This window comes from Panthera uncia, chromosome C2, assembly GCF_023721935.1.
Source record: "Panthera uncia isolate 11264 chromosome C2, Puncia_PCG_1.0, whole genome shotgun sequence".
NCBI classification, from domain to species: Eukaryota; Metazoa; Chordata; class Mammalia; order Carnivora; family Felidae; genus Panthera; species Panthera uncia.
In genome coordinates this window covers 57,766,997-57,821,226 of record NC_064810.1, presented here as the reverse complement: position 1 = coordinate 57,821,226, position 54,230 = coordinate 57,766,997, and the positions used below count along the sequence as shown (strand labels likewise).

At 38.2% G+C, this 54,230-nt stretch overlaps 1 protein-coding gene across 1 annotated transcript; it reads left to right on the top strand.

Annotated features, from left to right (window-relative positions):
• Window positions 1–17,376: 17,376 nt before the first annotated feature.
• Window positions 17,377–50,432, top strand: BTLA (B and T lymphocyte associated). Its single transcript, XM_049628171.1, has 6 exons — window positions 17,377–17,801; window positions 34,418–34,741; window positions 41,470–41,505; window positions 42,685–42,825; window positions 44,301–44,347; window positions 47,969–50,432. The coding sequence occupies exons 1-6, from the start codon at window positions 17,714–17,716 to the stop codon at window positions 48,242–48,244; spliced, it is 912 nt and encodes a 303-aa protein (XP_049484128.1). The 5' UTR covers window positions 17,377–17,713; the 3' UTR covers window positions 48,245–50,432.
• The last annotated feature ends 3,798 nt before the right edge of the window (window positions 50,433–54,230 follow it).

Genomic DNA, 54,230 nt, shown 5'->3' with positions numbered 1-54,230 from the left:
GTAGTCACAGTGGTAATAACAGAACTAGAAACAGCATCCTGTCTTGGTGTCAGTTCCTCTTACACTACTTGGATATGTTGGTGTTTATATTTACCACGGTGTAAGTACAGAAATTGAAAGTAAGCTTTCAAAAACTTTCACAGCAGTTTATATTGCCAAAACATCGAAGCACTTGATCATTTTTTTTTTTTTAGTGATTAACTTATATTGATTTTATACAAGTATTGATTCTAACAAATCGAAAAGGAAAAATGGGTCTTTCGTCACAGGTTGTGAAGTGCTACTCTACAGTGTGCCTTCTGTTGGGTAGTGAGTGTCTAGTGGAATGGGTAGGTTGATGTAATCAGCCCAGGGTAGGCAGCGCAAGCCCTGGGAGACTATGCCAGAGAATTTGCACTGGGTCTACCCTACTCTCCATTGATTCCTTTTGCCCTCACCAAATACCAGTCTCTTCCAAGAGCCTGTCACTGATTCCCTTCTTTTCTTCCTCTGCACTTCCTTGAGTGCTCATTTACTCTCCCAGAGTTGCATTTTGGGCCTGTCTCATAAAACTGTTTCCTGCCCCAGCTCTTCTCTGATTCCAGTTTCTCATTTCAATTGTCCTGCTTCTCCCACTCAACATACTGCAAGTTGAGAAGACACAAAATTCTCTCCTCTCCAATCGTAGCTCTTTCTGATCATGTAGTTTCAGTTAACTTCATCTGCTTCAAGTTTCTCAACTCCATATCTAGTCATTCATCAAAAATCTATTTTGAGATTTCATTCAAAATATTTCTGGCACCCCTTTCTTCCTTTCCATCCCCACTGCCACCATGGCAGCCCGGTTCTTTAATGACTGCCATGGCCTCCTCACTGGTCCCTCTGTTTCTGCATGCTCTTTCTTTGAGCCTATCCTTCATGTACTCTAAAATGCTTTTTAGTTGGTAGGACTTTTATTTCATTTGAAAACTTTCAGTGACTCTCTATTATGGGATAAATTCCAAGCTTTTACACTGATGATGCAGGCCTGTGCAGCTGCCTGTTCCCAAATCATCTTTCCAGCCTTGTGTCTCACTTCTTCATCACATACCTTCTCTCCAGACAGTTGGAATTTCCTATTGCAATTCAAGACAGTCCCTGTACTTTCCTATCCTGCATTTCTGTTCAATCTATTTCCTTAGACTAGCATGATTTCCCTGTCATCTCTACCTACTAGATGCCACTCATCCTTGAAAGACCAGCTCTGATCCTACTTTTCTTTCTCACCATTGTCAGAAGTGATATTTCTGCCTACTGAACTATAGAATTTTGATTGTGCCTCTATTGTGGCACAAATTTCATACTATTTTGCATTATTGTTATTTGTATGCATGTAAAATCTTTCTAGCTTGTCTGCTCCATGGGGACGGAGTTATATTTTATGCATGTAACTGATATGTTGAATAAACAAGTCACATGGATTATAATCAAAACATCACTTTATTTATTTATTTTTTTATCCTTCACCATTCTTTGAAATTTTATTCAGTAGGAATAATCCTTCCCTGACTCTGGGTAAAGTCTCCAGCAGGTCCATGGCTGTTCTGATTTTTCTTGAGTAATAGATTGTCCTAGAATCATGTCTGCAAACACAGTCATGATTCAGTATCACTGTGCTCAATCCACCTAGAAGACAAACCCCTCAAACTGACATGAGGTTTTCTGTCTTGGTCTTGCTGTGATAAGCACCCTGCTTTCTGTTTTCTTCCTGCTCACTTATTTCCTCACACTTGATAGAATTTAATAAATTGCAATTATCTATTTAAATGCTCTATTGTTCCACCTTTGGCCATTAGGATCCTCTTCAAGTTTTCTTCAAACCCTTTTGATATAACCTAGTAATCTTTCATAACTTCCTTGCTATCTTTCTGACAAGATGTTCTAGGTTTATTTTGTACGTTTCCTGCCCTACGCGCTGAATTAACTTTCTCCAACAGGCCCTGGTGTTTGGTTGTTGTCTTTGTTTGCTTTGTTTTGTTTTCAAGTGGAAAATGTTAAGACCACACAGTTCAGTACTAGAGATGCTTATTGCTACTGGGTTGGTCAGTTTTTAGGCCTCTTGGGTGGATAGATCTTAAAAGATCTCCCTCCCACCTTCTCCTTCTGTCTTCTCTCCCTCCTTCCTTCCCTTTCTTTCCTTTTTTTTTTTTTTTTTCTATCCAACTATCTCCTAGTTCCGTGTTTAAAAATATATTTATACATACTTTAGGGTAAAATATTTAATACCACCAACCAAAATTTGAGGATGCTACAGTCTTTGACCTCTATGTTACATCTTTATCTCCTTTCTTTCATTGGGACTCATGGTTCTTAGAGACACAGGAATTGGTAGAATTATACTATTCTATAAATACATACTTACTTTATCCCACATTACACACATAATAGTCTGGATGCCAATATTTTTTTTGTTTTCAGGAAAACTGTTTAATTATATTTTTAAGTATTTTTGTTCTCTTGCTTTTTTTCTTCACCAAGGATTTATATTAATCCCATATTGCATCTTCTGTTTTGGTTTGTTTTTTGTTTTTTAATTTTAATTTAATTTAGTTTAATTTAATTCCACTTTAGTTAACATACAGTGATATATTAGTTTCAGATGTAGTGATTCAGCAATTCTATACATTACTCAGTGCTCATCAAGATAAGTATACTCTTACTCTTAATCCCCCTCACCTATTTCACCCATCCCTCTACCCACCTCCCCTCTGGTAACCATCTGTTTATTCTCTGTAGTTAAGAATTTGTTTTTTGGTTTGCCTCCTTTTTCCTTTTGGTTATTTGTTTTGTTTCTTAAATTCCACATATGAGTGAAACCATATGGTATTTGTCTTTCTCTGACTGAATTATTTCACTCAACATTATACTCTCTAAATGCATCCAGGTTGTTGCAAATGGCAAGATTTCATTCATAGCTGAAATAATATTCCATTGTATATATATTCCACATCTTCTTTAACCATTCACCTATTGATGGACATTTGGACTGCTTCCATAACTTGGCTATTGTAAATAATACCACAATAAACCTAGAGGTGCATATATTCTTTGTTTTTAAAAAAAATTTTTTTTAATGTTTATTCTTTTTTGAGAGACCGATAGAGACAGAGTATGAGTGGGGGAGGGGCAGAGAGAGAGGGAGACACAGAATCTGAAGCAGGCTCCAGGCTCCAAGCTGTCAGCACAGAGTCCGACACGGAGCTCAAACTCACAAACCATGAGATCATGACCTGAGCCGAAGTCAGACGCTTAAAACTGAGCCCCCCAGGCACCCCATAGAGGTGTATATATTCTTCCAAGTTACTATTCTCATATTCTTTGAGTAAATACCTAGTAGTGCAATTACTAGATCAAATGGTAGTTCTAATTTTATTTTTTAAATTAAATTAAATTTTTAATACTGTCTTCCACAGTGGCCACACCAGTTTGCATTCCCACCAACAGTGCATGAGGGTTCCTTTTTCTCCACATCCTTACCAACACTTACTGTTTATTATGGTTTTGACTTAGCCATTCTGACAGGTGTGAGGTGATATCTCATTGTGGCTTTGATTTTAATTTCCCTGATAATAAGTGATGTTGAGCATCTTTTCATGTGTCTGTTTGCCATCTGTATGTCATCTTTGCAGAAATGTCTGTTCCTGTCTTCTGCCCATTTTTTAATTGGATTATTTGGGGGCTTTTGGTGTTGAGTTGTATAAGTTCTTTATATGTTTTATGTGCTAATCCTTTATCAAATATGTTATTCTTCCTTTCAGTAGGTTGCCTTTTAGTTTTGCTGATTGTTTCCTTTGCTGTGCAGATTTTTATTTTGATATAGTCTCTATAGTTTATTTTTGTTTTTGTTTGCATTGCTTCTGGAGACCTATCTAGAAAAAAGTTGTTATATGGCTGGCTGATGTAAGAGAAATTACTGCCTGTGCTTTCTTCTAGGATTTTTATCAGTTCAGGTCTCATATTTAGGTTCTTTTCTTAAAATTTTTTTTAATGTTTATTTTTGAGAGAGAGAGAGAGAGAGAGAGAGAGAGAGAGAGAGAGAGATGGAGTGTGAGCAGGGGAGGGGCAGAGAGAGAGGGAGACACAGAACTCAATACAGGCTCTAGGCTCTGAGCCGTCAGCACAGAGCCCAGTGAGGGGCTTGGACTCACGAACTGCGAAATCATGACCAGAGCCGAAGTTGGATGCTTAACCGACTGAGCCACCCAGGCGCCCCACATATTTAGGTTCTTAATCCATTTTGATTTTATTTCTGTGTCTTATATAAGAACGTGGTCCAGTTTCATTCTTTCACATATTTCTGACCAGTTTTCCCAAAGCCATTTGTTGAGGACACTGTCTTTTTCCCATTGCATATTCTTGTCTCATTTGTCAAAGATTAATTGACCATAGGGGCGCCTGGGTGGCTCAATCGGTTGAGCCTCCGACTTCAGCTCAGGTCATGATCTCATGGTTCGTGAGTTCTAGCCCCGCATCAGGCTCTGTGCTGACGGCTCCCTGGAGCCTGCTTTGGATTCTGTGTCTCCCTCTTTCTCTGCCCCTCCCCCACTCATATTCTGTCTCTCTCTCTCTCTCAAAAATAAATAAACATTTAAAAAAGTTTAAAAAAAAAGATTAATTGACCATATAATTACAGGTTTATTTCTGGGCTTTCTGGTCTGTTCTGTTGATCTGTGTGTCTATTTTTGTGCTATTACCATACTGTTTTGATGACTACAGCTTTATAATATAATGTGAAATCTGGAATCATGATACCTACAGCTTTGTTTTTCTTTTTCAAAATTGCTTTTTCTATTCAGGGTCTTTTGTAGTTCCATGAAAAATTTAGGATTGTTTCTTCTAATTCTGTGAAAAATGCTATTTGTATTTTGATAGGGATTACATTAAATCTGTAGATTGCTTTGGATACTATGGACATTTAAAAATATTTGTTCATCCAATCCATGAGCATGGAACATCTTCAGTTTCTTTCCTAAATGTTTTATAGTTTTCAGAATCCAGGTCTTTCACCTCCTTGGTTAAGTTTATTCTTAGGTATGTTATTATTTTTGGTGCAATTAGAAATGAGATTGCTTTCTTAATTTCTTTCTGCTGCTTCATTATTAGTGTATAGAAATGCAAGGATTTCTGTACATTGATTTTGTATCCTGTGACCTTACTAAATTTGTTTATCAGTTCTAGTAGTTATTTGGTGGAGTCTTTGGTTTTCTATTTACAGTGTCATGTCAAAGAGTGAAAGTTTTATTTTTTCCTTACCGATATGGATGAGTTTTATTTCTTTTTGTCATCTGATTGCTGTGGGTAGGACTTCCAGTACTATGTTGAATAAAACTGATGAGAATGGACATCCTTGTCTTATTCCTGACTTGAGGGGAAAAGCTCTCAGTTTTTCACTACTGAGGATGATGTTAGCTGTGAGTTTTTCATATATGGCCTTTATTTAGTTGAGGTATGTTCCCTCTAAACCTACTTTGTTGAGGGTTTTTATCATGAATGGATGTTGTACTTTGTGAAATGCTTTTTTCTGTATCTATTGAAATGATCATATAGTTCTTATTGTTTCTCTGTTTGATGTAAATTGTCACACTGATTGATTTGCAAATATTGAACTACCCTTACTTCCTGGGAATAAATCCCATTTGATCCTGGTGAGTGATTTTTTTAGATGTATTGTTGGATTCAGTTTGCTAATATTTTGTTGAGGATTTTTGCATCTTTGTTCGTCAGAAATATTGGCCTCTAGTTCTCTTTTTTGTAGTGTCTTTTCTGGTTTTGGTATCAGAGTAATGCTGGTCTCATAGAATAAATTTGGAAGCTTTCTGTCCTCTTTGAGTTTTTGGAATAATTTGAGAAGAATAGGTATTAACTCTTCTTTAAATGGTTGGTTGAATTCACCTGTTAAGCTGTCTGGTCCTGGAGTTTTGTTTGTTAGTATTACTGATTCAATTCAATTACTGCTGGTAATTGGTCTGTTCAAATTTCCTATTTATTTCTGATTGAGTTTTTGGAAGTTATATGTTTCTAGAAATTTATCCATTTCTTCTAGTTGTCCAATCTTTGTGGCATATAATTTTTCACAATATTCTGTTACAATCCTTTGTATTTCTGTGGTGTCAGTTGTTATTTCTCCTTTTTCATTCCTGATTTGGTTTATTTGAGTCTTCTCAATGTTTTTGTTTTTGATTTTTTTTTACAAGTCTGGCCTAAGGTTTATCAATTCTGTTGATCTTTTCAAAGAATCAGCTCCTAGTTTCATTAATCTATTCTATTCTTTTTTTAGTATCTATTTTGTTTATTTCTGCTCTAATCTTTATTATTTTCTTCCTTCTACTGGTTTGGGGTTTTGTTTGTTCTTTTTTTTAGCTCCTTAAATGTAAGGTTAAGTCGTTTGAGATTTTTCTTGCTTCTTGAGATAGGATGCATTGCTATAAACTTTCCTCTTAGAAACACTTTTGCTGTATCCCAAAGATTTTGGACCATTGTGTTTTCATTTTCATTTGTCTCCATATATTTTTTTTTCCTCTTTGATTTATTGGTTAACCCATTCATTGTTTGGCAGTGTATTATTTAACCTCCATATGTTTCTGTTCTTTCTAGATTTTTTCTTGTGGTTGATTTCTAGGTTCATAATATGTGGTCAGAAAAGATGCATATTTCAATCTTTTTGAGTTTGTTGAGACTTGTTTTGTGGCCTAATATGTGATCTATTCTGGAGAAAGTTCCATGTACACTTAAAAGAATATGCATTCTATTTTAGGATGAAATATTCTGAATATATCTGTTAAGGCCCATCTGGTCCAATGTGTCATTCAAAGCAACCGTTTCCTTGTTGATTTTCTGCTTGGATTATCTGTCCATTGATGTAAGTGGTGTATTATAGCCACCTATTATTATTGTATTACTGTTGATTACTTCCTTTATGTTTGTTATTAACTGTCTTTGTATTTGGGTTCTTCCATGTTGGGTGCATAAATATTTATTCTTATGTCTTCTTGTTGGATTGTTCCCTTTATGATTATATAATGTCCTTATTTGTCTCTTGTTGCAGTCTTTGTTTTAAAGTCTATCTTGTCTGATGTAAGTATTGCCACTTCTGGCTTTCTTTTTACATTTATTTGCATGCTAAATGTTTCTTTATCCCTTCACTTTCAGTCTGCATGTGTCTTTAGGTCTGAATTGAGTCTCTTGTAGGCAACATATAGATGAGTCTTGTGTTTTTATCCATTGCATCATCCTATGTCCTTTGATTGAAGCATTTACTCCATTACATTCAAAGTAATTATTTATAGGTATGTACTTATTGCCATTTTGTTACTTGTTTTGTGGTTGTATTTGTAGTTCTTCTGTGTTGCATATTGGATTTTCTTTGCCTACTTTCAATTCTTGTTTACAAATCCTTTTTACTTACTCATTTCTTTAGAATTTAAAAATTTGTTTCATGTTCACTTTGTATTTCATTAAGGCATTCTGTTGTGCTAATTCACTCCTGTGTTCCTTCTAATTTAGTCTTTGTTTTGAAATAAGTTTTGTTATTTTATTTCTAATTCTTTTTTGAATTATCACTTCATTTTGAATTTCTCTGATCTAAATTATATTGTTCTTTCATTTTGTGTTAATTAATTTCTTTTAGATCTTTTTTGAATCTCTTCTGCAAACATGTCTTTCTTTTATGCAATGCTTTCATTGTTTGTAGGGAAGCTATTCTGTTTTTATCCTCTTTCCTTTAATAATTTCGTATGGGACTTGACATCAATACTTTCCTGTTTTTTAGTTTTTCCAGATTTTTAAAAGGAAGAATGATTCACTCTAGCTTTTATAACTTCAGAAAGCTCTATTTTCTTTCTTTCTTTTTTTTATATACAGTTCAAAAATATTGTGGCTCACTTTTTGAACTCTGTTTCCCTTCCCCACCTTTATATGAACCTTTTTTTTCTTCATCTTTATCATCTCTATTCTATTTTGCTCTGATGTCACTCCTAATAGTTACTACTCAGAATAGGGCCCTGTTCTGGGAGGGACCATGAGGCTCCATTTTGAAGGTTCATGGGGACTAGGCTTCTCCAGCCCTCTGACAGTGGGCTTTTGTGATTACCTTCTGATTGAGTGGGCACTGTCATCCCAGTTTCAGCTGCTGTTTTCCATTTGGCCTTCTATATGCTGCAGTGATTTAGTCCTCTTAGCTATTTGGTGGTTCTCTTATTCTCATATCTGAGAGATAACTGTTGCATGCCTCTTATTCCTCTAGCACAGAGTTGACATCATGCAGATTTTTTTAAATTTTATTATTATTATTATTATTTTTAAATGTTTATTTATTTTTGATAGAGAGAGAGAGAGGCAGAGCACGAGCAGGGGAGGGACAGAGAGAGAGAGGGAGACACAGAATCCGGAGCAGGCTCCAGGCTCTGAGCTGTCAGCACAGAGCCCGACGCAGGGCTCGAACCCATGAACTGCAAGATCATGAAGTCATGACGCCCAACTGACTGAGCCACCCAGGTGCACCTGACATCATGCAGATTTATGCCTATTGGTAGTCTGCCTTCCTCTGTGGTCTGTTGGGCAGTGCAGTATCTGGGTTTTGTGTGTGTGTGTGTGTGTGTGTGTGTGTTTGGTAAATGTTATTTGTGAGCACTATATAGTTGCTCTATTTGTTTGGATGTGGAGATTTGGAAAGATTCAAAAAGCATGCTGCTCAACTTCCCAAAATGAACGATGAATTCCTGAATCATATTGAACATAAAATTTTCCAAAATTTATTGTTTCTCTTAATAAATCTCTTTCAAAAGGAAGTTTCCTTTGATTTTCCAAGCTATCTTTTTTTTAACGGTGTTTTTAAAATATTGTATTTTATTTGGGAGTAGGGACAGCAGGAGAGTGTCACAGAGGGAGAGAGAGAATCTTAAGTGTAGGGCTTAATCCCATAACTCTTGGATCATAACCCGAACCGAAATCAAGAGTCAGATACTTAACCAACTGAGCCACCCATGTGCCCCTTAACAGTGTTAAAAAAACATGGTGGCTTGCGTTTTGAATTCTCCTCCACCTTTATGTAAACATTTTCTTACATATAGACATTATCTTTACATAGATTCCTATGATTTTTAATCATCTCACCCTCCCTCCCTTCCTTTTTTTCCCTCTTAAACCAAAACGAAAACTAACAAAAGGGTTGTGCTTTCTGATTATTGGCTTGTATCCAAGAGGAATTGCAGCATAGGGTGTCTGAGCCCCACCTATATTCCTTACCCTCAGCCACTTTTGTGGACATTGCCCAACTTCCAATTGCTGACACCTGTATTTCATTGCTTACAAGCTTTCCCTGACCACCAGAGTCTGGTTGGTTTCCCTGAGCAGCAGGCTAGAAATGCTAATGCCCCTCTTGGGAGCAGTCTTTAATGACTGATAAGAGCATATGTATATAATTGGACAATGGCCCACTCAACGATGTCCACATCCTAATCCCCTAAATCTACAAATATGTTACCTTTACTTGGCAATAGTTATTCTGTAGAAGTGACTATGTTCATGATCTTTAGAAGGAAGATTATCCTGAATTATCCAGGTGTGGCCAGTTTTACCACATAATCCTTACAACCGAAAGAAGGAAGTCACAGAGAGAAATTTGTAGATCCTATGCTGCTGGCTTTAAAGATGGAGGAAGGGGACACTAGCCAAGGGATACAGGTCATGTTTAGAAGATGAAAAGGCAAGGAAACAAACTCTCCTCTAGAACCTCCAGATGCAGCCCAGCTGTCTCCATGATTTTAGCCTAGTCTGATCTGTTTTTTACTTTTGACCTTCAGAACTGTAAAATAATAAATTTGTATTATTTTAAGCCACCATGTTTGTTATAGTAGCAATAGGAAACTAATAAAATGGTTAAATGCCCCAACTTCCTCAGTCCTTGAGTGGGATGACTGAGGCATCCATTCATTGTTGGCTTTCAGCGTTCCTGAGGTGAGGATTAAGTATGTTATTCACAGCAATAACTTGCTAGAAAGCACACTACCTATTAGCCTTCTTCTCCTTCCTGTGTTCTTCACTCCCCTACTGTATTGGGAACATCTCAAAATAAACTGCTTGCACTCGAGTCCTTGAATTGGGGTTTGCTTTAGGGGGAACCCATCTAAAATGGAACTTGAGATGGCTTTGGTAAAAGACTGATATAGGTACTTCTTCAAATTCTTCAAGTTTGAATTGAAGGAGTAGAGAGTTCTATATTTATCATAAATTTTCATCAGTTCCGAGATGCAGTAATGCAGAGGCCTTGCAAAGTGGGGTGGAAGCCTGAAACTCAAGTGGTCACAAAACATAGTCCCTATATTTGTTACAAAGCTTTTTTTTTTCTTTCTTTCTTTTTTTTTTTTTTTTTTTTTTTCCTTTTTGGACATGATCATTGTGTGGTTCCTTAGTACTTAGTGTAAGACTCTGCTTTCTGAGTCTCCAGAAATGACTTCTAGGGCCTCCACTGCCACCAGGGAATGTGAATCTAGAGAAGTTTGAGGCAGATACTGCATATTGGTTCATTCTACACCAGAATTTCTCAATCTTAGCACCATTGACATTTTGAGCTGGATAATTCTTTGTTATGAGTTCTGTCCTGTGCATTGTAGGATGTTGAGCCACATGTCTGGCCTCTACCCACTAGATGCTACTATGTTGGACAATTGAGAATCACAATTGACCCTTGGACAACATGGGTTTGAATTGAGCAGGTTCACTTACACATGTTTTTTTTTTTTTTTTTTTTTTCAATAAATATCTTGGAAAATGTTTTGGAGATTTGCAACAATTTGAAGAACTTCTCAGATGAACCCCATAGCCTAGAAGTATAGAAAAAATTAGGAAAAAGGTATGTCATAAATGCATAGATACTAGTCTAGTTTATTATTTACTACCATAAAATGTACACTTATATACATAAAATACACACAAAATATAGAAAGTTAAAATTTATCAAATCTCACAAACACAAACACTTAATGGACTATATATGGTGGCATGCACAGTTGAGAGAAATGTAAACAAACATAGATCTAGTATTAAATTGTAACTTCATAAAATGTACCATAGTATATACTGTAGTGTTGTAGTAATTTCATAGCCACCTGCTATTGCTACTGCAGTGACCTTGAGTGTCACCAGTATCCACTTAAAATGCCCTGTGAGATTAATCATCTCTTGTGTGAGCAGTTCCTTTCTCCAGCAAATTGTAGATCACAGTAAAAAGTGATCTCTCCTGGCTCTCACTATTAATACTTAAGTTTTGAGAGCGTCAAAAGTTATGTTCAGATTTTGACTGTGTGGGGGAGTCGGGGCCTCTAACCCTCATGTTGTTCAAGGGTCAGCTGTGTAATTTGGATTTATTAACACTGACTAATCAATATTAAAGGGATAAGCAACTGAAAGGTAGTCAGTTACCATTGGCACAGCTCTACCAGACATTAAAATATGAATGCTGCACTTCCAGACCAGTTGGTGAATGGCAACTAGTTGCTATCCTGAGCCCTCAAGTAGTCCCTGCTTACCTGACTTCCTGGGACCCTTCCTTGGGGTCTCTCAATTTGGATCTCCTAATTATTGACCAAGTAAGATCACTGGCACATTTAGGGCCTTCAGAAAGCTTTTCTAGCTCTGTGGCCAGCATGTGATCTGACTGGTACCATACTGGTTATTAAATGTGTATATATTTCATTTCAGGACAACTTCTTCCAAATTATTTCTTTAACCTTACTCCAAACCAAGATAACTCCATTGTGTTTTGTTTCAAATTACAGTTCACTTCATCTGCATTTTTTTCTCCTCATAAAGCCATATAAATAAGAAGAGGACTCTGCCGTGAAGACAAATGTGAGTGAGCATGAGTGGTTGAAGCTCTGAAAAAGCCTTTCACTTTTTTTGGTCAAATTCCCACAGTTAAAATACTGTGACTTTTCCATGTTTCTGTCTCTTTTCTCTGCCTGTGTTTTCACTATTTTCTCCATGATTTGGCTGATCTTTACAGTTTCTCCCAAATTGACTAATTTAATCCTGGTATTTTTACTAACTAGCTGTCATGCCTTCCTACCCTCTAAAAAAAAATTTCCCCCTATGAAGATTACTACCCACTGAACAAGAGGAAAGGGGAAGCAAGATAAGAAATTGTATAGTCTATGTTGTTGTAACTCTGAAAAATTAACGTGTTAGACTGGGTTCTCCAAATGCAGGCTCCAAACTGTGCAAGGATTAGATTAGGAGAAATGCCTGTGAGAAAAAGTGGGGAGGTATGAGAGAAAAATGGGGAGATGGGAGAAAGACCACAAAGCAACCCTGATCCATAGTGATGGGGAGCAGGAAGTAGGTTAGGGGGAAGTATCCTAAACTAATATGAACTCTAATGAAGGTTTGGCAAGGCTATAACGGAGTTCTTAAGCCAAAGTCTGTCATTAGAGGAGTCCTGTGTCTCAGAAATGGACCTGCCTTGGTATCTGCATTTTCTTTAGTCACTGGCTAAAAAGCATGGCCTCTTTCACAAAGTGGGTGATGGATTTGGGGGCACAGAACCTGGGGCTCCTGGTCCTTTATACTACTTGTAACTGGAAATCTATAAGGTATGCCACCCTTCTTTTCCATGTAGCCCCCATAATTCCTCCTGAAAGAACAAGTTCATGGCGTCAGACTCTAACATTTTGCGGAGACCTGAAGCTGCAAATACATCAAAGCATGTACACATCCACAAAAGTAAAAGATAAAAAACAATTTGTAAAGCTATGATGCATCCAAAGCTATGGATGCAAACATAGTTGGTTTCATGAGGAAAGCAATGCGATAAACATACACAATAGCACAAAAGTATAGTACAAGTAAGTACTATAAACACATACAAATTTGGTACACACAGGTGCATAGGATATAAGAGAAGTCAACTTTATGTCCGTATCTGAATGGGAAGAAAGAAAGGAAAATGCATTTGTCAGGATCCTAGTTTTGAGTAAGGCACTGTGGTAGGTGGTTTCATGTATAGTAACTTAAAATATATAGTACTATTTAAGCCCCTTATTGAACACTTATAGCAACCTTTCAGTAGGTGTTATTATTCCTGAGGTAATAGATTCAAAGTTAAGTAATTGTCTAAGGCCACACATCTAGTAAATGATAGAACCAGAATACACTTCAAGTCTGCCAGTAGGGAAGTAAGGGGAGAAGGGCATTCTTGGGCATTCTCTGTGTATACATCTGCCTGCCCAAAGCATCTTCAGTCTTCTAAGTTTTGCAGCTGAGGGTATTTTATACCATGTTTTGGGTCAACCTTCTCCACCTCATAGTGTGGGACCAATCCTTTCACCCAAGGGATACTTTAAGGAGCAAAGGAGAAGGGCTCAATATCAAATTGGCCTCTTTGCCCGTCTTGGGGTGTGGATCCTTTTTTTGTATCCCAGCCCTCTAGTTCTACTGTGATAGCACCCCTGCTTTGACTCCTTCCAGTCTTATATATGGTTGGAGAGTTTTCTCAATATAGGCCCTTCTTTAGATCTCCTGTCCTCAGGCTTCTAATTATTTCTGCCCTTTACTTCTGAGGCCTCCTGGCATGACTGATCCATCCTTGTAAATTTGGGGGGGAATTCAGACCATCTTTAATCTGCTGCATTTATTTGCTAATCAAAGCTTTGTTAGGATGCTTATTCACAGTCTCAATCTCCATGCAACAGTGACTCCCATTAGCAAATAAACATATTCAAATTGTTCTGCCACCATTGTATTTTGGCTTATTAACACAGGGTTTCCTGGTATCCATCTTGTCCAAATTAAGCCCATCGTTGACTCAGGAATAATTATAGATACAATTTAATGATCACTTTGCATACATTATCGCAGTTCACCAACATGACAGATTGATGTTATTACCATCTGTGTTCTACAGAACATAAAATCAAGATGTGGAACAAATTTGATTTTCTGGAAGCAGACACTGAGATAAATTAGGGATTAGCACCTGTGAAAATAAGAGGGCAGAAGCAAGACTGGGCAGAGGAAGAAGTTAAACTGATATAGGCCTGCCATAACCTTGGCTGACAACCAGCACCTCTGGATCAACTATGGCCCATCAACATCGCATGGGAGGCTGAAATGGCCAGCCTTTTACACATTTTCCCTGCTCCATCACTAGATGTAGGCTGTGCTGGAAAATCATGACCTTGGACAAGGTGAGTCTCAACCGGGCAGTCCCTAAAGAAGTTTATACCTGGAAGCTGTCTACTGACTGCATTCCCCACAGCTAAGAAAAATGTCTTTGAAGGGGTACCCACGTGGTACATCTGTGTCTACTATAGACTCTAAGAATCTAGGAAATTTATGAAAGGTTCTATAGCTAATAAGTGGCAAAGATTTGGTACCAAGTCTTTTGTGACTCAAAAGTCCATGTATCCCACAAATTCATACTTGGTTTCCAAGTATCCATTCAGATCAGCTAACAGAATCACTTTGGGAGATTTCTTTAAAATAGGGGTATGTGGCCTCAATCCTGTGAGATTCTCATCCAATGGATGTAGATGGGATCTGGGAATCCCACCCGCTATATAAAAAATGCCCAGACTGATTCTAAAGTACAGGCACATTTGGAAACCAATGCTATCAAGAATATTGATGAGGAGAGGACAACAAGCAGAAGAATGGAAAAAGTTTTAAATGCTGTACTACTTTTGTGGTAGTGTTGGAAAAATGAATAAGGTTTTACACAGGACTAAAACAAGCTCTGGTCTCTAGCTTAGAGACCCCTCTTCCGGGTTCTCCTTGCCCTGTTTGCCGCACGTGAAAACCCCCACAGATATGGAAGCTGATAACTACAAATTACCATTCCCACTTGCATTTGGTGCTCAGATCTTTGGAGAAATGATCTCCTCTGAGCCCGCTGGTGTTAAATAAATCTCCAATCCACCAAAATCTCCGAGTGTCACTTGGTTTTTCTGCCAGCGTTCCAGCCTGGTTCCGTAACAGTAGAAGCTATGCAGTGTTTTTCAGGGTGCTAAAATTTTTAATTTTTTTTAATGTTTATTTATTTTTGAGAGAGACAAAATGTGAGCAGGAGAGGGGCAGAGAGAGAGAGGGAGACACAGAATACGATGTCAGTGCTAAGACCTCTCTAGGGTCTGGCATCTATTTTGTGATTCCTGTTTTTCTGACCCCACCCCTGGGGTAAAAATCTTGGAGAAAGTACAGCTGCTTCATGATTCAAGAAAGCAACTGAATCTGTAAGTGAACTGAAGAATTTGCCCTCTATGTACCTCCTAAGAAGTTTGCAAAATGAATTTTATTTAGTATTTTATTTTAGAGAGAGAGAGCATGGGAGAGGGACAGAAGGAAAGAGAGAGAGAATCTTAAGCAAGCTCCATGTTCAGTGCAGAGCCCAATGCAGGATCCAATCCTATGACCCCGGGATCATGACCTGAGCTGAAATCAAGAATCAGATGCTCAACTGACTGAGCCACCCAAGTGCCACTGTTTGCAAAATGAATTTTAAGAAACCAAATTCTACTTTGATTTTTGTCTTTCACAATAAAATTGGAGATAGACGCATATTTTTTAAATTGTTTCTAAAATACAATACAATTCCTTTTTAAAATGTACTAAATTCTTTAAATTTGCACATTTAAGTAAAAAGGTTTTTTTTTAATGTATTTATTTATTTGAAGAGAGAGAGAGTATGTGAGGTAGAGGCAGAGAGAATCCCAAGCAGTTTTTGCACTGTCAGTGCAGAGCCCGATGCAGAGCTTGAACTCACGAACCATAAGATCATGATCTGAGCTGAAACCAAGGGTCGAACACTTAACTGACTGAATGACCCAAGCACCTCCAAGTTAGGGCACCTGGGTTGTTTTAAATAAAAAATTACATGGTTATAATGAAGTGAGGGTCAGGATAGAAACGTAATTACTAGATGAGGTAGAGATGTAAAGCAAAATTGACTTGTAGCTGAGCTAACAAACTTTGAAGCTAGGCTTCTTTCCATTCTTCTTCACTAGAAGGAAGACAGGAGTGAGATTTTGAGGGAGAGTTCTGTCTACAGCGGGTCTATCAGGACCGCAGCAGTGGAGGGGTAAAGGGCAAGTCATGCTGATGGAAGTAACAAAATAGATATCTTAAAAAATACACTAGATGTTGCATAACATCTTTTCCAAATTTTATCTAGTCAACTTGGGCTTTTTTAATATGGAAAAACGTTTTTAAAATAGTAGATCATAAAGGATTTATGCTGAGATAAACAAAGCATATATGACCTCTCTGATTTGGGACAATATTCTGAGATCTTTGGCTTATGGTTTATGGCTTTTCACTTCGGGGACCATTTCAAAGACATAATGAGCCTTGCCTCAGCTGTCACCGAAAGTTTGCATTCCACCTTGAGCACCGGAAAAAAAGTTTATAAATGCTGCATAAATATTTCACAGGATGTTTACTTAGTAAGTAATGGATGCTCTAAGACGACAGGTACAGTTGCTGTATGTTAAACTGTGGTGGTTGAAATGCATGAATGTTTCAGTTCCGACACTAAAGACAGATATGAGGAGATTACAGTACTCATTCACTGAGCTCTTTAAAATGAGGAACAGTGGCTCATTCATCTTGGTTTCTCCAACCATCACACAATATCTGTTCAAATTAATATAGCTATTTTTTTTTAACTTGTTTAAAACCATTGAAGTTTGGTCTTGTTAGAAAATCACCAGCCTCTGGGAGAAAGACTTACAAGGTCAACTTCTGCCAATGACCAGAGATGTCACAAGTCTCAGTTTCTCATTTGGAATCTCAAATGGGTGAATTTAATTAGCTTCTATAATTAGAAGCACAGCTAACTTGGAGAAAACAGTCCTACCTCCACCCTGAGCTATCTGATCTTAAACTTTTCCATTTCTTCCTCTTATTTCTATTCTGTTTCATCCAGACAATAACCACATGAAGAATGTTGAAAATGGAAGTTTCCTTTAATTGGTATTCAACATGTCATTTAGCTCGGAACTTTATTATTTAGAGAGAACATGTAGCTAATATTAACGATGGTCTTGTTCCATTGATATCTAACTACAGATTAAAGACACTTGCCCTTCCCTCATCTGTTGAGGAAGTGCTTCCTGTCACTCATATTCTCCATAACCTCAGATAAATCACTGGTGTAATGACAATAAGCATTCTCATCTTGCCATGACATGATGTTTGGGAAGAAAAATCTAAGACCTTTTACATAAAAGAAGTTTCATAATCTAAAGCTATGAAATGGGAAAAGGCATACTTACCATAGGTACTTTTTACCATGAATTCCCTGAACTTAATGTGATTGAAATCTCAACCTAAAGATTGCAACACTATAGACTTCTTTAAAGTTTGATTTTTCATGCCACTGAACATGAGAAAACCTCAGTGTGGGGCAAAAAGGGTGGTAAGCGGAAGGAGAAGTTAAGGACTGAGCTGCTTTGCAGATCATAGTGTTTGAAAGTGAGAAGCCGATTTGACAAGAAGCAAAAACCACACAATAGAGTACCACGTAATCTTTCTGTTCACTTTGTTTTACAAATTTATTCAAGCTCTTCCTACTATCTTCTGCTGCCTCCTTGCTCTTCTGTATTTCACAGATGTCACTGAGGTAGGTAACGTGGTCCAAGCCTGAGGAATTCAAGGAAAGAAGAGAAGTCTACTGGACTTTTTCCATCCCTGATATGCACAGGAAATGAAGAGATCACCTGGCATGCTTGGAATTGAGAAAATGTCCTGGGTGCTCTTCCTAATCCCACATCTGGGCATCTGGAGTATCAACGGTAAGACACTTACTTAAATAATGTCTTGTTTTATTTCCCAGGGGGTGTTGGAGGGAATAATTTTGCTTGCCGATGTTAGCAGGATGTATTATTTATGTCAAGTGGATAATGGTAGATGAAACCGTAGAGTGAGGTTTGCTCAGTGAGCACATTTTAGAACATAAACTCAGTAACATCATTTTCAAGTCATGGCATGGCTGATTTTCTTAAAAACATGTTCTGATGGGAGGCACTTGGGCAGGTCAGTTGGTTGAGTGTCCGACTCTTAATTTCGGCTCAGGTCATGATCTCACAGTTCATGGGATTGAATCCTGCATTGGGATCTGTGCTGACAGTGTGGAGCCTGCTTGGGATTCTCTCTCTCTCCCTCTCTCTGCCCTTCCTCCACTCACACACCCTCTCTTTCTCTCTCTCTCTCTCTCTCTCTCAAAATAAATAAAACTAAAAAAAAAAAAAAAAACATGTTCTGATAGTAAGGACAGAGAATTGGGCGGATGTTTAAATAAAGTACAAATTTATCACTATTTCTGGCAAAAATGCTCTGGATGCCATCTTGATGGTGACTAAATAGCTGGTCTTTTCCAAACTGAAGCAAGCAGAGTGCTATAGTGTTCCGTTGGGTAGGTGTTTGATAGCTGAGGTTATATCTGACTCTGGTTACTCTTGAATAGTGTCACTAAATAAAGTATTATTTGCTTCAGTGGGGTGTGCACCTGGAGGATACTGAAAGAGAAAATGCTCAGAAATCTAGGATTGGAGCATTCTGTCATTGCTTCTATTAGGCTGAAAGAGGATGGTTCCTACTTGGGTGTCATATGATATAGAAAACAGCTTGGGTTCTGCATAGATGGTGTTCTTCTGCAAAGATTTTATGCAGGCAAAAAAGCAATTTCTTCCTCTGGTGAGTTCCTTTGCTCTCTTACACTGATATATATAGGAGCCCATATATTGGAAAGGCTATAAATAGCTAGCGGGTGTTTCTGATGTTCGCAGGTCTGATTGCAAATATCCTGCCTTGTTATCCCTGCAAATACACATACTCACATTAGTTTGTGTGCTGTGGTTTTAAATCAGAAAATATGGTCACTGAAATCCTATAGAACGTCATCTTAAATTCTGGAACAGTGTGGTTTGGAATTTGTCTTCATGATGCAAGGATGGCTCACAACCAGGTGCAAAGTAAAAATTCCCAGTCACCTAAACATTTTCATGTGTGCAAATATTTGGTATTACATTGATGGGGTGCTTAGATGGCTGGCTGGGTTTTTCACTTTCCATCAGATGCCTAAAATCCCAGTTACAACTGGAGTCAAATATTAAACAGAATTCTGGGGTGCCTGGGTGGCTCAGTCAGTTAAGCATCTGACTTTGGCTCAGGTCATCATCTCACATTTCGTGGGTTCGAGCCCTGCATCGGGCTCTGTGCTGACAGCTCAGAGCCTGGAGCCTGCCTTGGATTCTGTCTCCCTCTCTCTCTGACCTTCCCCTACTCATGCTCTGTTTCTCTCTCTCTCTCTCTCTCTCTCTCTCTCTCTCTCTCTCTCTCAAAAATAAATAAACATTAAAAAACAGAATTCATACCAATTTGAAGAATACATAAACTATCCTGTGTGAAATGGAGTAAAAGAATTTTTAGTGCTATTTCACCCTGGAGGTGGGGTACAACTTTTATTCCTTTCCCAATATGCTTATAAAACCATACATGGGTGTTAGGCCCGAGTTTGTTTACTGGCTCTGCCCATTGCTATGTGACCTTGGTTAAGTTTCTTCTTCTCTCTTATTCTTCATTTCCTCATTTGTAAGATAGAGATAACAATTGTACCTAAATTATGGGCCTATTGTGAAGACTATAAATGCAATAATATGGGTGAAGTGCCTGGTATAAAAAGTACACATAATAAAAGCTGACAAATGTTAACGGTGTTTTTGCTAAGCAAAACCAAGCAAACCTCCCTCCCCAAAATTCAGTTAAATGGGAAATAAGCATTAACATTATCATTTAAAATAGTTGAGCTTTTAAAGCTAAACAAAATGAAAAAATGAAATATGTTGCACAATATGTTTAGTCCCAACTATAGTGGATCAAATTATTTGGAAAATTAAACAGAAAGCCTCAGATAAAGTGCCAGCCAGGTATATTATAAAGCAGTTGATAGATTGCAACATGACTTGCATTACATTTAAGATACAGGTTGAGATAAATGTTTGGTGAAATTTGTTCCTCCAGACAGAGCTGAAGGCTCTGTTCCTTAAAACCACATTCATGTTAACCTATATATCTTGGGGGTTTCCTATGTTACACTTAACTACTGCATTCTTTACACTGGCAGAGTTTCAAAAGGCTTAAAAATAATTTTTATAGATTTCTTTCCATCCACTTAAAAGCAATGTGAGATCTGTGTGCCTCTTCCTAGGAATGACTCTGTGTCTGTAATAAGGTTGGAAAAATGTTATGTTCTCTACAAACTTCTTGTTTAAAATTGTTCCTTAAAATTATGCTTGCTTGCTTTTTGTGTTTCTCAAAAAAGTCAGAGGGAACTCTGCCTCTTGGTATCTGGGTATGACTTCTGTCCTGATGAAAATAATAAAGGTGTCAGCACCTTCCCTTCATGCACAGATGGGCAGATTATACCAAAAAGAACTAGGCTGCAGGTGAAGACGCATCACCATGGAGCAGGTCCAGCTACAAGGCTTTGGACCAAGGATTCTGTCTTCAAGCAGGCAGGAGTAGTGCAATTAATATGTGGGTATTTCTTAGCACTATATATGGTCTGAAATGAAGATAGTAGTAAATCTTTGATTGCTGCTTACTGTGATTAAAAAAAAAAAAAACTTCTAGTCTAGTACCAGTGGACACTTCTAGTTCCCTTGAGAACGCAGTAGTTAGGGCCACTCTCCACTTGGCTCTTGCCTGTGTCCTTTCTCCTTCATTGTGATAGTTCAGTACGGCCCATGGATCCGTACCCCACATCCCACACAGGGTATACCGCTCCACCACAAACTGGCCATGTCCTTGTGTCTGGGCAGAAACAGGGAAGAAGGTGTCCCGTGCCTGTCTATCATTTTTTAAGTTTCTGTTTTGTAACACGGCGTCTTTTTCAGACTTATTTCTATGGCTCTAGCTATCTGTTCCTATTGAAATGTGTACATGGTATGCTAGAGATAGAACTCTGTCTTCTGCCAAGTGCCCGTGCTTTGTTATTATCAAAATGTCTGCCACAAAATATGATTACCTTTTACGTAAATGTCTAGGAATATATTCTGCAGCTAAAGGACTTTGTGGATTAAGGCGTGAAAAGATGAACTCCTGTGCTGATAAGAGCCTTGAGTAGACTTTCCTAACACTGATAATTCTTTAATTAATAGTTCCTTTATCTGTTGCACTATCAAAACTTTCTCTATTGTCATACTGAAGACAAATGCTGGTTATCTTGCTTCACTGGGGCTTTCCTACTTAATTTTCCTTATTTGTAAGTTTTATCTTAAGAGTTCAGAATTGTTGGGGCTCCTGGGTGGATCAGTTGGTTGAGAATCCAACTTCAGCTGAGGTCATGAGCTCGAGGTTCATGAGTTAGAGCCCTGCATAAGCCTTGCTGCTGTGAGTTCAGAGTCCACTTGGGATCCTCTGTCCCCCTCTCTCTCTGTGCCCCCGCCCCCTGCCCACTGCCATTCACACACTCTCTCTCAAAAGTAAATTTAAAAAAAAAGAGTTCAAAATTATTGAACGCAAAATGTTCACAGGCATTCATAATCAGGCCCAAGACTTAAGTCAGTCTTTTCCTATGTTTCTTGGAAAGGCAGTGGCAGAATGGTTAGGATCAGGGACTTTAGAGCCAGACCATCTGGATTACTGTCCCATCTCTGCCATTTCCTGGTCCTGTAACTATAATCTTTCTGGTTCTGTTTCCCCATCTAAGTGATGAGACAATATTGACACTGATCCAATATAGGAATTTTGTGAGTATTAAGTGAATTAATTCTGTAAAACACTTAGAACATATTAATTTTAACCTTTATATCTTGAGGATTTCCCATGACTTACTTGATGCATCACTAAGTGTTGTGTAAATTCAGCTAATAATGTTGTTTTTTTTTTTCCCTTTAGTTCAAAATTTAATTTGCTTGATAATTCCCTTAAAGTAGTATTGGGAGACCATCTCTCATTTGGGCTTGAGAAAAGTTGCCTATAAATTCCATATCATCGTCTAAGATCATCCACAGTTACCAATAAATAACAATAAGAGTTTGGTAGTCATGTGACTTGAGTTACATTGTGTCAGCAAGCTGTTCTGTCATATGTAATTTGCTTCACTTTTGTAATATTCCTCACTCCCTTACTTCCAAATAAGCTCAATATTCTCCACCTATCCTCTCATGGTTATAGGCTCTGATTTACATGCTTATCTCTGTGGAAGAAATTATTGTGTGTGTGTGTTTTTTTGTACACATGCAGGGCTATCATTTTCATATGCTCAGAATCTAAACATGTATAATTTGAGGTTCACTTTGAACAGAGTCCATGAGAATGTTGGAGGGGTCATCTGGGTCAGTCATAGGGAAACCTCAGGTTTAGCTGGTGTAGCTAACTTCTCCTTTTCTCCTTCCTGTTAGCCATATTTATGTTGTGAGATCAACCTGGAACTTACATATGTCACAAACAGCTCATTGTCCAGAAGTGGCTATAAGGCAGGCTGGGGTATTTTGGTTCTAGCTGAGTGGTCATGGCCCTATTTCATTTTCTTCAACCATATTAAAGGAGGATAATTAATGTTGGGGGACAATTGGCAGTTTCTGCTCACATGGATATTGTTAAGTATCTTCTTGGGTTTTGAAAAAGCCAGTGAATCTCATTGTGATCTCTGTGGTAGGGTGCATTAGGAAGGTGAGGAAGTACCTGGCAAAGAAGTCAAGATGGACGTTCCCTGGGTCTTTGGAGTAACACATAACCCACACTTACTCTGAGCTCACAAGTAACTACACTATCACTGAAGGCAATATATAGAAATACTTTTGTTGGTTTCTGATACAATGACAAAGCTCTCTTTGATACTACTGAACATGGCTTCTAAGGTATGCTCTAGGCTTTTTCTGCACTGATTTTCTTCCAGAAGGCACTGTGATCAAGGTGGAGGGCCTAGCATTTCTGAAGGAAAGGGCCCATCTATATAGCAGGCAAAGTCTTCCAGAACTATTCTTTAAATTGTCAGTATGAGTCATTGTTCTTTACAGCCCATTAAACTGGCTAAAAACATTTGCTACTCCATTGAGAAGATTGCAGAATTGGCCAACGAACACTGCACTAGATACTCATTCTTGTCAAATAGGGTGGGCAGGACTCTGCAGAAATGGAACACACATGAATCCTTTGGCTGGAGAGACAGCCCGTGACAAAGAGACATTTATCACTTGGTAGAGACGTAATGGGGAAGTACTGAGAGAAATCTTGGAAAAATATCCAAAGTCAAAGGTAGTTTTACTTCCCACTTTTGGCCAAGGCTGGCTTTGCTGGTTAGTATAATCCAGTAGGAGTACATATCTCACACAAAAGGACATTTTCCTATGGGATACACTGCCTTTTCTGTGTCTATTATATCTGTCTGCCCAATGTATATACCAGTCATTATGCATTACTGCTGATCCTTGAACACAGTTGGGAATAACTGCTCAGAGCAGAGGCGCTTAGGGCAGGCCTTCTGGTTTCTATCTTGTCTCTGCCACCCATAGGCTTTGCTCAACTGCTGTGTCCCTTCCCTAAACAAATAATAATACCTGGTACTTATCGTTGTTTATTAGAAACCAAGCACAGTGCTAAGAACTCTTCCTTTGTGTTCTCATTTCCTTCCACAACTATCCTGGCAGGTAAGGGCTCGTGCTGTGGAGTTAGCCGGGCCTAGACTCAATCCTGGTCCTGGCTCTGCCTCCCACCAGCTGGTTGTCTTGAGAAAGTGGCTTAGCTTCTCTAATACTTGGTTTCTCCAACTTAAATATAAAGATACTAATTTTAAGGATCAAATGAAACGATATATGCATGGTACCTAAAAGTGAATAGCACATAATAAGAATTCAAAAACATTAGTTATATCCCTATCTTCCTCCCATCTGGAGGATGAGTCTGCAGCACTTTGATAACGCAAAGTGCCATGTGCTTGTGCACAAGCAGCAATGAATGTGAAGCAGTGATTCTGGAGGTGGCTTCCACTATCCGGGTGCTGTCTGACCTGATGATCACTAAAGCTCTCCGTGGGTCCTGTCCTCTCAGGGAGAGGGAATGACACAGGTGCTTTGTAAGTTTTGCTAACTTACAAAGCTATGGCAAATACTAAAATGACTATTTTAAGACGAAACAATTTTAGAATTATCCCAGACTGGATAAAACCAAGAGATATATGGCATAAAGTCTCAAATTGCTCAATAAAACTAGATTGAAGAGATAGACTTCAAATTTTCCTTCAAATAGTCATATCACACAATGAGAAATTCTAGGCCTAGAAGAAATTGCCTCAAAGTGTGCTGAATAAATACCACATGAAAGCAAACTTAAAGAATGTTTTCACATACCAGTATAACAAAAATTTTCAAGAGGAAATAGTAGGGGCATCTGGGTGGCTCAATTGGGTAAGCGTCCAACTTCAGCTCAGGTCATGATCTCGCAGTCTGTGAGTTCAAGCCCTGCTTTGGGCTCTGTGCTAATAGCTCAGAGCATGGAGCCTGTTTCAGATTCTGTGTCTCCCTCTCTCGGCCCCTCCCCCACTCATGCTCTGTCTCTCTCTGTCTCTCAAAAATGAATAAATGTTAAAAAATGAAAAAAGAATAAAAATAAAGAGGAAACAATAATGGAGATGATTGTGAAAATTCAATTTTCTCATTTCTTTTGTTTTTTTAAGCAAAGGGAATAAATATGGATTTGTGCTATGCATACTCTTGTTGTGAAGTTAATTCCTTAATTCTTTCCAATTCCCTTTTTGCTATAGAAACTTTATATTATATGAGTTTCTTCCTCTCTCTCTCTCTCTCTCTCTCTGTATGTGTGCATGTTTGCATGTGTGTGTTTGGACAGGGAAGAGATGCCTATCCCCATCTGAAGACCAGTATCACACAATAATCACAGAGAAGAAGAAAAATCTGAACTACTATTTCATACTACTTCTATGTCTTTGATCTCTATTACATTGTTGTTTGTCAGGTAGATATATGTGAGTGAGTAGCTTTCATCTTGTGGTAGGGACTGAGGCTCGGTCAGTTTTCATTGTACCCCTGAGATCATGTCACAAGGTTTTGCTTAGATTACCGATGTTCTCTTTACAATAGGAGCTCTGTTTTAACATTGCACGCATACAATAAATTTCCCAGGTATTCCTAGAACTTCTGGGGATACCTGACATATGTAGTGGGTGTGTTTACCAGAGAGTTAAAGTAATAAGTATAATCAACACTACGTGATACAACATTAAAATAGTGGCATCTGTATGAGGTGGAACTTCATCTCATGTCACCACATTTGTGATTTTCCGAGGCTATGCCAGCCAGCTAGCTTATGATGAGAACTATGCCATGTGGGCTTTCTGGTGCTGTTCATGGGATTTCTTAAGGTGTCCAGGTGGATGTCCTTCAGAATTATTTGATGTGTGATCACATGGCTGCTGTTGCTGTGCATGAATTGGCCTTGACTTTGTTCATTCCGCTGCCTCAGGGGGCCCCTAAGCCCATACCAATTTATAAGGGAAGAAGCACTTGTTTCCCTTCCCTGTGGTCATCAGACCTCCCCTGCCATCCATCACACAGGCCCTCAAAAGTAAGGCAAATTGTACCACCATGACCCTCTGAAGGCTTGTTTTCATCTTAAATCTGAAGACTTTTCTCCTTTTGTAGCTCCCACCCCCGCCCTGTGTCCGAAGTTTTTGTTTTTTCGTGTTTGTCTATCACAATATCTTCTGACAGAAACTAAAATCCTGCTTCGTGACACAGAAAATTATTGACGTATTATACCTTTCATAACCATTGTAGTTTTCAAAAATTATTTGCACTTTTATGCTTAACTCTGTCTTATCTCAAATTAAGGCAGCCTGCATTTGTTATAGTCATTCATTTCTTTCAGTACATGTAACCATTTTGAACTTCCCATATGTAAGAATTTTTCCATGGAGAAAGAGTGAATCTTAGTTGGGATTTTCCTCAGGTGATACTTATAATCAAGGTACGTGGTCTTTAAAAATAAGAAATAATTACTTCACATAAAATTCATAATCACAAAACTCTTTTTTTTTTTTTAAGAGCTAACAGATTTATCTACCCTCCCTGGCTCCTGATGATATTCATACCTGCAAATACACTTGCTCAGCTGGAAGGTACTGGCCCGTGTAGTTGTTTGTGGCTGGCACGCCTTTCTGATTGGCTGGATCCAGGTATCTAAATGACCACAGAGTATCACTTGCTAAGTACTTTGAATATCACCCCTGAGTGGACATAAATCAGGCCTTCCCACACTGTATACTTGTAAGGTCTAATTTTTCTTTAGTGGTTATAACTTAACCACTTTAGGGTATATTGAGATGCATATATTCTTCACCTCAGTGCCTTGTAGGCCACCTTTGTAACAACTCAGAGGTGTCTGCTCTGCACCCTTAGTGCATAGAAAGCATTAGTCAGAGTTGTGAACAGGAAATTTTTCTCTTCCTGAGCTCTCTTTGTTCAGTCTCGGGCTACATCATGCCTTCTTCCTTTCATACGTTTTCTAAGGCCACCTCCTCCTGCAGAGACAGGTAGTAGCTCATCAAGAAAGCTGTGGCCCTGATAGGAAGACAGATGCACACACACATTTAATTATAAAAGAATGCTGCCTGTCACACAGAACAGCCTGAGACGTTCGTGGAGTAGGGGGATGTCAAGTGGGCTTGGGTGGCTGGAGGATGGGGGTGCAGTGAGTTCGCATAAGGAAGCAGGGGCCAAATTTCATTTGATGAAGTCTGGACATTTCTTACAGGCGTTGAAGAGTCTCTGGAGGGTTTTAGACACAAATCTTACAACTGGATTTTACTTTCAAGAATACAAACTGTGGGGCACCTGGGTGGTTCAGTCGGTTAAGCGACCGATTCTTGGTTTCATGATCACAGTTTGTGGGTTTGAACCCAGCATCAGGCTCTGTGCTCACACTGCAGACCTGCTTGGACTTCTCTCTCACTCCCTCTCTCTGCTCTCCCCCACCCATCTTAAGTAAATAAATAAACTTAAAAAAAAAAAAAAAGAATGCAAACTATGACAATGATGTGGAAAATAAATGGGGTGGGGGAGGGGAACAAGGCCAAGTTTGGACTGTAGGAGACTAGTTGGTGGGCTATGACAATAAATCCACATGAAACAAAATAAAACCCAAATTAAGACAGTGTCATGGAAACAAATTTGAAAGATATTTCGGATGCTGAATCAACTTAACCTTATGACTGATGGAATGGGGCAGGAAGGAGGAAAGAACCAAGAGGGCTCCCAGGTTCAGACCATGTCATAGGTAGGTGAAGGTATCATACTGTGATAATAGAAGGTGGGCTAGCTTTGCCCCAGGGTGAGTTTGAGGCCGGAGGGGATTCAACCTCCTCCTTGAAGCCTTTCATGACTGACCCAGCCAGAAGTCTCCCTCCTTGGAAATTTGAAAGCTCTGAGGGATTGTATCTTGTGTAGGATAACCAAAAAAAAAAAAAAAAAAAAATCTGAAGGGAAAATTGAAGAGCAACGGAAGTCTCTTTTTGCATTACTTTTGCACTAGAAACTGTCACGTTACTAAGTAGTCGTAGACAGGGGTTTGCCCACACCCCTGGGTGTGGGCAGTAAGGGGACATTATCCATACAGAATTTAAAAACAAATAAAGGTACTTTTAATTATCACCATATACCAGCAATTGTGAACAATATGAGTGATAAAATATTCTTCCCCCTTATAATATCTTTGGTCTAAATTCTGAATAATTACTCTAAATAATATGTATGTAAATTTCAAATTAGCACATTTTTAGGACTTCCCTTTTGATAAACATTGCATTCTACATGAAAGCTAACTCAGAGAACTTCCTCATGGTGGAGTTGGCTCCGGACACATACAAATTCGTGTGTTCATTTCATGAGTAAATTTATAACATTCAGAATTGCTGGAGCTTGCTCTAGGCAGCTTGTGTCTCTGATCCCTGTGACACTACATATTCCTTCATTTCCAGAGTAGATTTTAAATAAACAACAATACCACTGTGATTATGAAACCAAAGAAACAGAATGTGAGCCATTTCATTGCTTTCATCCTATCCAAGCACTTTGAATATTTATTTATTTAAAATCTAGAACAGTGAGGGGAGCCTGGATGGCTCAGTCGGTTGAATGTCTCACTCTTGAGTTTGGCTCAGGTCATGATCCCAGTTTGGGATCTGATTTTGGCTCAGGTCATGGGATTGAGCCCCGGGTTGGGCTTCTCTTTTTCCTTCTTTCTCTTCCCCTGCCCCACTCATGTTCTCTTTCTTTCTTAAAATTAATTAATTAATTAAATCTAAAACAATGAGTTCCAACTGTGCAGTGTAATTTGTTTCCAGGTATGAACTTTAGTTTCAAAGTTTAAGACTTCATGTTTTATTGATTATTATCTATACAACTTCAATGTATTCTTGTCCTCCAAGTGTTGTTGTACTTATTTTAAAAAAGTTTTTTTAAGTGTTTATTTTTGAGACACATAGAGAAACAGAGCACCAGTGGGGAAAAGGCAAAGAGGGAGACACAGAATCCAAAGCAGGCTCCAGGCTCCAGGCTCCAGGCTCCAAGCTGTCAGCACAGAGCCTGACATGGGGCTCAAACCTGTGAACCAGGAGACCATGACCTGAACCAAAGTTGGTTTCTTAACTGACTGAGCCCCCCAGACGCCCCCTTCAAGTGTTGTTTTAAACTTAAAGAATGAATCAAAATAAAACTTCACATTCAGGGTACAATTGAGTAATTGGTTAAATTGTATCTTTTGTAGAATTTTAGTTTTAATAAAATTCATTTGTTAGTCACTGGAAAATTACTTATATAAACTATATCAGACTGTATCAAAGTTCACACTGTTTATTAAATAAATTTAATTATTTTAAATTTAATTTATTTAAATAAAATTATTAAATAAATAGCTGTGCATTTTTTCTTTTTTTGTATTCTAATATTTTAAAAGTATTTTTTAATTTGCATGATTTTATATATGAAGTTGAATGAATATTTTATTTTTTGGCCATTTTATGGTTTGTTTCATTTCATGATTTCTGAAAACATTTTTCTATATAGAGGAAGAGGTTGTTAAAAATAATGCACTCTCAGGGGCACCTGGGTGGCTCAGTCAGCTAAGTGTCCGACTTTGGCTCAGGTCATGATCTCACAGTTTGTGAGTTCGAGCCCCTCATTGGACACTGTGCTGGCAGCTCAGAACCTGGAGCCTGCTCAGATTCTGTGTCTCCCTCCCCCCTTGCCCCTCGCCTGCTCATGCTCTCTCTCTCTCTCTCTCTCTCTCTCTCTCTCCTTCAAAAATAAATTAAAACATTAAAAAAAATTTTTAAATGATGCACTCTGGGCATCAAATATGCTAGGTATACCCTAGTCATGGAATATGCATGCTGTGCTAAACAGTCATGGTTTTCATAAGGATTTTTTAAATGTAAGTCTTCCTAAACCTACAGTTACTTAAAAAGGGATACTTTATCACAGGAAACACTGAGGATGGTAGAAATTTCATTCTTTAACTGCCTATGTTTATTTGAATTATTTTTAGCGTTGAAAATTCCCTATGCATTAGTATGAATGTTTGAGAATAACAGCAGGAACAATTAATGTTAGCTGATACATCCCAAACAAAAACAACTGCAATCTTCACCTCTCTTTAGAAAATAATTGTTTCACAAGACAAGCCCCTTGGGTACAGCTTTTGATTTCCTGAATGCCGTGAAATAGCTATTCATAATTCAGGACAAGCAGCAAAGTGTCCACGTGCCTGTCCGATGGAGACTTGCAATGGTGCCATTTAGCTCTGTGCAGTATTGCTGTGCTACAAACATCCGCTTGAGTCTCAGGGAGATGGGAAGTGTTAATACTTTCTTTGTACAAAAAGTGAATATTCTTGATGACTTTTAGTGCCTGTTGGCAAGTCTTCATTTGTCTATTCATTCCTCCATTCAAGAAAAATCCCTGTGCCAGTCAATGTGACAGTCAGTGATCCTTGTCCTGCTGATAAGAGTATGCAGGAACCACTGTGATGTTTCTGTAATCCCAGTGGGAGAGTCAGTGACGTGGTTGGGACCATCAGCTGGCTCTCCTTGCCTACCCTGCTCTGTGCACTCCCCCCAACCACATAACCACATAGGTTGGGACTAGAAGGGATATTCACTTGTGCTACTAGCATTGGGTGAGAGCTGATGGCTAAATGGAAAGATAACGTACTGTAGTAAAAAGAGAGACTTAGAGCTGGTTTTATCACATCGGTCACACACTGAGGGAGATGAAGTTGCGTATGTGTTTGTGTAGGAGAGGATGGTGGGTAAGAATTTTCCTATTTTCATCCTGTTTTACAGAGATTGAGGACCAGAAAGACTGGGTGGCTATCTCACCATCACACAATGTGTTAGTATTTGAACAACCATGTTTGAATAAATATTCCAATTTTTAGCTATTTACATGACTTTTATAAATATCCCAAAAGAATCAGGCTCTGTATTTTCTCATGGTGAATAAGCAAACTTTTAGTGTGTTCTTCCTAACGCTATTGCATTTATTCTGAGACAACCAGTGGTTTCCATGTCACTATTTGAGAAAAGCACGATCGAAGTGAGTTTCGATTCCTTGAATTTGCCATGAGATTCCTGGCTTCTCTGCCTTTGCCCTTCCGTGTGCTCAGTCTTAAAATACCTCCCTGTCCCATTCACTGCTGATTATCAAAGGGCTATTCATTCACTAAGGTTCAGCTCAAAGTATGTAACCTTTCCATCAAGCCTTATCCCAATAGTCCCAGCTGAAGTTAAGCTTCTGTACACACAAGCGAAGTTACACCTCTTTATAGTGTTATTTCATTCTCTCGTTTGTCAAACATCTTTATTTCCCATTAGAAGGCAAGCCCCTTGAAGGAAGACACCTTGCCTTATTTATTTCTCTCCCCCCTAACAACTAACGTACAAGGACACACAAGCTCTCTCTGAGCCCTTCTTTCAACTCAGATCAATTTGAAGATTAAAAAAATGGAAGATAGTAAATTTATTCTGGGAAAGTGGCATTGTTAGTTAACCTTGTCTCATCAATTAAATGCTAAGCTTCTTGAGGGCAGGAGGGTCTTTGTCTAAAACTACCTTATTGTTTTCCACAATGTTGGCACCAAGTCCTAGGCTCCATACGCTATGACTGATTTATCCAAGTGCATGAAAAGGGAAGTGAGGAGGTTGAGATAATCTATTAACTTTAGCGGGGATGGAGTTCTGGAAATGTGAGTTTCACTTGGCTTTTCAGATTCTGGCCTCTTTGCTTTTTTGTCGTAAGTCTAACCACATCCAGGTGTTATATTGTTAGGCACTTCCTTTTGGTAGATTATCTTACCCTTTCTCTTCAAGTTTTTGAAAACTTCATGCTCATAACTTGGCTTTTAGTTTGCTTTCATTTTTATTTTGAATTTTTGGAAGCAACTGAATTAGTAAGTCTTAAAGTGAACTTGTTTGAGGTGTCAATACATTTATAAATATATAATAAATACTACAAGTTTCTAAATGTTCTTTGCAGGGCCCTTCTCTCAATCTGGTTCCTGGAAACTCAACCAAGTCTCTGAACAGAGGTTGACAAGATGTGAGCAGAAATTACAGTGAGAGGTTTTTTTGGAGGTTAGGAAATAACTAAAAATGAGAATATTTATGCTGGCAAAGGTGTCGAAATAAAGTGGAGCAGTAAGATAAGTAAAGCAGCATGTGCAATGCAGGGCCAAAAGCTGTCTCCCACTTCAACATTGGAGTAGCCCTTAGCCTGCTTTGTCTTTAAAAGAGAATTTAGGTTGGGGCCCCTGGGTGGCTCAGTCAGTGAAGCATTAGACTTCGGCTCAGGTCACAACCTCACAGTTTGTGAGTTCAAGCCCCGCGTTGGGCTCTGTGCTGACAGTTCGGAGCCTGGAGCCTGCTTCAGATTCTGTGTCTCATTCTCTCTCTGCCCCTCCCCCACTTGTGCTCTGTCTCTCTCTGTCTCTCAAAAATAAATAAATGTAAAAAAAATTTTTTTTAAGAGAGTTTAGGCTATCATCTTGGTTATGCTTATGTCATTTTAACTTGTGAGACAGTACATCTATTCAGAATGGTGCTTGAAGATGAGTGAAATAAATTAGGCAGATGTATGTATTGCTGAGAGAATAGTTCAAAACAGGGAAGGACACTCAAGATAAAAACTATCAGGATGTAGGAAAAGGAACTTAAAGAGAAAACACTCTCAAGACCTTAGCTCTAATGGAAAAATAGAACGGTATGGACCTCTACAGAGTTCTTAACTAAAAGGAGTCTGGCCTATTTTAGTTATTTTGATTTGCCAACACAGAGAGTCAGTTCAGTAGTGGAATATTCTATGATTTATATACACTCATCATGTAACTGATGCTAAAAATATTAAGTGGTTGTCGTAAACTGGTGCCATTTCTCTTGCTCACGTGCATGAGTCTTCAGAGGGACAATATAATCCAACAATTATCAGAGAATGAATATATATGTTCTAAGTAACTGACATTTGTCCCTTTGGAGGCCAAAACATTTTTTGAAGTGACTATTTCTGATGAAATTCTTTTTAATAAAATGGGTTGAATTCTTTGCTTCAAAAAAATGGATATATTAAACCTAATTGAAAGTTTTGCTGTGGATTCAATCTTCTCATTATGAGCATAGTTATTACTCTGTTATATAACACAATCATTCCCTCTGGCTAATTAGGAAATGATCATGAAGTTATGAGGATTATGTATCAAGTGAGAGGCGTTTGGGATCTTGCCATATTTATTTCGCTTGTTTAGAGAACATTTCTTCATCATGTATCTTGGCTCTAAGTTGCATCCTAGATATAGAGGTTACAAGGTAAATGCTTTCATGACAGGTTAAAGGTAGTAGAACTTGCTCAATAATGTTGATAATTTAAGAAATTATTTTTCTTGGGGCACCTGGGTATCTCAGTGGGTTAAACGTTCAACTCTTGTTTTTAGCTCAGGTCATGACTCATGGTTTGGGAATTCAAGCCCTCTATTCAAGTCCTGCTTGGGATTCTCTGTCTCCTTCTCTCCCTCTGCCCCTCCCCTCTCACTCTCTATCTCTCTCAAAAAATAAACTTTAAAAAATAATAAAAATAAATTATTTCTCTTGGCTTTAGATTTTATGTACAATTGACAATTACTAACAGAAGGTTTGTAGAAGATAACAGAAAGCCTGTTTCCAAGAAAAAACTCTCCCACCAAAACAAAGGGAGGCAATTTCCTGCAGACCAAAAGAGGTACATTGTGTTCCTCCTCCCACTTTGGAAGACAAAACATTCAGGTTATGTCAGAACATCCTATCTTTCAACAATTATCTTGAGCTGCATGTGTCCTACAAAGAAAAAGGCATGGAAAAAATTACAAGGCAGTACTAAAGCCTTTGAGAAACAAGTAAAGAAAATTTCGAATGCCAGGTACTATAGGGAAATAGTTGTTAACAAAAGTTCCTCTCTCCCACTTATTAGAATATATCAGAGCTAGTAATAGAAAACGTGATTACTCCTCAAGACACAATAACAGAGTAATGGTTAATGAATTATAGAATAATGGACTCTAGTATGAGTTTGAGTCGTGATTCCCCTAATTATTAGCATATAACACTAGGCAAATTTCACCACATCAATTTCCTTATCTTTAAAATAGTTTTCATAATAATATATATTTTATTGTGAAGATGAAATGAGTTAAGATATTTGATGTGTTTTGAACAGCCCTTGGAATATAATAAAATAATTGAACAGAAATTGTTATTATTTGCTACTATTGAAGTAGCTACCAGATAATAAAATAAAATATTTTATAATAATAGCCAACTTGACAATAAATTATATTTAATAAAATACAAAAATAAAAAAGAATATGGTAAGTACAAAATATAATAATAAAAATATCAGTAATAGTTAAAAAAATTTTTTAATGTTTATTTATTTTTGAGAGAGAGAGACAGATTGCGAGCAGGGGAAGGGCAGAGAGGGAGGGAGACACAGAATCCGAAGCAGGCTCCAGGCTGTGAGCTGTCAGCATAGAACCTGACGCGGGGCTCGAACTCACGGATCGTGAGATCATGACCTGAGCCAAAGTCAGACACTTAACCAACTGAGCCACCCAGGCACCCCTAAAAATATCAGTGATAGTTAAGAAATTGAGGAAGTTATTGAACAATTGAGGAAAATTTTTTTCGACAAATACTTATTATGTGTCTACCATGTACCAGACACTTTGTTACGAGGGGTTAATATACTGAGAATGTTATCTGGGAAAATTGTAAGATCGTATTTGAGAAATCTTTGGCAGAAACTGTTGAGTCGCAAATATCTGGTCCTTCCGGAGCATATTTGATTTTAATTTTGTTTTCATCTTTCAGGGCAAAGATCATGTAATGAACAACTGTATGTAAAGAGATATTCCACATACACTGTGTCAGCAGGGCATCCATTTAATCTGGAGTGCCCTGTGAAATACTGTACTAAGAGGCCTATTGTGACCTGGTGCAAGCTCAAAGGAAAAAACTGTTTACCTCTCGCATATAAACTTCTGGGATACACAACTTGGAAAGAAGGGGAGAATATTTCAGTTTTTAGTCTTCATTTTAATCACCCGTTGGCTAGTGATTCTGGTTCATACCGCTGTTCTGCGAATTTTACATCTGGAGTTATTGAAAGCCATTCAGTAACCATTAATGTGACAGGTGAGTTCTGCACTCCAGGGATATCTGATATTTTTTCAACATGTTTCAAGGAAAAGGAGGACCCAGATTCTCAAGTGATTATGTTAGACACTGAACTCATGTAAATGAGAAGGTTGCCACACTCCTCAGATGGTGATCTGTGTGAGTACGTGTGTATGTAATTTTGAGGTGAGTGAGATAAAAAAGAATAGAGAAAAAAATACAATAAAAGTTCTTGTTCTTGCCTTTAGGGGGTATAGCATTTATCTGATAAATCCAAAAGTAGATCACTGAAATATGGAAAAAATTACAAAGTGAATACCAATAGTAGTATATAGCTGTCTATTCTTTGTCCTCTTTTCCTTCTATTTTTTCTTCCACTTACCAGTCCTTGGCTTTTGTTGATAACAAATCCTTGAAGTTACATTTGTGGTGCTCAGACAATTATAAGCTTGTTAATAATTCACAGTTTGCACAGAGAGCAAACAGCACACAAATAAACCTGACTCCCTGATGTGCTTTGAGGACGTTCATAGTTTTAGCTGCCTCCCCAGTCCCTTCCAGAGGTCCTCAAGTAGGCTCAAATATCAGGAGAACAGGTTGAAGTTAAAAACCTAGAATAAAAAATGGAAAGCAAAGAGAGAAGTAGAGGAAAAATTTTTTTAAAAAGTTTGATTTACGAAAATCTCACATCACACTCAATGGTAAAAGATTGAAAGCTTTTCCTCTAAGAACAGGAAGAAGACAAGAATGTCTGCTTTTGTCACTTCTATTCAACACTGAACTGGAAGTTCCAGCCAGAGCACTTAGACAAGAAAAAAGAAATAAAAGGCATCCAAATTGAACAAGAAGAAGTGAAACTATCTCTATTCACAGATGATATGATTATATATATAGAAAATCATTAAAAATCCACAAAAGCTACTAGAGTGAATAGATGAATTCAACAAGGTTGTATGATCAACTAAAAAAGTCAGTGGTATTTCTATACGTTACCAATGAACAATCTGAGAAGGAAATTAAAAACAAAAACAATTCTATTTATAATAGCATCAAAAAGAATAAAATACAAATTAATCTAACCTGGGAGACTCAACACTTGTACACTGAACAAAATATGGCTAAAAGACTTAAAATTGTTAATGTGGCAATATTTCCCAAAGTGATCTATGGATTCAATACAATTCCCATCAAAATCTCAACAAATGTTTTTTTCTTTTTCTGCATAGATGAAAAAGCTGATCCTAAAATTCACATAAAGTTGCAACAAATACAAAATAGCTGAAAAAAATCTTGAAAAAGAAGAGCAAAGTTAGAGGACTCACACTCCTTTATTTTAAAATGTACTACAAAACTACAATAATCAAAACAGTGTGGTGCTGACATAGTATAGATATAAAGATCAATAGAATAGAATTGAGAGTCCATAATAAATCCACACATCTTTGGTCAATTGACTTTTTTTGTTTTTGATAATTTATCATCAAGTTAGCTAACATAGAGTGTATACAGTGTACTCTTGGCTTCAGGAGTAGATTCCTGTGATTCATCACTTATACAAAACACCCAGTGCTCATCCCAAGTGCCCTCCTCAATGCCCATCACCCATTTTCCCTGCCCCCCACCCCTTTCTACCCTCAGTTTGTTCTCTGTATTTAAAAGTCTCTTATGGTTTGTCTTCCTCTCTGTTTGTAACTATATATTTTTGTTTCTTTCCCTTCCCATATGGTCTTCTGTTAAGTTTCTCAACTTCCACATATGAGTGAAACCATGATATCTGTCTTTCTCTGACTGACTTATTTTACTTAGCATAATACCCTCCAGTTCCATCCAAGTTGTTGCAAATGGCAAGATTTCATTCTTTTTCATTGCCAAGTAGTATTCCATTGTGTATATAAAACACATCTTCTTTATCCATTCATCAGTCAATGGACACTTAGGCTCTTTCCATAATTTGGCTATTGTTGAAAGTGCTGCTATAAACATTGGGGTATATGTGCCCCTATGAATCAGCACTCCTGTATCCTTTGGATAAACTCCTAGTAGCGCTATTTCTGGGTCATAGGGTAATCAATCTTTAATTTTTTGAGGAACCTCCACACTGTTTTCCAGAGTGGCTGCACCAGTTTGCATTCCCCAACAGTGCAAGAGTGTTGCCCTTTCTCCACATCTTCACCAACATCTGTTGTTCCATGAGTTTTTAATTTTAGCCACTCTGACCAATCTGAGGTGGTATCTCATTGTAGTTTTGATTTGTATTTCCCTGATTATGAATGATAGTGAGCATCTTTTCATGGGTCTCTTAGCCATTTGGATGTCTTCTTTTGGCCAATTGACTTTTAACAAGACTTCCAAACCCATTCAATGGAAAAATGATAGTTTCTTCAGTAAATAGTGCTGAGGCAATTGGATATACATACACAGAAGAATGAATTTGGACCTCTACCTCATACAACATGTAAAAATAAGTAAAAATGGATCAGATATTTAATATAAGAACTAAAACAATAGAATCTATGTTTGTATAAAATTTTAATACTATTTTTCCTTAGAGGAAAACACAAGAGTAGATCTTCATGATCTTGGATTTGTCAATATTATTTTGCTACAGCATCAAAAGCATATATACATAAATACATAAATAAATAAATTATACTTCATAAAAATTAAAAACTTTTGTACATCAAAGGACACTATAAAGAGAATGAAAAGACAACATATGGAATGTGAGAAAATATTTGCAAATCATATATCTGATAAGGGACTAGAACCCAGAATATATAAAGAAGTCTTACAACTCAACAACAGATAAGCAACTCAATTAAAATGGGCAAAAGACTGAATAGACATTCCTTCAAAGAAAATATATAAATGGCCAATAAGCACATGAAGAAATGCTCAATGTCATTAGTTATTAGAGGAACGCAAATCAAAATCACGATGAGACACCACTCACAGACACTAGGATTACTAGAATTTTTTTTTAATGGAAAATAACAAGTGATAGCAAAGATGTGGACAAATTGAACTCCTTGTACTGTGCTGGTGGGAATGTAAAATGTTGCAGCTGCTTTGGAAAAGGTCTGGCAACCTTTCTTCAAAAGGTTAAACATAGTTTCCACAAGACCCAGCAATATCCAAGTGAAATGAAAGTATATGTCCACATTAAAACTTGTACATGAATGCTTATAGCCATACTATTCACAAAAGTCAAAAAGTCGAAACAATCCAAATGTTCGTCAAACTGATAAAGGAAATGTGTTATATTCATACAGTGGAATATTATTCAGGCAAAAAAGGAATGAAGTACTGATATGTTACAAAACAGTTGAACTTCAAAAACATTGTGCTAAGTAAAAGAAGCCAGATAAAAAAGATTACATATTATAATCTTGATTCTGTTTGCATGAAATACGAAGAACAGAAAAATCTGTGGAGATAGAAAGTGACTAATGGCTGCCAGAGGCTGGCAGAAAGGGTTAATGGGAGTAACTACTTAATGTGTATGGAATTTCCTTTGGGGATGATGAAAATGTTCTGAAACTAGATAGTGCACAACACTAGAGAGTTGTACAACATTACACTAAGTTGTATGCTTTAAAATATTAAAATAATAATATTTATGTTAAATTGACCATGAAGATTACTGCAAAGAGAAATTTCAAAGAGTTCTGGTGCAATAGTAATGTCTGAAATCTAGATGCAGATGTATGCAGTCACTTCCTCTATGGACACCATTAATTTGAATGCATACACTTTGTGTTTGTAAAAATTAATTTATTACTATATATGCACACTTTGGAGTCCATCTTTTAACTCCCTTAAAGTAACCCAATGAAGGAATCCACTTAAATTCCTTAAAAATCTTTTAAGTTATTTTAAGACCTCTGAAAGCAGCCTGGTAAAGGAATGCACAACAATCTAGTGCTGGTTACAACCTCTATCATCAAGCACAGAAGTGTAGAAGGGATTTAAGGCAGAGTTGGAGACCCTGCTTTTGCAAATTTGTTATCAAACTCAGTGCTAATTGCCTGTGACTATACGTGCATTGGCTTATAAACCTCTTTGGAATGGAAGCTGTGTCTTAAACATCTTTGCTTCTCTACAAATAGATGGCACAGTGTGTAGCACATAGTAGGTGTTCAATAAATATTTCTTTATAATTCTTAAATGAATTAAATAACATCATCTATGCAAAGTTAAACAATTGCCTTTAACAACCTGGAGAAGCTTATACTATAGATTATGGAATGAATCCTTTCTGGAGAAAATTGCACATTCACATAATGAGGTAAAATATTGAATTTTTTAAGAAGTAGTACTTTTTTAACTGGCAAAATAAATGATAAAAATAAGCAAAACTTGCAAAACATTACTTCCAGGATATTAATGATACTATGAAATAGTAATTCAGTGCTATTAGATTATTTATATAATGTATATTAATATAATGTATAATAAAATTAAATGCAGTGGCATTGAGTCCACCCTCCTTGGAAGAGGGACTGTCTTGTGTAATTCTGTCTTCTTTTGTGGGAATTAACCCCCTTCTGTGCAAGAGGGAGGAATTCAGCCAAGGTCAGAGGCAACCCAAAAATGACTTATGACATGGAAGTGTCCCAGGGGTATTACTGTGTCTCCTCTGTCCCATTTTGGGGTCATTCCACAGCCACTACAGATGGTTGCCCAGTTTGTAAAGTGCATAAAGGTTCCTGTTCTAGGAAAAAGTTGGAGCTGAAATTAGGATCAACAATCTGTCTCCCTTGGGGAGGAAGGGGCCAAAGGGAAGAGAGGAAGCTTCTCTCTTGAACCCTGTGCCTGTGGGGCGGGGGGGGGGGGGGGCGATGTGCTTATTAGGATCACACTGGGGATGAGCAAGAAAGATGGAGATGTGAGAAGGAAAAGTTACCTAGAAGACAGGAAGGGCTTTTTAAATTTCCCTTTGGAGATTCCTATTCTAATTTGTACTCTCCAGAATTTCTTATCACTTTTGAATCAGTGCTCCTGCCCTAAGGGGAGGTCCCCAGGACTTTGCTTTGGCCGTCTTCTCTTGTCTGGCAGCAACCTTCACTCTGGAATTGCTTCCTTCCTGTAGCTTCATGAGCATCTCAAACTTTCATTATCTTCCTTCCAAATCTTCCAATCAGCCGTATGGACTCTTTGTCTTTAGTGTTTCCTGTTTTAGTCCATTTCAGCCAAACATCTTCCTAATACACTTCACTTGCCTAATAAATGTCTTCCATAATGCCGCTCTTTAGTGAGTCCCCGCAGAGCATCTGCGGTGCTTCCCATGTTGGGCTCACATTTAACCAACATTCAAGGCCTTCCACAGTCCACCCACACCTACCTTCCTTGATTGCTTCTGGACTCCACCATGAACCTCTACTCCAGCCCCACAGCCTTACCTGCCATCATCGCATGTCTTCACCCTATGCTGCTCTCTCCACTCATAGGGCAACCACTCATCTGCCTCCACTTACCACAATTCTGGCCTTCCTGTCAAGCCCAGCCCATTTCCCACATTCTTAAGGAAGCTTTCCATGTTCACCCTAGGGGAAGTGATTTCTCTTTTCTAGCAAATTTTATGCCATTTAAGGTCTGTGCCTCTCATTTATCAGACATTTCCTTGCACTGTAGTAATGTATGGAAATGTTCTTTATCCCATGAAGAATTATAATGTCTGGAAAGCAGGAACTGTGTCATATTTTTCTGGGTCATCCTTGCTTCCTTCACAAAAGTCAAATGAATTATTTCAGAATTGGCTTTGAAATGGGTGTGAATTTGCCTTTTATGAAGTGATGAAAGCAAACATAATAGGGAAAGAGTTCAAGAAAAATTCCTTTTCCTTCTGTATGTGGGAGTACTCAGTGAGCTGAGTACTGAAGGAGAAAAATATACTATGAAATTATATTTAAAAACAATGCTTTGCATAAAAATGATGTGGAGGTGTGACACAAAAAATATTTCTCCCCTTCAAATATCTTTCTTTGGCGCTATTGGGAATTTTCCTGTTTTGCATCTGACTCTCTTTCTTTGTCCAAGTTAAGAATTGGTCCATGTAAGAACAGGGCTGTGGCAGAGTCAGGGCTTGGACGCTGCTGGGAAAGCAGTATTCTCCCAGAATGAGGAAAAGTGCTTTGCAAAGCAAAGCCCCAGAAGAAAAGGTGACAGAGCTGGGGAACAATCCCTGGAATGCACATGGGCCTGTACATCCTCCCCAACCTCCCTTGGTCAGTCCGTGATTAGGAACTTCACAAAGTCAAGTGGTCATTCTCTTAGCAGAAAAGTGAGAGTGGTATGAGTAGGCAGGAAGTGAAAGGCACAATCTCTGTTTCAGAGTGAGTAGTCAGCATGGCCTCCAAAGCATCCTTTCCTTGTGGCCCTCCACACTCACTTGGAGCACCTGCTGAATGAGCATCCTGTTTTTCCAAGTGCCTGAAGATGTCATACAGGCTGTATTCTGTCCTTATACTTAAGTAATAGGGAAAAGGGAATCAACGCAGACAGATGACGTTTGTGTTGTATTTAGGGTAATTTTTCAAGCCTCAAAATAAATCTAGGGACTTAACTTTGTGTCCGTGATCTTTGAGGTGGTGATTTGCACATCATGCAAACTCCTTTGAGCTGGGTTACTGGGTTCGGTTAGTGTGCAAATGCAGGAGTCCTCTCAGACTAACTCTGACTCTAGACACACACAAGTATTGTTTTTGCAACCAGTTTCAATTCTTTATCTTGCTTTTCTATTTCAGAACAGACTCAAAATAATTCAGAATACCCTCTAATAAGTAAGTATCAAACTAGTCAAATAAAAATAAGGAAATAAGATTGTTTCATGGTTGAAGAAAGGATAAAAGTTGGATTTTCCTAATGGAGTGAATTTTTTTTTGTATTAGGTTTTCTATGTGGGAACCCTTGTCCCTATTTCTATTCATACCCTCCCCCCAGACAGCTGTGTCTGTTGTTGGTAATGACTTGGCTGCTGTCCTAACCTAAGCAGCAGCTGCAGCATGGATAATGAAGACTTTGTTACCACTCTGTTGTTATCTAAGCACTATTTGCCCAGCTTCAGTAGCTCCTGACCACCTTTACCTTGAACCAAGCATATGAGGAAGGAGGTAGATAACTATGTTAATATATTTAGAAATAAAAATTTGCTGCATAAAATACTTAACATATATACAAAATTAATGCTGTGTGATGCATTCTGATTTTTTTATATCCTGTTGTGATTCTTATTTTTAATGTTTTTTGTGGTCTATTAAATTGTTTCGCGATCCGTCGATTAGTTGCAACCTATCATGGACAAACAGAACATTAACGCATGTTAACATTGATCATAGCAATGAGTATAAGCTGTATGCCCAGCAGAGCATATTTGGAGATAACAAGGCTATCTGTAGATAACAAAATTATATAGTATATGGAGATACCAAAGAGTTACGAGACAACAAAAAGACCTTTGTGTTAAAGAAACTGGAATTTAGTATCAAAAACATGTTGGCTTGGGTCCCAACTACAACTCACTAGCTATCTGACCTTGGGTAAGAGTCTTGGAACAATAACCCTTTTATCAAGGCATGGAACTAGATAAAAATAACAGTTTCCTTACTTTTCTTTAGTGGTGAATATAAGAGTTAAGTAAGACAATGTCAATGAAAGGGCTTGGTGAAGTGCTTTCTGAGAGCTGTTATGGGTATTCTTTTAGAGGGGATCAATCCTAGCAGAATTACAAATTCTTACAAAAGATGAATTTTAACCCAGAGCCACCCACATATGCTCATCAATAAAGCAAGAGGTGGGTGAGAATACTGAGGCCAGGGGTTCTGTGGGAATGCATCCCGGAAGGGAAATAGAGGCATCAGCTGGAAATCTCCTTCATTCAAGTTCTGATGATGCAGGAGGTATTACTGATCCTATTATATCTGAAATTTCCTAACTGTCTTTAGCATTGACTCACATTTCAGATACAACTGGTGCCTCAGGACCACCCTCTCAGGAAGTGACGGCGGACAAACGATGGATGCTTTATAGTTTGCTTCCTTTGGGGGCATTGCCTCTGCTCATTACCTGTTTGTGCCTGTTCTTCTGCCTTAGAAGGCACCAAGGTGGGTTCTACCTTCCATCTGCTGCTTATATGCTACACATTTGGGGGTCAGTTACTAGGGCTGATTGATTTTTAGTTGGTTCTTGTTTTCTTTCCCATATTCTGCAAGGAGCCATGGATAATGATTTCCTCAGGGACAACATCCTTCCACCAAAAAGACAAATGGATTAATTCAGGTCCCCTTCAGTCATAGAGAGGCATGTTCTCCACAGCACAGTGCTCCAGGCAGGGCCTGTGCTAAAGAGGGCATGTGGCTGGGACTGACCCATTCCACTTGTGTCTGTCTTAAGTTTATGTGACAAGCAGCTCTTCTAAACTTTAAGGGTAGTGAAAGGGAGGTTGACATAATCTCTCAGGCCAACAAGTCTGCTTTGAGTTAGTTTGTCTCATCCTCTTTTTCAGAGCCACACCACATCATACCACTCATACACGCCCTTGCCTAAATGAAGACTGTGTTTCCCAGAAGGAAATTCCTATGTCTGTACTTTCTTTTGCCACCACAAACACAGGCCTGAACTGAACTCTCACCCAAAAGTAATGCATTTGAAAAAATGTGGGTTTGGCTAGGACAAGAGAGGTGTGAAATCTTGGAAACAATTCCCTTCTGCTTGTTTAAGAATTCCTTTGGTGTCGGGAGCAAACACTTAAACATAGTAAGAAAGAGATGTGTAGAGAATTCTGATGCAGCTCTGTTCCAAAACATCCCTGTTCTCTCTCTCTTTACTTTTCCCGCTCTGCCATCTCTTCCCATCCCAGCTCCCACATGGGCAGCCTCAGGGTAGCTACAGAAATAGAGCTAGACAGAGCAACCCTTTTCTCTGCCACAAGAGAAAGCTTTGTCTGGGCAAAAGTACTTTCGGTGTTTTGTGGTAAGGACTTCCGGAGCCTAGAACATTCTCAGAATACTGAAGGAATCCTCTGTAACCCCCACTTCACATGTGCAACTCCAAGTCTCTTTCGATAGTCCCTCCCTAGCTTTCACCATCTTTCTTGAGGCTGCTTTAGAAAACTTTAGAAAAAGAGGCAGGAATAAATGCTTTGATCTACTATAGCTGAAGTGAACTGGGCCATAGGAGATCCTGGCCTTTGTGGGTGAGGGGACAGCAGTGGGTCTGGCATCAGGTATAGAATGTCCCCAGAACAGGATTTCCAGCCTGTTTAAAGTGATACAGTACATCCTGCCCCTTCCTCTTGGATATGCCATAGGACTCTCCGGAGTCAGAAGGGAAGAGCCAGTGAATGTACACAAACCGAAGTGTATGTGCCTTGTTGGTTCCAGCAAATAAACACGCCAAAACAAATAACAACGCTGCCACTGGCCTGGGAGGCATCCCACCTCTGCCCCAGAATTTCAACCTAGCAATCTGATTCCAGAACACATATTCTTACCACAACCTTAACTTACAGGGAATTGGGAAAGAATTTGGTGTTGTTCTTTACTCTTCTTGGTTTCTTATTTGTCTTTTTGAATTCCAGCAGAAAAAAAGGAGCCTTCTGACACAGCAGCAAGGGAAATTAACCTGGTATGTTCCATGCATCTGTTAAAACAAATGCAATCTATGTTATACCATCTTAATCTTGATATAATATTTTAAATTTAATAAGTCTATGTAACATTTACCCTGTCCCAGGAACTGTTCTAAATGCTATATATAGACTTACTTCTAAAAATGTGTTTATTTTTTTAATGTTTATTTATTGGAGAGAGAGAGAGAGAGCAGAGGAGGGGCAGAGAGAGAGGGAGACACAGAATCTGAAACAGGCTCCAGGCTCTGAGCTGTCAGCACAGAGCCCGACACGGGGCTCGAACTCAACAAACTGTGAGATCATGACTTGAGCCGAAGTCGGACACTTAACCGACTGAGCCACCCAGGCATCCCTAAAAATGTGTTTATTTTACATTAATCTCCATCTGCAGCAAAGATTCTTCAGAATTCACAAGTCTCACAATAAGTGGCCTTTTGGAAGGGCATTAGTGGCAGGGTAGACCTGAAGCAGAAAAGTCAGAGAGTAGCTTGTACAGCCTTGGCTTGCTGTTGGCCTGTTATGTGACTTCAGGCTATTTAAATATTCTCACAAAAACACCTTACAGTCTTTTGGTAGAGAATTGAGAGTTAATGAAAGAATGAACCATAAATAATCTCATAAATGACAGGTGATTTCTTCACAGACTCCCAGCAGCTAAAGAAACATGACCCTAAGTCTAGTTATTATGCAAAAACTCTCATAATGTGTGTGGGCTCATCAAGGAAGAGACCTCTCAGACAAAGCCAAGGGCATTTTGGAAGCAGTGTCGTTTCCCTATAAGTTCTTGGAATCTAAACATAGGCTTTTTATTTGGGGCTCAATATTGTGTAAATATTGGAACTCAAAAAAAATGGAAGATGAGGCAATACATATCTGAAAAAATTTTTATGAGGGTCTTCAGTTAAAAACAAATAATTGTAAATGAGGTACTGCAAAGGAACGTGTCTGTGTGTGTGTGTGTAGTGTGTGTGTGTGTGTGTGTGTGTGTGTGTGTGTGTGCATGTTTCACTGTGGAAGGGTAGAGATAAAGTTGTAGTAACCTTCTCAAAAGTTCCAGAAATACCAAAGGCAGATACAGCCAATAATTTTATGTATAATATTAAATGACACTCAGCATTCCTCACCAGGTTGCCCAATTTTAAATCAAACCAAATACATTCAACTTTGTAAACTCGTATTAAGTTTTTAGTAAGCAGCAGTAGGCATCACTATGTTGGGTGCTGAAGTTTTGTTTTTTCAAGTAGGAAAATTTTCTTAAATGTTGTTTTCTTTCTTCCTATAGTGAACAACAACGAACTACATTCTGTTACAATCAGGACTGAGATCTATGAAACTATCTAAAACAATAATCTAAATAGTTTCTTGCTTAGATAAAGCCCAGCTTGGTTAAAATGTAGTCATATGTCTTCCTGTGTAGGCTGAACAAATTATTTATGATCTGAAGTTGAATTGAACGGGCTTCTCTATGTGTGCAATTATTTAGGAATTTTGTTTTAAGATGCCTGTGTCTTTTGCAGGAACTCACAGCTTTGGCCCATTTCAGTTGGCCAACATTTCAGAAAATATAGTGATGCCATATTAGATCTTTGAGATTAAAGATTTCTTAGGAAGGGACTTGTATTGAAATCAGTGGAATAGAAATCCAACGGAGAGAAAGGAACTGGTAAAATTATGGCAGGTACATATAAAAGCCGAAATTCTCATCTTATTCCACAACGGTCCCTGGAGTATATAAAAATAGTTAAAATACTGAAAACCCGGAACTGTGTATTTTTTTAAAGTGCTTTGTAAACTGTAAAATGGCATTACAAATATAGAGTAGGATAGTGGCTTTGGCGTTTGTCATCTCTATCCACAGACAGAGCCTTGTGGCCTCCACCCACTTTCCTGAGGTCCTACAGGATAGGCTCAGCCACAGGACACCGTGTTTTATTTTATCTCATTCATTCTAACCAAGTTTTCCACAGAAACCAGCCATCTTTTGGGAAGGGAGCCAGGTAACTGAGTTGACAGACTTTTATACAATTGTAAAAGTACAACAGGGATCTTGTTTCTATATTGAGGACTTATGGCTATTTATTAGGTCACATGACTGTTTTCTTCTTCAAAGCTTCTTTGGAGAAATTACCCAGGTTCCTTCGAATGGGGGTTGGGACACTTTTCAGCTGAGCTAAGAGACTGAGGGGGGTAAAGCTATTCCTGCCTCATTCAATCATCCTGCCTTAGAGCTATTTCCTGGGCAGCCACCTCATTGAAGGGTAGCGATGTACTCAGCATCTAATGCTTAGTTTCTCGGGATAGGGCCAGACGTGCACGTGTGGTAGAATTCTGCCAGGAAGGGGTAGGATATGGGTTACTTCACATACAAAATAAGGACGATAAAGGACCAGACAGGCATGTAGACTGTCAAAGACTGTGGATCTGATACCTTCACGGAGTTAGACCAAACTTCATGTATGTAAATTGACTGGCAAAATTGTGATTAAAAATTGAATTAACAACTCTTAGAGTTAAAATAATATCTTCATTTTTACTGGTAATGTCCTTGAATAGTTAGGAGTGGGTAACAAATAACTGAAAAGAGTGAGAAGCATCAGGACACATTTTATTTTAGTTTTTGTAAGTTCACCTCTTTTCCCATTTTTTTTCTTAATTTTTAAAAATATTTATTTATTTTTGAGAGAGAGAAAGCACGAGTAGGGGAGGGGCAGAGAGAGGGGGAACAGAGGATCCGAAGCAGGCTCTACGCTGACAGCAGAAAGCCTGATGTGGGGCTCGAACTCACAAACAGTGAGATCATGAGCCCAAGTTGGATGCTTAACCGATTGAGCCACCCAGGTGTCCCTCTTTTTTTTTTTTTTAAGTTCACCTCTTTCTCAGAAGCTTTAAGATATTTGAATTATTTGGAAGTATAATAATTTTCTTGTGATAATCCAAATATTGTAAAATTTTTCCTGCAGTTAGGCCCTCCTTTTCCAAAATTGAAAGCAATTTCTAATTCCAGGTTTTAAATCATAATAATGTATCTTGGATAACTCATCATATTTATTCTTTCTGACCCCTTAGAGGGCATCTGTTCTATTTTATTTTTAATCGTTTACTTCTAAGCTGTGTTAATGCTATCCATTATCTTATAAGCTGTCTGAAGTTTCTTGTGGGATATTTATGCTTTTCTTATTAATTTGGGCTGAGAGATTGAAAAGTATTCTGTTGGGGCACTTGGGTGGCTCATTTGGTTAAACATGTAGCTCTTGATTTTGGCTCAGGTCATGATCTCATGGTTCATGGGATGGAGCCCCATTTTGGGCTCTGTGCTGACAGTGCTAAGCCTGCTTGGGGTTCTCTCTCCCTCTCTCTACCCGTCCCCAGCTCATGCTCTGTCTCTCTCTAAATAAATAAATAAAACTTAAAGAAAAGTGTTCTGTGATGTTCCTAAGACTTTCATCTTTTAACAAATAAGAATATGCTAAAAATGTGGATGTCAGCAGCAAATGTGAGGAAGAATAAATTATTTCTGGTGATGTGTTGACTCCATTTAGCATATACTAATAGTTTGCTAATTGTATGCACTACCACATCCTTAAATGGTAGTTAAAACAATCTTTTTTCTCTTATAGGTTGATATTCCCCAGCCCTTTCGGAGTGAGGAAACTGAAGTGGGAACCGGGCAAAATCCCCAAACACTGCTATCAGAAACTGGTACTTATGATAATGACCCCTGGTTCAGGGTCCAGGAAGAGTCTGAAGTTTATTCTAACCCATGTCTGGAGGAAAACAAGCAGGGCATTGTTTACGCTTCTTTGAACCATTCTGTCATTGGAATAAACCCAAGACAATCAAGGAATGTGAAAGAAACACCTACAGAATATGCGGCCATATGTGTGAGGAGTTAAATTCGATCTTGATCTCCAACTGGTGATCACTGAAAGATATGCATGTCAACACCATTACCAAGCCCAACAAAAGGTTAAATAACATTCCTTGACCTGAGAAGCTTCACTTTAAGGAGGTTCATGTTGGTGCTCGGGTCTTAAGGGTTCATAGGACAAATGACTAAAATTTCTCCCCCCAAATTCTGAGGGAACTTTTTATATGACACCCTTGAACAACAACACAAAAACCTTTCCCTCCAAGACTAAGTGATATTATGAGTAGCAGAGTGGCAGAATATTTAAACGTAGCTACATTTTACCCAATGTACAAAGCTAATATATTTTTTGGAGGATAGGAGACACATGTAAGTAAGAGAGGTTTGTGTTATCTGGATCAGTTCACTACACTCTCTTGACAAAGAAAGGATGTCCCAATTTGACTAACTAACCATCAACACAGTCATGATAGTATGTTTATTTCTGGTCATTCTTCCATGATGAGAAATATTCCTCTGTCCCTCTAATACTGTTTTTTTTTTTTTTAATGTAAAGAGGTAACTTTAGACTTGATATAAGAAAAGAATGGAAAGCATAAATGGTTCAGTAAAGTTGTGGGCTACACCGACTACTGTAGAGCAGATGCTCCCCATACCTGACACGCAAATGGTTTTACATTGTTGAGCAAATATAGGTAGTAATGGAGCAATTAATGTGTGGTGCATTTATAAACAAAGTTGTGACTCAGTGGTTAGGTCACATGGACTAATGTATATGAATGTGATATAATGCTGCTGAATTAATATACTCGTGGGTGTTTAAATAAACATAAAAATAAGCATCATCGAGCAAATGCAGATTAATGACTTAAACTGCTTCATAGTTGATCTGATAGCAAATGAAAAGAACTATTAATGGAATGGAGAGGGGTGCCTGGGTGGCTCAGTCGGTTGAGCGCCCAACTGCAGCTCAGGTCATGGTCTTGCGGTTCATGAGTTCGGGCCCCACGTCAGGCTCTGTGCTAACAAACAGCTCAGAGCCTGGAGCCTCCTTCGGATTCTGTGTGTGTGTGTCTCTCTCCCCCTCCCCTGCTCATGCTCTGCCTCTCTCTGTCTCTCAAAAATAAATAAATGTTAAAAAAAAATGGAATGGAGAAAAGTCTTGAATATTTAGTTGGCCACCCCAGGTCACCATACTTTCACTAAGCACATCTGTATCTTGCTGTTCTTCTTACTCCTTTCTAGGGAAGTCAGGGCAAATCATCCAGAGTGAAGTGGTATAGCTTCATAACAATTCATTAAAAATTTTGTAGGTCCAGCCACTTGAGTAGAGCAAAAAGAGATGGGTTCAAACTTTCTGAATTTCCAGAGTACTTGAGTCTAATCATGTCAAACATAGCCTACAACTTCATTCAACAGCATGAGTCTATTAGACTTCTCAGGTGCTGCTACTGAAGAATGCAGTAGACCTCTTACAAAGTGGACAGCAAAGGTTGGGATCCATTTGCACAAATATGTGAGCTGCTGCACAAATGAATGCGGGATGTGTGTGTGTGTGTAAGGGAGGATAGATGACTTACAGAAGTGGTAAAAAAGACAAACTGACAAAACTGACATTCCATTTCAGTTTCCTAAAAAGTTTAAAATACTACAGCAAATGGATCATTAAAGAAAATGTATGAAAGAAACGTATGAAGTTGCGGGGACAGGAGTATGACATCCCATACAATTTTTTATGCCATGAAGATAAAACTGGGATTCTGTGGTGGAGCTTTCCTCATGTAACACTGGCATTAAGATTTTGCCCATTAGATTGAGATTGTGAGTCACTGTTATCTAGCCAGTATGATATGGCTATACCCGAAATTTTGAGCAATCAGTTCCAGGTAGGCTCTTTCAGCCAAGCTGCATTTATGGGCAATTACGTACAAAAGATATATTAGAATAACTGTTTGTGGTATTCTTAAATATAGAAACAGGAAGTATGGGGAGGATACATTTAGCTGTCCTTATCAGATAAACACACAATGCTGAACAGTTCCTTCATAATTTTTTTAAAATTTAAACAAAATACGTCTGTGTATTATTGAGGATATTCTTAGCATGTCTTATAGTAAAAATAATGTTGGTAAAGATTTCACTTCTATAAATGATTTATTCTTACATTTGTACCATGCTGCCAAAATACCAAATCATTCATGTTTTTATTCCTTCTTAATAAAAGCTATCAGAGTTATACATGTATTTCCCCCAACAAATCTACTCAGTATTATTTACATGGTGTATTTAATTAAGGAAATATGAGAAAAAGAATATGTATATAATTTAATGATTTTTCATGAATTTTTTTTGACAATTCAGGAGTATTTATTATTAATAGATACAAGCGTTTTATTTCTTTTTTTTTAATTTCTTATGCAGATTTTCTTTTCTTTTTATTTTTTTCAATATATGAAATTTATTGTCAAATTGGTTTCCATACAACACCCAGTGCTCATCCCAAAAGGTGCCCTCCTCAATACCCATCACCCACCCTCCCCTCCCTCCCACCCCCCATCAACCCTCAGTTTGTTCTGTTTTTAAGAGTCTCTTATGCTTTGGCTCTCTCCCACTCTAACCTCTTTTTTTTTTTCCTTCCCCTCCCCCATGGGTTTCTGTTAAGTTTCTCAGGATCCACATAAGAGTGAAAACAGATTTTTCATGAATTTTAAGCTTGTTGATCGTTACCTATAAGAAAGTAAAGTTATTAAAATTTATTTAGAATCAATTTGGTATTGGCTTTTGTACTAAAAACATGTGTGGACATGAAGTAGAAAGTGATTCTCAAACTTTATGGTACAAAAAACAGCCTGAAAAGCTTGATAAACTGTAAACTACCAACTGCTAGCACTAAGAAGTTCAGGAGATCCAGAATACGGTTCTACAATTTTCACAATGAAAGGCATCCCAGATAATTTAATGCAGGTTTCCCAGTGTAGAGGCTAGTTTGGTATATGTGGTTTATTTGATCAGTTTTGCCTACCAGTGAAGACTTTCTAAGCCCCAGAATTGATTCTCTGGCCAGATTATCTCCCCTCCTCTCCCCTCCTTGCCCCTCCTCTCCCCTCCCCTCCTCTTCTCTTGTTTCCCTCCTCTTCTCTCTGTCTCTCAATTTATTTTAGGTTCAGTAAAGTTGAGTGGAAAGTACAGGGAATTCCCATGTATTCCCTGCCCCTGTGCATGCACAGCCTCCTTCATCATCAACATCTTGCACCAGAGTGGTACATGGTACATCTGTTACAATCAGTGAACAAACATTGACACATCATTATCAACCAAAGTCCATTGTTTACATTAGGATTCATTCTTGGGTTTTAACTCTATTGGTTTTTACAAATGTATGGTGACATGTATCCTTTATTATAGTAATGTACATAATAGTCTCACTTCCCTAAAAATCTTCTGTGCCCTATCTATTTATCCTTCCCTCCCCCAATCTCCTGACAACCACTGATCCTTTTACTGTCTCCACAGTTTTGCTCTTTCCAGAATGTCATACAGTTGGAACCATATGTAATCATTGACTTCTTTCACTTAATAATATGCACTTAAGATTCTTCCATGTCTATTTGTGTATTGATACCACATTTATTTCTATTTTTTATTTTTTAATGTTTATTTATTTTGAGAGAGAGAGAAAGAGTAAGAGAGAGAGAGAGGGAGAGAGAGAGATTGAACAAGTGGGAGAGGGGCAGAGAGAGAGGGAGAGAGAGAATCCCAAGCGGGCTCTACACTGACAGTAGAGCCAGATGCTGGGCTCAGTCTGAGGAATGATGAGATCATGACCTGAGCTGAAATCAGTTGCTTAACCGACTGAGCCACCCGGGTGCCCCATTGATAGCTCATTTGTTTTTTTTTTAGCACTGAATAGTATTCTATTGTCTGGAGGTAGTACAGTTTATTTATCCAATCCCTTACATTTTGGTTGTTTCCAAACGTTGGCAATTATGAATAAAGCTGCTACAGTCATTCCTATGCAGGTTTTTGCATAGATAGACATCAGTTTTTAACTCATTTGAGCAAATACCGTATGATTGCAGGATGGTAAGAGTATGTTTAGTTTTGTAAGAAACTGTCAAAATGCCTTCCAAAGTGGCTGTACCATTCTGTGTTCCCACTAGCAATGAAGGAGAGTTCCTGTTGCTCTACATCATCACTGGCATCTGGTGTTATCACTGTTCTGGATTTTATCCATTTTAATAGGTGTGTCATAATATCTCTTTGTCCTAATTTGCAATTTCCTATTAACAACATATGATGTTGATCATCTTTTTATAGTCTTATTTGCTATCCGTGTATCTTCTTGGCAAGGTATCTATTCAAATCTTTTACACATGTTTTAAATTGGGTTGCTTGTCTGCTTATTGTTGAGTTTTAAGAGTTATTTGCATAGTTTGGAGAACAATGTTTTATGAAATACAGCTTTTGCAACTGTTTTCTGCCAGGTTGTGGATTGTCTTCTCATTCTATTAATGGTCATATCATTTATTTGCTTTTTTAAAATATTTTTTAACTTAAAGAGACATAGAAAGTAAGGGAGAGGGACAGGGGGTAAGAGAGAGAATCTTAAACAGGCTCTATACTCAACACACAGCCCAACTTGGGGGTGGATCCCCTGACCTGAGTCATGACCAGATCATGACCTGAGCTGAAATAAAGGGTCAAACACTCAACAACTGAGCCACCCAGGCACCCCAGAACATTTATTTGTTAAATTTGTTGCCATATTAGACTCTGGGCTTCTTATGGGTGAGATTAGGTTACATTTCTTTTTAGTTTCTTATCCCAGTGTTTGGCACACAGTAGAATTAAATAGTGTTTAAGGAATGGATGATATTGTTTGTGAAGTGAGTCGTCTAATTCCTTGCTACTCAAAGGATGGTCTTCAAGTCGGTAGCATGGACATCCTCTGGGAACTGTTAAAAATGTAGAATTTCAGTTTTCACCTACTAAATAAGAATCTGCATTTTTCACAAGATCACTCAGCCTTTATGAAGCTTAGCCTTGTGAAGCTTAGCCTTTATGAACCCACATGTCCCCACCAGGAGTCAGGTGTGGCAGGAAGCCAAGTCACATTCATGATAGACTCATTTGGAAAGTTCTATTTTAGGCAGAAACAGGAAGGGCCTCACCACCCAGCCCAGAAAGTAAAAATGGCAAGTGAGAAAGAAAACATTACTACTTTATAGAATGTTTGCGCTAAATTTGAGAAGACAGGAACTGAAAATCCTATGTTAGAAATCAAATTACAAGTTCAAAAGCAAGTTCTGGGGATTGATCTTTAAAATCAAACTCTATTCTGAAGTTAGTCAGGGTAAACGTTCCATGGGAATCGCTTTATCTGCAAACAATCTATGATCACAGACTAGGCACCTAGTTTGTTAGGTGACTTGGTTGAGAAAGATTCCATTACTGCTCATCACTGTTTATAGCATAGATGAAGAGATAGAAACCAAACAAAAAAGATATTCTAATAGTTGAATTGTTCTCAGCGCTCTGTGTCTACAGGTCCTTGACTGCCTGAAACATAAAGAAGTCAGACTGGGGGATAAGACTAATATTAATAGGAATGGTAAATTGGTGAGCATGGCTTGGGTCCAAAGACAACATAAGTTTCCTACCAATTCTACCCCTAAATCCTGCTTGACTTTGGGACTTATTTATAGGAAAAGTTAGATCTGAATAGAGATACCCAACCAGCCAAGTGGGAGATGTCAGTCTGCCTCAAACCTCCCTAAATGCAAATGAATGAGAGTCAGGGATGTGATAACAGCCTCCTTCACCTTTAATGCAAGGGCTTCTTCCCAAGGTTAATGTGGTTAACAGAGCCAGGGGCTCTGCCCATCTCTCCAGTCAGTGAAATCAATCGTCTTTCCGTGCGGGAAGTCTGCAAGAAGGTAGATCGGTGAAACACCGATTTCAGAAGTTGAAGTAAGAATGTGAGGAAAGCAAAAGAATGATTTTTTTTTTTT

Bases quoted from the DNA above. Each gene is read 5' to 3' on its own strand.
- BTLA (XM_049628171.1), top strand. From the start codon at position 17,714: ATGAAGAGATCACCTGGCATGCTTGGAATTGAGAAAATGTCCTGGGTG. The intron at 42,826-44,300 runs GTGGGTTCTACC...TTTGAATTCCAG, and splicing joins CTGCCTTAGAAGGCACCAAG to CAGAAAAAAAGGAGCCTTCT. The intron at 44,348-47,968 runs GTATGTTCCATG...TTTCTCTTATAG, and splicing joins CAGCAAGGGAAATTAACCTG to GTTGATATTCCCCAGCCCTT.